Genomic DNA, 72,089 nt, shown 5'->3' on the forward strand with positions numbered 1-72,089 from the left:
CAGTTCATGCCCGAACGGTGTGACGTAGTAGGAAAATATAAAGGCAACAACTTCAAAGATTTTACTGAGTTACAGTTCATATAAGGAAATCAGTCAATTCTATGGATTTCACAACTGGGAATCCAGATATGCATCTGTTGGTCACAGATACTTAAAAAAAAAGTTAAGGACGTGAATCAGAAAACCAGCCAATATCTGGTGTGACCACCATTTGCCTCATGCAGCGAGACACATCTCCTTCGCATAGAGTTGATCAGGCTGTTGATTGTGGCCTGTGGAATGTTGTCCCACTCCTCTTCAATGGCTGTGCAAAGTTGCTGGATATTGGCGGGAACTGGAACACGCTGTCGCACACGTCGATTCAGAGCATCCCAAACATGCTCAGTGGGTGACATGTATGGTGAGTATGCAGACCATGGTTGAACTGGGTAATCTTCAACTTCCAGGAATTGTGTACAGATCCTTGTGACATGGGGCCATGCATTATCATGCTGAAACACGAGGCGATGACAGCAAATTAATGGCATGACAATGCGCCTCAGGACCTCTTCACTGTATCTCTGCACTCAAATTGCCATCGATAAAATGCAATTGTGTTTTTTGTCCGTAGCTTATGCCTGCCCATACCATAACCGCACTGCCACCATGGGGCACTCTGTTCACAACTTTGACATCGGCAAACCGCTCGCCCACACGACACCATAGGTGGTCTGCGGTTGTGAGGTCGGTTGGAAGTAATGCCAAATTCTGTAAAACAACGTTTTTGGCTTATGGTAGAGAAATTAACATTCAATTCTCTGGCAACAGCTCTGGTGGACATTCCTGCAGTCAGCATGCCAATTGAACGCTCCCTCAAAACTTGAGACATCTGTAGCATTGTGTTGTGACAAAACTGTACATTTTAGTGGCCTTTTATTGTTCCTAGCACAAGGTGGACCTGTGTAATGATCATGCTGTTTAATCAGCTTCTTGATATGTCACACCTGTCAGGTAGATGGACAATCTTGGCAAAGGAGAAATGCTCACTAACAGAGATGTAAACAAATTTATGCGCATGGACCATTTCTGTAATCTTTTGTTTCAGCTCATGAAACATGGGACCAACACTTTACATGTTGCATTTATATTTTTGTTCAGTGTAGTTTCCAACAGGCCAATGTTCTACATAGGTCAGTGCAGAAAACATGATAATTAACTACAATGACCATAATCCATTGTGCAGCTACTTCGGTCTGTTTCTTTCACACCTGCTTTTTGTGTGTTCAAGAGGGGATACATAGAGCAGTTGCTTTGCGAGGTATTGGTATTCAGTCAAAGTATGCCTTACTTAGAACTACAAAAGGTGATTTCATCAGACAGCAGCTCTAGAGATCAGATGATGACTTGGAATGAAAGTCATAAAATAAAACAAATGTAATATACACAACTGAAATATTTTATTAAAACAGGCCTAAAGAAATGTGAATAACCGATGGTTAATAAGTGATAAGCAGTCACTACCATCATGGGACATGTATTAACACTTACTCTGCCTTGTAGAATCACAATTTTTCATAATCGAAACCCATCTCAAAAAGCACTAATCGCTCAGCACTAGTTTTTATCAAAAGCAATCATTTTTGCATGTGAAAACACAAAATCCTAGTCATCACTCCACGTGCTTTTCACTTTTGTTTTTAGCAGACTTTGCCATTGACCAGAGCTGGGCACCTGGCTCACCCGATCCAAACTCCTCCGGATAAACCAGCCAGACAAACAACCTCATTGTTAGAATGGAGACATGAGCATCTGGTCATTATATACAGATCTCTGATTCTAGTTTTTGACCAAGCTATGATTTAACATCCCACTTTGAACAGGCCCATTGAGTGCATCACACAATATTTTCCAGTTTCCTAATATTTCCTGAACTGGTACATCATTTATTATATCTTTCAATCACACTATTTAATAAAACAGGGAGGACAAGATCAATATTAAAGTATTCAATACATTTGATTTTAATAAAGCACCACTGAGACAAATTTCAATTGAGCATTTAATCAGTTCCCCCACTTCAGTGTACACTGTAGAAGAAACTCGCATTTAGTGAGAGGACTTAACTGTTACGGTGCATGCAGCTTCATGTTATTTATGTTTCTAGCAACACCAAAGAAATACACTTTGTATTAAATTCCAGGAGTTACGGCAAGTCGTTCCAATGAAAGTTTACAATTCAAGTACACTTTACTTGAATGCTATTTGAGCTTTTCGTATAACAATTGGTAGCCACAGCGATTGGAAGCTATGACTATGGTTGTTCACGTAAGTGACAAGTTGAACTACCACTCAAATCCACCAACATCTCATTGCTTGCTGATACCTTGTGTCAGATTTGAAGTTTGTGCTCCACTGCACAGCTGCAGCTTTTCAAAACCAGGAATGACACGTCCGTGTCACTCAATACCTCAATATAGTGAATGATAATAAATGTTTGCCATTTCCTGAATTATGTTCAGTTTTACTCCAGAGGAAAAGGTATACAATTGAGACAGAAGCTGGACTAGACTCGGAAAAAAGAAAACCGTATCGATCAATGCCTTTATCTGTGATCGTTGGTTCCGGACTTCCTCTTGCCAGAGAAAAGATGTTTTGGCTTGAGGTCAAATACATGTCTGTCTGCCTCTCCCTTCTTCCCCTGGCGGTTCATGTCCTTCTGTTGGCTCTTCATCAACTTCTTGGCCTTCTTCGCCATCTATACAGGAAAACATACTTTCAGTAAATCCTCAGCAAAACACAAGTTGCCTCCCAACTTATCTTATCCATATATAGAGCACTACTTTGACCAGGGCCAATAATAGGGTTCCACTTGAGACAAACTCAATCTTCACAACATCTCCAAAGCTTATGTTTCTTTAAGCCAAGGGACTAACACTTCCCCCAATATGCATATTTTTAACACAAACCATTTCACCTGATGACAGGAAAATCTAGCGTAGCCTACATCACATACCTTAGGATCACGAACACCAGATTGGTCGCGTGGAGGACGAGAGTTACTCTGGCTGCGGGTTCGAGAGGTGGGAACTACAGACTCCTCACGCTTACGCTTCTTGGCAACGCCAACGCTCCGGGATCTACGGGCATTAACCGCATAGTGGCTCTGAAAGGACATGAACAGCAATGTGTGAATATAGTATCCAGTCTGTAGCTTGTATTAAGACATTGTACTTGACATACACAGAACTAAATGAAAAGCAACTTACGTCATCTTTGCCAGTCATGTCCAGACCAAGGTCTCCCATTTCCTTCTCCAGGGTTTTTCTTTCAACCTGTAAATGTTTAACATTTTGGCCCAGTGATTAGTAAGACCGATAATAAAACAAGATTAACTTTAAAAGTTCTATGCATATAAACAAGATGTCCATGTCACCTTCTTGACAGTTCTGGGTAGTCTGGGGCCATGCACATCCTTTTCCTTGGAGCAAACGATCTTCAGCTTCCTCTTCTCTCTGATCTGTTTGGCCAGCTGACGGATCTCCTGCATCTCCTCGTCCTCGCTCTCCTCATCAGTCTCGTACTCCCCTGCCTTCACCTTCAGCTCCTCCTCCTTCTCCAGATCCTCCAGGTTCTGTATGGGCATGAGAGAGATGTTAGGAGAGGTGGCGGCCATAGAATTAGAATGAATAGAAAAGGCATCCCCATTTTAGTCTATGATTCCATGAAATCACTAGAAAGGCATTCTCATTCTCGTCAATTATCCCTTTTCAGTCCATGTTGGCGGCAGAACTGTACATCCTATCCATACTGATCAACGATAACTATGGTCACCAAGATCAGTGGTTTCACCCCCCTACTCACCTTCATGATTTCAGGGTCGATATAATCTGCAATGTTGTGACCCTCCCATATTTCAGGAATCACATCATATTTCTCATCTTGATTCATCAGATCCCAATATTCTGAAAAGAGGAAATATCAAGTATTAGAAAAAAATGGACCAAATAAGTTTGCTGATAACCATGTACACAATATCCTTTCAGACAAGCTTTTTATAAAGTTGATGACAACGTCAATATACATACTCTGTAGGTCCAGGATATAATCATCTCCCATCTCCACCTCCAGATCTCTCTCCTGTAAATCAATGATGGAAATTGGTAATTCATTAAATAATACTTAGTAAGACAGCTAGATCTTAACAATGTATGTTTACCACAACATCACCCACGCGGATTACATCCAAGGCTCTTCCAAGATAATCCTTCCACAACTGTTACTATTATTAGTATGGCTCTACCGTTTTGCGTTTGGGTGCATCCACCTCCATTGTTTTCCTGCCAATCCTCGCTCCCTCCGGAATGAACGGTGGTCTCGCCTAGTGTTGAGAAAACAGGACAAGTCAATTTCACCTGTTCACATTCAAAATGAATATAAACCATTAAATTTTTGTTTTAACATGACCAAAATCATGCTTATGACTTCAAACATGTTTAACTTGGGCAAACAACTAAGTGTAGATAGACGTACACCTCCACAGAGAGCACAGTATTCAGCCTACCTTCTCGTCCCTCTTAGCAGGCACTGCTAAATGCAATCTGTTGAGCACATCATGCACCTTCTTGCCCTTCATTTTGCCGTCGACACGATGGGCCAGAAGTTTGTCACAGGCCTGAAATTTAAGAAAATATTAGTTATTTATAGAATTCTTTTTAAATGTGCTACTAGCAAATTGTTAGTAATCAGAAGAGTGGACTAGACTGCTCACTTCTGTTTTCACAGTCATCACTCCCTCCTCAGTCAAAGTGCTGGTTTCAATGACAGAGATGCCCTCTGCAGTAAGGTCAGCAAAGATTTTCTGAGGAAACAAAGTAGGAAACCCTGATAAGCAAGTCCCATCTTGGAAGAGGATGACAACGTAAACTGGGGCGAAAAATACAGCCAAAGTAAAGATAGAGAATATATTAACGAACATGAATAAAACTACGAACCTGGTCTTCTTCAGTGAGTTCACTGATCTTCTTGACATCACACTTGTTTGCCACAATGAGCAAAGGCTAGAGGGGAAAAAAATACAATAACATTATCATATTTGCGTGAAACCAGAAACAGGGTATGCCGTCATTTGACCTTTCAAAGTTTTTTTTAAAACTCCACTACTCAAAATGACAGCACAGAAGTGGACACGTCTTTTCACTGCGAAAGAGGCGGTATATATGTTGGTTGGTGATACGGATTCGGACCAGTCCTTGCACTTTGAAAAGCGATGATGTCGAGGTGAGTGAAATAAGTAAACAGCAGATGTATGTTTGGTGTTGTCGATGTTTGATGCTGTGAAACTTGGGGAATAGCTCTCAGATTAGCAAGTCCTGTCATGATAACTTGGTTGGTACAGGCGGACACATCAGCGGTGGTGCTCAAATGATTGCTCTCGGTCTCAAGTTGCAGGGTTTAGCTGTATATAATCAGCTAACTAGTTGTCTTGGTTCTACCGATGTAATTCATATGGAAACGGCCCAAGATGCTTGCTAACTATACTGAACAAAATTATAAACGCAACATGCAGTGTTGGTCCCATGTTTCATGCGCTGAAATAAAAGATCCCAGAAATATCCATATGCACAAAAAGCTTATTTATCTCAAATGATGTTCACATCCCTGTTAGTGAAAATGTCTCCTTTGCCAAGATAATCCATCGACATGACAGGTGTGACATATCAAGAAGCTAATTAAACAGCATGATCATTACACAAGTGCACCTTGTGCTGCAGATAATAAAAGGCCACTTAAATGTGCAGTTGAGGGAGCGTGCAATTGGCATGCTGACGGCAGGAATGTCCACCAGAGCTGTTGCCAGAGAACTGTTGCCCTTTCCCGGTCATGTGAAATCCATTATCCACTAGATTAGGGCAATTTCAATTGACAGATTTTCTTTTGTGAACTGTAACTCAGTAAAATTGTTAATTGTTGCATTTTGTGTTTATATTTTTGTTCAGTAGTTAGTCTGTCAGACAAGAAAAGTTGTGAGTAGCAGTAAATGTGGGCTGCGCTCACGAAGTATCAACCTCAGCTGTCACTTTCCCTAGCTAGCAGTACAGACAACCAGCTAATTAGCCACCGAAATGAAGGCTAGATTAATGTGTTTATCTGTTGGGATTAGTTTATGGTTTGTCATGTTTGCGAGGAGGATATATTCATAGACTGCATGAATCAGGCCTTCATGGTCGAATTGCTACAAAGAAACTACTACTAAAGGACATCAATAAGAAGAAAGTTGCATGGGCCAAGAAACACGAGCAATGGACTTTAGACCGGTGGGCAATTGACCACAATTATCTTATTTGTTACTCCTCTCCGTCCGTTACTCTGTTCCTCTAGGGGTTGACCATCTTGACCAACTGAGGAGCTATTACAGTGTTGGACGCACAGGCAGAAAATGGTGGAAGTAAGCGTTTGGGGGATGCTCAACATTGCCATCATAAATGCGTACATTGTGTGGAGGACCCTGCAAAGGCCCTTCCCAGAAACCGCAGGTGCTGGTCCCTGAAGGCATTCAAAATGCAGCTTGTGCATTCCCTTTGTGATATTGCAGGAAGTGGGGAGCCAAGAGTGTGGAACCAGGGACTTGTGGATCGAGTTGTAACTCATTTGAAAGCAGGTTAACTTTGAAGGGCGCAAGAGGGTGTGTGGTGTGCATCCACAGTGGATGCAGGGTAAAAGGTGGGAGATGTGTAGAAACCTCCTTTGGGTGCACTATGGGGCCGTGCTTCCAGAAGTTCCATGACGTCGTAGGCTAAATGAAAACACTAAGGTGACCATGTGAAATATGAATGTCCTACAAATATTTTATTGTCTATGAACAGTTTCTTGTGTATCTTCTCTATCTGTCTCCATCTGGCGGCTCCCAAGTGGCGCAGCGGTCTAAGGCACTGCATCTCAGTCCCTGGTTCAAATCCAGGCCATGATTGGGAGTCCCATATGGCGGCGCACAACTGGCCAAGCGTTGTCCGGGTTTGGCCGTCAACTTAAATAAGAATTTGTTCTTAACTGACTTGCCTAGTTAAATAAAAGGTTAAAAAATTATTATAATATTGAATAATACTTGTTGCATTCACTGACTTGTTGTCAAAGTAGGCTACTATTGGTCTGTACTAAATCTTATTGAGAGAGGTCACCTACATTGTGTGTCAGGCCTGGTCTGTACTAAATCTTATTGAGAGGTTACCTTCATTTTTAAATAGTATGAATCGTTGTCTGCATTTTTACAATGTTACAGAGGTAAGAAAAGTTGTCAATCAAATAGCCTACTCTGTGTCGGTTTTGAAATACTTTCTGAATTGTCCTCTGGCCACATTTTAGATCATATTTTTATTTACATGAAAATAATATTTATAAGCATAATATTATACTTGGTACATTTTGAGTGAGTAATTTAGTCAGATTTACTACAATTGAAATACTCTAATGTTTTTTGTTGTGTTGAGTGTTAATGGTTTTCTGATAGTGTCTTTACACAATGGAAGACAAAATGAGTGTTATTCCTATTGACATGAATTTGGTGTCATTAAATAAGAGGCTGTGCTCTTTAAAACTAAGTTAACTTGTAATTGTCATTTGTTACTTGTTTTTGAGCTGTCTGAAATGTGAGAATGTGTTTTATCTTAAATTACTAATCAGTAATCTAAAGCAGCATTCCAGAATTCTATTGGGGTCTAAAGGTTTTGTTTTTTTGTTACGTGCCTTGCCTTCAGATAAATAATGTAGCACAGAGCCTTGAGACAAAGGACACTGAACATTAAGAAAGAGGTCCGTCCTAGCCTCACTTGCGACCCTGGGCCTTTTCTATCCTTCCTTGGTGTACCCATGCTTACATGGCTGCAAGAGCCAAGCCCGGAGGCTTCACCCCCGCAATTTTAGCAGGGTGCTTTAAAAGAAGGGAAAGGTTTTGACCAAGCTGTTGACTAACTCACAAGCATACAACTATCGACAATGCTGCTTCCATAAAACATGGTCTGAATAGGCACCCTATTCCTTATACAATCCACTACTTTTAACCAGAGTCCTATAGACCCTTGTCAAAAGTAAAGCACTATAAAGGGAGTAGTGTGTCATTTGTGATGCAGTCTTAAAAAGTAATCAGTGGTGCCTCTATAACACATGACCTCTGACCTTGTTGGCAAAGAGGGGCCGGATGTTGTTGAAGAGCTCGAGCTGCTGTTCCAGGGTTTGGCCACACTGCTCGGAGACGTCCATCACGTAGAGCACGGCAGATCGCAGATGGGCCAGGGCTGTGATGGCCTGCATCTCAATGGTGTTCCTCTCCTCCAAAGGGTGGTCCAAGATCCCTGGGGTGTCAACCACCTACGGCCACATACGGAGTTAGCAATACACATGAAATGGTCCAGGTGTTAATCGTATTCGACAACTCATGATTGAGAGAGAAACTAACACGACCTAGAGTACTTTATTGAAGGCCTCAGATATTGTGGTAAGGGTTATCCATCACATGTTCAGCGTGGTGCATGATTTCTCATCACAGACCTACAACGGGTACTTGATGTATCTGTGTTGTGATCTAGTTTGCTAACAAGTACAAATCTGGTGGAAAAGTGTATGAAAATCAAATAGATAAGTGTTCCAATCTATTCCAGCTAGAGATAGCTGGCGTGTAAGTGCATAAAGGCCCTCTTACCTGCCAGCGAAGGTATTTGTAATCCATGTGGCCGACGAACAAGGACTTGGTGGTGAAGGCGTAGGGCTGGACCTCAACATCAGCTCTGGTGACCTGGGGAAGACAGTACAGCTTTGTCAACATCTTTTCCCGCACTACTAAAATGTTTTGTATGTCACATTTTATCCACGTTCTGCATATGTATCAACATGTTCAAATGAACCTTAACCCATTTATTTCTAGTTGCCTTTATTTTACCAGGGAAGTCATTGACAACATTATTTACAACAACAACCCGACTACGATTAATACATCGTGCAGAAATGCAGACAAGAAACATAGTGCAATGTCTCTAACAATGGGTGCTTAACCTTTATTTAACTAGGCAAGTTAAGAACAAATTCTTATTTACAATGACGGCCTACCAAATGGCAAAAGGGCTCCTGCGGGGATGGAGGCTGGGATATAGGACAAATATAGGCCTCTATACCAAGCGATGTCAGAAGAAGGCCCTAAAAATAGTCAAAGACTCCAGCCCCCAAGTCAAAGACTGTTATCTCTGCTACTGCAAGGAAAGTGGTACCGGAGCGCCAAGTCTGGGACCAAAAAGCTCCTGCCATCAGACTGCCGAACAGTTAATCGATTGGCTACCCGGATTATTTATTTATCTTAATTGTTTTGAACAGACTCTCTTGCACTGGCTCTATACACACACAATAGACTCTACACACACATATTACACTAAAACTACAACACAAACATGCTGCTGCTACTCTATTATATATCCTGATTGCCTAGTCACTTTTACCCCTACCCACATGTACATACAGTATTACCTCAATGACCTTGTACCCCTGCACATTGACTCGGTACTGGTACTCTTTGAATATAGCCTTGTTATTGTGTTACTATCGACTTTTTTTATTTTGCAAATAATTGTCTGAATTAAATCTGCATTGTTGGTAATGGACTCGTAAGTATGCATTTCACTGTAAAGCCTACACCTGTTGTATTCCGCGCATGTGAGCAATACAATTTTATTTGAACACTAAAGGTGCTACCAACCATTGAACTGACAACAGGAATGCATACCTTGTTGATGAAACTAGACTTGCCCACATTAGGATATCCACAAAGCAGTAGAGTCCGAGTGTTGGGATCAATCGTTGGTAAACGGGAAAGATGCTGGCGCACTGTAAAAACAAACAATCAAATGTAAACAACATAATGACAGCTGGAGACAAATGTCTTTAGCATCTTCTAGTATATGTACACCGGAGCCATTCACAGGCATGCATACTTTGCCTTTCATCAAAATGATGTAAATATCTAAAAGATTACCTTGCTCCAGGTATTCCAAGCTTTGCTTCTGTCTCTTCATGATGGTGCACATTCGACCCAGAGCAGCGCGCTTCAATTGTTTACAGCGGTACAGGGAATCACCGTACTTCATCAGTCGAACATAGTCTTTGGAAACACTGCAACAAGAACACATTTGAGTGGGACCACTCCAAATTGACCAACATATATGATCACTGTAAGTAACAACAACAAAAAAGTGGGAAAAGTAAGCTTCATACTTGTCAATCAAATTCTTTGCGATGTTGATCTGTCCCAAAGCCAACTTGTAATGGTCTTTGTCATACAAGACATTCATCAAATCAGCATAGAAAGGATGGATATCCTGTGGAAGACCATATTATTCATTAGCACAAAGTGGAACTTGGTAGTGTGTGAATATTACAAGACTTTCAAAGCAATAACATTACTTACGTCCAATTTGGGAAAGTCTGTCAAAATCTGGGAGAGCCGGTCATGATAGTTCTGTTGGGTGAATTTCACCTTGCGCATGTAGAAATGCCTGATGCGGTGAATTTGATAATGCTTGTGTACTACTGTCGGAGTCTTCCTTTGGGTTTTCGATAAAGTGATGTCAATGAATTCCTGTGAAAAAAAATTGGGAACGGCAATCAGCACATTGAACGAGGACAATGTAAACAAAAACGTATTTGTCAATACTATGTGTTTTACAGTAACAAACAATTCACATCGCTAGACACGCATTTGTATGTATACTGTTGCCCCCAAAAACTAAGAAATGTCATGCGTGGCTTTTCTCTCCCTTCCCAAGCACAACACGTGGCTCTCTCCAGAAGTAGACATTTAATTCCAACCAGATAAACAGCATGTTTTCAGTTTTTGGAGTTGGTATTTTCCGGAGAGACACATCAACAACTTGTAAAACGTGTAAAAACATACCTTTGAGGTGGGAACCACCATAATCTTCTTAAAATTATAAAGTGCCATTTTTTCGGAGCACGTTCGGCCACTGACTGCAACCGGAAAGGACCAAACCGGATCTAAACAACAACGATGAGGAAGTGAAGCTGTTTCATCAAGAGGACCTCCTTGTGAGAAAAAAATCTGCGCGCTTTTCTTTACACTACCCTCTAGTGCTCATATGAAGTCAGGGTCAGGGATGTAAAAATTACATACAGTTGAAGTCGAAAGTTTACATACACTTTGGTTGGAGTCATTAAAACTTGTTTTTCAACCACTCCACAAATTTCTTGTTAACAAACTATAGCTTTGGCAAGTCGGTTAGAACATATACTTTGTGCATGACACAAGTAATTTTTACAACAATTGTTTACAGACAGATTATTTCACTTAAAATTCACTGTATTACAATTCCAGTGGGTCAGAAATGCACATACACTAAGTTGACTGTGCCTTTAAACAGCTTGGAAAATTCCAGAAAATGATGCCATGGCATTAGAAGCTTCTGAAATGGCTAATTGACATCATTTGAGCCAATTGGAGGTGTACCTGTGGATGTATTTCAAGGCCTACCTTCAAACTCAGTGCCTCTTTGCTTGACAGCATGGGAAAATCAAAAGAAATCAGTCAAGACCTCAGAAAAAGAATTGTAGACCCCCACAAGTCTGGTTCATCCTTGGGAGCAATTTCCAAACGCCTGAAGGTACCACGTTCATCTGTACAAACAATAGTACGCATGTATAAACACCATGGGACCACGCAGCCTTCATACCGCTCAGGAAGGAGACGCGTTCTGTCTCCTAGAGATGAACGTACTTTGGTGCGAAAAGTGCAAATCCCAGAACAGCAAAGGACCTTGTGAAGATTCTGGAGGAAACAGGTACAAAAGTATCTATATCCACAGTAAAACGAGTCCTATATCAACATAACCCGAAAGGCCGCTCAGCAAGGAAGAAGCCACTGCTCCAAAACTGCCATAAAAAAAGCCAGACTACGGTTTGCAATTGCACATGGGGACAAAGATCGTATTTTTTGGAGAAATGTCCTCTGGTCTGATGAAACAAAAATAGAACGGTTTGGCCATAATGACCATCGTTATGTTTGGAGGAAAAAGGGGGAGGCCTGCAAGCCAAAGAACAACATCCCAACCGTGAAGAACGGGGGTGGCAGCATCATGTTGTGGGGGTGCTTTGCTGCAGGAGGGACTGGTGCACTTCACAAAATAGATGGCATTATGAGGGAGGGAAATTATGTGGATATATTGAAGCAGCATCGTCAGACAGGAAGATCAGTCAGGAAGTTAAAGCTTGGTCGCAAATGGGTCTTCCAAATGGACAATGACCCCAAGCATACTTCCAAAGTTGTTGCAAAATGGCTTAAGGACAACAAAGTCAAGGTATTGGAGTGGCCATCACAAAGCCCTGACCTCAATCCCATTTAAAATTTGTGGGCAGAACTGAAAAAGCGTGTGCGAGCAAGGAGACCTACAAACCTGACTCAGTTACACCAGCTCTGTCAGGAGGAATGGGCCAAAATTTACCCAACTTGTTGTGGGAAGCTTGTGGAAGGCTACCCGAAACGTTTGACCCAAGTTAAACAATTTAAAGGCAATGCTACCAAATACTAATTTAGTGTATGTAAACTTCTGACCCACTGGGAATGTTATGAAAGAAATAAAAGCTGAAATAAATCATTCTCTCTACTATTATTCTGACATTTCACATTCTTAAAATAAAGTGGTGATCCTATCTGACCTAAGACAGGGATTAATACTAGAATTAAATGTCAGGAATTGTGAAAAACTGACTTTAAATGTATTTGGCTAAGGTGTATGTAAACTTCTGACTTCAACTGTATGTCCATTGCTTGTGTTTCTTGGCCAAAGCAAGTATCTTCTTATTATTGGTGTCCTTTAGTAGTGGTTTCTTTGTAGGAATTCGACCATGAAGGCCTGATTCACGCAGTCTCCTCTGAACAGTTGATGTTGAGATGTGTCTGTTACTTGAAATCTGTGAAACATTTATTTGGGCTGCAATCTGAGGCTGGTAACTCTAATGAACTTATCCTCTGCAGCAGAGGTAACTCTGGGTCTTCCTTTCCTGTAGCGGTCCTCATGAGAGTCAGTTTCATCATAGCGCTATTCACTGTAGACCTTACAGTGACATGCTTACTTACAGGCTCTAACTAATAGTGCAAAAAAGGTATTAGGTGAACAATAGGTAAATAAAGAAATAAAAACAACAGTAAAAAGACAGGCTATATACAGTAGCGAGGCTATAAAAGTAGCGAGGCTACATACAGACACCGATTAGTCAGGCTGATTGAGGTAGTATGTACATGAATGTATAGTTAAAGTGACTATGCATATATGATAAACAGAGAGTAGCAGCAGTGTAAAAAGAGGGGTTGGGGGGCACACAATGCAAATAGTCCGGGTAGCCATTTGATTACCTGTTCAGGAGTCTTATGGCTTGGGGGTAAAAACTGTTGAGAAGCCTTTTTGTCCTAGACTGGGCACTCTGGTACCGCTTGCCATGCGGTAGTAGAGAGAACAGCCTATGACCGGGGTGGCTGGGGTCTTTGACAATTTTTAGGGCCTTCCTCTGACACCGCCTGGTGTAGAGGTCCAGGATGGCATCATAGCCCCAGTGATGTACTGGGCCGTACGCACTACCCTCTGTAGTGCCTTGCGGTCAGAGGCCGAGCAATTGCCGTACCTGGCAGTGATGCAACCAGTCAGGATGCTCTCGATGGTGCAGCTGTAGAACCTTTTGAGGATCTCAGGACCCATGCCAAATCTTTTTAGTTTCCTGAGGGGGAATAGGCTTTGTAGTGCCCTCTTCACGACTGTCTTGGTGTGTTTGGACCATTCTAGTTTGTTGTTGATGTGGACACCAAGGAACTTGAAGCTCTCAACCTGCTCCACTACAGCCCCGTCGATGACAATGGGGGCATGCTCGGTCCTCCTTTTCCTGGAGTCCACAATGTTCTCCTTAGTCTTGATTACGTTGAGGGATAGGTTGTTATTCTGGCACCACCCAGCCAGGTCTCTGACCTTCTCCCTATAGGCTGTCTCGTCGGTGTCGGTGATCAGGCCTACCACTGTTGTGTCGTCGGCAAACTTTAATGATGTTGTTGGCGTCGTGCCTGGCCATGCAGTCGAGGGTGAACAGGGAGTACAGGAGGGGACTGAGCACGCACCCCTGGGGAGCTCCAGTGTTGAGGATCAGCGTGGCAGATGTGTTGCTACCTACCCTCACCACTTGGGGGCGGCCCGTCAGGAAGTCCAGGATCCAGTTGCAGAGGGAGGTGTTTAGTCCCAGGATCCTTAGCAGTGATGAGCTTTCAGGGTACTATGGTGTTGAACGCTGAGCTGTAGTCGATGAATAGCATTCTCACATAAGTGTTCCTTTTGTCCAGGTGGGAAAGGGCAGTGTGGAGTACAATAGAGATTGCGGCTACGGAGAGCGTGATCACACAGTCGTCCGGAACGGCTGATGCTCTCATGCATGCCTCAGTGTTGCTTGCCTCGAAGCGAGCATAGAAGTGATTTAGCTCGTCTGGTAGGCTCGTGTCACTGGGCAACTCGCGGCTGTGCTTACCTTTGTAGTCTGTAATAGTTTGCAAGCCCTGCCACATAAGACGAGCGTCGGAGCCGGTGTAGTATGATTCAATCTTAGCCCTGTATTGACGCTTTGTCTGTTTGATGGTTCGTCACAGGGCATAGCAGGATTTCTTGTAAGCTTCTGGGTTAGAGTCCCGCACCTTGAAAGCAGCAGCTCTACCCTTTAGCTCAGTGCAAATGTTGCCTGTAATCCATGGCTTCTGGTTGGGGTATGTACGTACAGTCACTGTGGGGACGACGTCCTCGATGCACTTATTGATAAAGCCAGTGACAGATGTGGTGTACTCCTCAATGCCATCGGAAGAATCCCGGAACATGTTCCAGTCTGTGATAGCAAAACATTCCTGTAGTTTAGCATCTGCTTCATCTGACCACTTTTTTATAGACCGATGAAAGAAATAAAAGCTGAAATAAATCATTCTCTCTACTATTATTCTGACATTTCACATTCTTAAAATAAAGTGGTGATCCTAACTGACCTAAGACAGGGAATTTTTACTAGGATTAAATGTCAGGAATTGTGAAGAACTGAGTTTACAGTAGGCCTACAGTACTTTAGAGTCCCATAGAAAAGTATTGAAGAAAGCACTGGCAGTTTGCATCTACACAATATATTAAACCTGAATAATTCAAGCAGACAAGGTATTATTACTGCATATACTAGGTATTATTACTGCACTGTTGGAGCTAGAAACACAAGCATTTCGCAGCACCTGCCATAACATCTGCAAATATGTGTAAGTGACCAATTCACTTTTATTTGATTTGAGATAACAAAGACTGCCATTCCCTCTGGGTCCCCATGTTAGAATACTGGAGTGTATTGGCTTTATCTCATCCTCCCACAACTTCAGGGGGCTGATGGAACCACTGATGTTTATGTGTGCTATAGAAATGCATATGTATTTATTTTTATTTAACCTTTTTTTTATCAGTGAGTCATACTGAGACCAAGATCTCTTTTACAGATGAGCCCTGAATTACAGAAATTATAGAAATACACACATCAAAATATAAATACAAAATGCAAACAGAAAGAAAACACGGTCATAAAAAACAAACACATTCATCACTAATAAGGTACTGAATTGTCTAAAGTCACCAAAACATCAAATTTAAGAACATTTTGAAGCGTGTTCTACAAATATGGTCCAAAAAAAATGAGAAGGAGATTTACCTAACTAAGTAGAGACCAAAGGAATTTCCAGAGTTAATCATCTCTTAGACCGGCTGTGGTAACTCATATGTCTAAAGGTTAGTAATGATGTTAGGTACAGTGGGAGTTTTTGTAAAAGGGCTTTATAAATGAAATCATAGCAATGTATCAACCTATGTGACATCAGAGGGCCAACCAACTTTCTGATAGATGAGTACTAAACCTGTCACCTGTAATATAGCGCAATATCTAATGGCTTTAATTAAGTGGTAGCTGCGTTCACATAGATGATATCGACAGTCTAGGATCGGTAGGAACATCGACTGAATAATCTGCTTTCTACTATAAAATAAGCCAATTTTTAACTGCAGTAACTCATCAATATACGTTTTTAAAAGACAGATTTCCGTCTATCCAGTCAATATTTAAATCAGCAAGAAAAAAATGCTTCTCTGTTGATATCACATACATTATCAAGCATTTCACACACATTATCCAGATACTGTTAGCACTTGGTGGTCTATAGCAGCTTCCCACAACAATGGGCATGTGGGGTGCAATGAAATTATATTTTACATAATATGGCCACGCTCCCCCCTTTTCTGCAATCTGTCACATCTAAATACATTATAATAATTTACTTCAATGTCTTTATCAGAGACAGAACCATTTAACCATGTTTCTGAGAGAGCCTGTACTCAAATGTCAATTGTGTCTGTTTGTGAAATCATACTTCGCACATACTGCTTATATTGACTTTTTGGTCATTATCTAATTCCTAATCAGATCATTTCATAATAGCCAGCAGCATACCACCCTGCATCCAGCAGCACACCACTCTGCATCCAGCAGCATACCACCCTGTAGCCAGCAGCATACCACCCTGCATCCCACTGCTGGCTGGCTTCTGAAGCTAAGCAAGGTTGACCCTGGTCAGTCCATGGATGGGAGACTAGATGCTGCTGGAAGTGGTGTTGGAGGGCCAGTTGGAAGCACACTTTTCTCTGGTCTAAAAATAATAATAAAAAATATCCCAATACCCCAGGGCAGTGATTGGGGACATTGCCCTGTGTAGGGTGCTGTCTTTTGGATAGGACGTTTAACTGGTGTCCTGACTCTGTGGTTACTAAAGATCCTATGGCACTAAAAGTAAGAGTAGGGGTGTCCTGGCTAAATTCCCAATCTGGCCCTCATACCATCATGGTCACCTAATCATCCCCAGCTTATAATTGGCTCATTCATCCCCTGTAACTACTCCCCAGGTTGTTGCTGTAAATGAGAATGTGTTCTCAGTCAATTTACCTGGTAAATGTAGGGATAAATAAAAAGTCTAAGCATCAACTTACATTCATTGTGTATATGTAAGGTTGGGAATGTGTAACAACATGTCACATAAAACATAGACATGTCCGGTATAATAATTGTTATTGAAACCATACTGACAGTTGTTGAAGACACTTCACAACCACCCAAACCTACACAACAACAATAACCTCATTTATCCAGGCCGTATCACAACCGGTCGTGATTTGGAGTCCCATAGGGCGGCTCACAATTGGTCCAGCATCGATGTAGGCGGTCATCGTAAATAAGAATTTGTTCATAACTGACTTTCCTAGTTGACAAAAAGAATATATATAATCATTTATAGGGTCCTGTTATTAATTATTATATTCCTTTATTACCAATACATTAGACTATATATTTTTTAACAAGATTGTGTACATCTTTCTTAATACCCAAAAACCTTATTGTGAGGTACAAATCCTAAAATCAAGCAATTCACACGTGGCCTGTGATACACACCCACAATGTTGATCACGAGTGGATCCGTGAGCCCACTGTGAATTTCGACCAACTGAGGAGCCTGTTTATTGTGGTAGGAGGCGGGAGTTCCTTTCTTGTGTGACAGCTTTGAGTTCAATGGTCACTGTACTCCGAAAAGGAAAGTGCCCCTGTGTGAAGCTAGCCACAATAAGGATTAGCCACAATAGTGGAATTTGCAGTTTGCCTTCAAAATAAAAGTTCCTCAATGCTACTGATCCAAAAGGATACAAATGGTGGAATAAAATAAAATAAAAAAACTTCACATACACATGGTTAGCAAATGTTAATGCGAGTGTAGCAAAATGCTTGTGCTTCTAGTTCCGACAGTGGAGTAATATCTAGCAAGTAATCTAACAATTCCCCAACAACTACCTAATACACACAAATCTAAAGGGGTGAATGAGAATACAGTTGGAAGTTTACATATACATTTAAACTCAGTTTTTCACAATTCCTGACATTTAATCCCTGTCTTAGGTCAGTTAGGATCAGCACTTTATTTTAAGAATGTGAAATGTCAGAATAATAGTAGAGAGAATGATTTATTTCAGCTTTTATTTCTTTCATCACATTCCCAGTGGTCAGAAGTTTACATACACTCAATGAGTATTTGGTAGCATTGCCTTTAAATTGTTTAATTTGGGTCAAACATTTCAGGTAGCCTTCCACAAGCTTCCCACAAAAAGTTGGGTGAATTGAAGGTGCCATCTATTTTGTGAAGTGCACCAGTCCCTCCTGCAGCAAAGCACCCCCACAACATGATGCTGCCACCCTCGTGCCTCACGGTTGGGATGGTGTTCTTCAGCTTGCAGGCCTCCCCCTTTTCCTCCAAACATAACGATGGTCATTATGGCCAAACAGTTCTATTTTTGTTTCATCAGACCAGAGGACAGTTCTCCAAAAATAATAATCATTGGAAAAATGACTTGTGTCATGCACAAAGTAGATGTCCTAACCGACTTGCCAAAACTATAGTTTGTTAACAAGAAATTTGTGGAGTGGTTGAAAAACGAGTTTTAATGACTCCAACCAAAGTGTATGTAAACTTCCAACTTCAACTGTATGTATATATTGTATTCTAGTCATGGCTCATCCTATTTAACTTATTTTTTTTAATGTTTATGAATTACATTTGTATAGTTTTTTTTATTGCTAAGTTTTACTGTACTATTGGAGCTAGAAACACAAGCATTCCACTTCACCTACAACAATATCTGCAAATCTGTGTATACGCGACCAATAAAGTTGATTTAATTTTATTTAGCAGAGTGGTTAAGGTTAGGTTTAAAATCAGATTTTAAGAAAATAAATTGTAGAAATAGGCAGGGTTTAGCCATAATTATGACTTTGTGGCTTTGGTAACTAGTGACGACAACTCAACAGGGACATTTCTAACCCTGTTACACACACTCCATAGCCAAGGCTGTATAATCCAATATGAATGTCCAATACACACAATAGACTGACAATGGAGGTGATTTTCCACAGACAAAGTCTTGCAATAAGAGCTATGATGCTAATATTTGTAAAAACTCTACAGAAATGTAATCTGTGGATGTCACTGAGTTGGCTGATACACCATTTCATGGGTGCCCACTCCATACAACAGATAAGACTGTACAGTGCATACCGGTATGTACTGTATGCCCCCCAATGAAATAATGCAGTCTAATCAAATCAAATGTTACTTGTCACATGCGCCGAATACAACAGGTGTAGACTAATGTGTACATGTACAGTAGGTAGGGGAAAAGTGACAAGGCAATCAGGATAGATAAACAGAGTAGCAGCAACGTTTGTGAAGAGTACGAAAGAGTGTCTATGTGAGAGTGTGTATGTGGCGTCAATATGCATGTGTGTGTGTCAATGAAAATAGTCCGGGTAGCTATTTGATTAAATGTTCAGCAGTCTTATGGCTTGGGGGTAGAAGCTGTTCCTTTTGGTCCCAGACTTGGCACTCCGGTACCGCTTGCTGTGCGGTAGCAGAAAGAACAGTGTATAACTTTGGTGGCTAGAGTCTGTGACAATTTTTATACATCCATTTCAACTGTTTTGTTTTACTGTTTATTGTCAAATGAATGTATTATTGTATTCATTCATTTTTAAGTTATGTAACAACATTCCAAACTTTTTCCAAATATGGCATTATTTCCACTATTTGTATCAGTTTCAATGGCGGACTGTTATTTTGAAGGCAAACCGATGATCCCACTATTGTGGCTAATCCTTCTTGTGGCTATCTTCACACAACTGGAACAGCAATTTCTCCATTCCCAACTGGTAGCTACCTCGAGTGATCCAGCTAGCTAACGAACGCTTCACATTGAAAAAACTGTATTTTGAGACTTCTGGGTTGATGGTTCTTATCTACTTTCCTACTAGTATAACCTCCGTTTGGTAAAATTCGAAGAATAATATAGATTATTTTAATTCTACTGCACAAAACAAGTGCAAAGTTAATAGCTACATTTAAGCTAATTTGCTAGCATTGCTAGTTAGGAAAGCTAACGTTACGGTATTTTGTTTTTTGAGATTTGGCTAAAAGGGCGGGTATTCTTTTTTTTGCCATCCCTCCATCGCAGCCACCAACAGCTTGTTATTGCTCATTAGAAGACTGTAGTAAATCGTAGCTAGCGTGCTCGTTAGCTTGATAATATCGTGCGTATTCAGCCAGGAAGCCAATTCAAGGCCTTGCTTACCACAAGTCTTTGCATCGTCGTGCAGTGAGAGCTGACAGGTGAGTAGCGCCCATTGCTTAGTAACGTGCTAGCCAGCTCGCTCGTTTACTCGATGTTGTTGCTAGCTAACTGTCGTTCGGTACCTTCCTAGAACTATAACAATATCGTATAGCTAGCTATACGATAGCAAGGTATAAATTCAAGTTTACTGAAGCGGCTGTCAAACTAATTTAGCAAGTTAGCCAACTAACGCGGTTTGCTTGGTGTGCGTTGTTTTTAGCAAATACATAGCTAACAAACGTTAGCTAGTAAGCTCCCCACGTTATAATCTTGCTAATGTTAGCTACGTAACGTTAACTACACAATATGGAAGTGGCTGAGTTTGCTAACGTTAGCTAACTAGCTCAGTATTTACTATTCGACAGGTAAAGTTGGCCTAGATAGCTAGTTGCTAAATGTTTCGTGGTTTTGACTTTGTTAGTCAGCAAATCAATGTGCCATTGCAGTGACGTCCGAGTTTGGTAGCTACAGACGTTGCTATCTAACTACCAGCTCGGTTACTTGCTAAATTGGCGAGCTATGAATGGCCTTGTCTGGAGCGTCAGGTGCACATAATTGGTGTCTAGCCTTTGGAATAGCCAGCAGGTCCGACCTGTTTGCTTACAGCAGCACTAGGGTCAGACAACATTCCTGTGTATTTTAAGACTCTGCAGAACTAGATATGGCTCGAAAAACGTACCTCAATCCAGGGATGGGAAATACGTTATACTCCGAATTACCCCATTATCCCAACTGTTACACCAAGAAGATTGAACGACTGCTAGTTGTTTAGCAATCTTCTCGATGTAATAGTTGGGATACTAGGGCACTTCAGGGTACAATGCATTTCTCATCCTTGGATTGAGGTATGTTTTCAGAGCCGTTTCTCGCGGCGGCTCCAGTGTCTTATACAAAGGATTGCTGTCTGACCCTAGTGCAACTGTAAGCTGGATAGGATCTGCTGGCTGGCCTTTGGAATAGTCTCCATCAACAACTGCTGTTGTAAAAAGGGGTCTATAAATACATTTGATTGATTGATGGCGGTGAATCATGCTGGAGGTCACCATCTTTCACTGAATGTTGATGATGCTCTGCTTTTTCCAGCAGTTTGGGTTAACTTTGTAGTTGAACAGGCTTTACACAGCATTACTTTATAGTATTTTACTAGCCAGAATCACTGTAAATTGCATTCCACCATGATTCTAGCCTTCCCTCAGATCTGTTTGGGCTCTTGCCACAATTCCATAGTTAGAAAAAGAGCAGAAACAGACTGCCATCCAGGCTACCACTATCTACTGTTTAGTTGGCAAGTTTTGACTAGCTAGCTTAAGCTAGTAGCTAGGTTAACCATCGTCCTGTCCTCACAAATAAAAACACAATGGAAATCCTCCTTGCTGGCTTTACCTCATCGCATGGTCCCTGCCGAACTTGTCAGCTGGAGACTGAAGTTACAGGCCTGCTCTGTGTCTTGCTATAGTATCCACAATAATTTTATTGAAATGTGCCGAGAATATCTAAACTAAAAGTGATAATGCATAGTGCCAACAAGTTGGGTAGTACCAATGATGGAAATAGTCAAATTGTCTGTTTGTCAAGTTGTCTGAGGTAGGGACTATTCAATAGGAACTTGTCAACTGTTGACAACCAATGGTGGGCTATATCAACCCTATCATGTAATTTATCACTGATGGCATGTATTGCAGTCACCACCTGTAGTGAACAGTTGTTGGAACTCCCTTAAATTGCCATTTTTGTGGAGACCAGAACTATGCTTGCATACTGTACAACAGCACAGTCCTCAAGTGACAATGCAAATCAGTCAGCAAAGTTGCAACAGGTTTATGTCAATACAAACTGTTCGTTTGTCCAATCTGCAGTGTATTTGAATGTTTGCAAAATTTAGAAAAATACTTTTCAATATTTAGCGTAGTCCTGGGGTGTCCAACCCTGTTCCTGGAGAGCTACCTTCCTGTATGTTTTTTCTCCAACCCCAGTTGTAACTAACCTGGTTCAGTTTATCAACCAGCTAATTATTACAATCAGGTGTGCTAGATTAGGGTTGGAGTGAACCTACAGGATGGGAACTCTCCAGGAACAGGGTTGGAGAGCCCTGGCGTAATCTCTCTTCCGTTTCTCACAGAATAAGCAGAAATGCACTAATAGACAATTACATACAGGGTTAACACTTAAATGATGTGTTATGCCCATATGTCAAATAGGTCCATGACACAACCTTGTAACTGTTGACCATGATCTCTGAATTAGTTGTGCAAAAAATGAGCACAATTGTTGACTTGTTGAAACAACTGCTTTGATAACTGTATTTAATTGTGCCTTGCTTGATGGAAAAGCATCTGTTTAGTTCTTTACAATGGTCTGTTTAGCCCAGCTCACACTGTCTGTGGTAATGAGTATGTCGGTCAAAGGTCGTAAGCTTTACAGCCATGCCATTATTTTTCTGCTTTGTATGCGAACACAACGAGAGCTCATGTTAGACAGGCATTCGATTGTTGGGGGATTATCACTTCTTTACAAATTGGACCTACTGGATAGAAAAGGGACATTTCCAATGGTGTTCATACTTATAGATTGCATGTATGTTTTGTTGACACGTATTACTAATGAAATATTTCTTTGGACTTCCATGTTGAGCTACAGCATTGGTTGCTGCAGTGTTTTCTCTGTGCATACTCACAAGGGATCAAATGTGACGAAATGGAGGCACCTACCTGAATTTGTCCAATATGAAACACTTGGTTTTGTTTTGCTATGGGGTGCACTAATGAATACAACCCTGGTAAACTTCTTTGTTTCTCTATCCATAGCTTACTTGGTGACAAAGAGACTTCTCCCTGAGGAGCCAAGAAGTAGACGGCTCATGACTTCTGACCAGGATACAAAAGTTGTAGCTGAACCACAGGTGCAGCAAGTACAAGAAGCAAAAGAGAGCTCTCATCTGGTAGGTACCAAATACTAGGCTCCTAGAAATTCGGCCAATGCGGCGAACACGGACGGAATCCATACATTTAAAATGGATTTCAACAATATTCAAAATGTAGGGAATCAACTAAATGTAACAAATGTATTAATTTGCACATGTTTATCGTGGCATTAACAGAAGGCATCAGTGATTTGTATTGGTTTGGCTAACTTTACCATCACATTGCGCTGCAAAAACACTGCTTCACAACAGCCTCTTGCTAGGTGTACAGTTCAATTAAAGGACAACTGCACTCAAATCAACATTTCTCAATTTTTGCCGAACTCAAAAGTGGTTTAAGAATGGTTGAGGACTTAGAACATTCAATGTTGTTGTTTTTCTATTAAAGTGTGATTTTTGAGAGGGAACCTGAAAAAACCAAGCGGACATACTGAATTTCGGGGGGAAACTAAACGGAACCAGGCAAAAAACCAATGCCTTTTTAACTAAAACTGTACTTCTCGATCATCTGAACCAGTGTTTTCCTCATCGTTTGCTTTACAAAAGTAGGGGAAACCTCTCTGAACTGGATTGGTAAACATAGCTTACCTCCCCACTGATGTAGCCTAATTCTATTTTAAAAAGATGTTGGTTGCTCTCCTGTGTAATTAGTTATATCTTCCCACTTAATGCATGTTTTATCACCGCAAGAGTTGATTTCATGTTTTCTGACACTTAGTGAGTTCCTTAGGCCAATTTGTATTTCTAATTGTGTTTGTAACCCAATTTTTTTGGACTCATTGTAGCTCCATGGACTCTTAACTTTTCCTCAATGCAAACTGCTGTTGCCGTTTGGCGCTGAGGTCATTTATATAATACTTTGGTGGATGCTTACATTTGTCCTAGTTCAGACATGTACAAGTGTGTATTAATACACATGTGAATTGGAAATGTTTTATTTTTTGCATATCCCAACTCCCCCTCAGATGCCCTCGGAGAATGGGGTCACAGCCAGGGTCTGTCATTGTCAACGTCGGCCCTCAAGCAATTATGGTTAAGTGCCTTGTTCAAGGGCACATCGGACGTTTTTTTCTCTCAACTTGTCGGCTCCGGGATTTGAGCTAGCAGCTTTTCAGTTACTGGCCCAACACTCTAACCGCAAGGCTACCTGCTGCTGCTTTCATCACTAAGTGTATTTTTATTAAGTATACAGTATTTATAAGGACAGGCATTCTTTAGTTGGCATTTTAACACCTCTCAGTCATAGTTCTGCTGGAAGCATTCATGTCGTTTCTGTTTCCAAGATACTCCTGTACTGGTATCCCTACAGACTCCTCACTTCTTTCACACAATGGAGATGTGTGTGTCTCTGGGGTCACATCCCAAATGGCAAACTATTTCCTACATAGTGCACTACTTTTCACCAGAACCCTATGGACCTTGGTCAAAAGAAGTGCACTATATAGGGAATTCTGTGCCCTGGGACACCGGGTGCTGCTTAATGCATTTGGTTGACAGCAACATATGAGTTGCTATAGAGGTCCCAAACTGAAACTGTCTCCTGAGGGATATATGGGATTGTCTAAATAGCCTAAATGAGGGCCAAAAGGAAAGCTTATTCTCCCAAATTAGGAAATGGAAAGACACTGCTGTCTTTTTCCAGTTTCATTTAGGCTAAACACATGGTGTACAATTGGAAACAAGATTGTTTTCGGGAAAAAGTCCCCAATGGATTCTTGAGGTATGCTGTATTCACGTCTCAATCCAGGGACTTTTGTTGTTACGGTAATTATTTATGCCTCCCGCCACTCACCTTATTAAAGAATGACCTTTACTTCCATATGTTCCTTGTTAACATGGAGTGTGTGATGTTAAGCATCTTATTCTATGCTGCTCTGCTCAGCGCTACTGTGCCATATGCTGTGTGCATACGAACATTCATGAATAGCACATATGACCTATTTAAAGCCATGTGTTGGCCATATCTTATCCAAACATGAAAGCTGTTACATTAATGAATCCAATGCTGCTGCCATTCATGATTCTCTGCTGTGGGAAATTCAAGAGGCTGTTGGTTCTAGTATAGTACTAGTTAATACTCTGTGTCAGGTTGGAGATAATTGTTTTCAGGATCTGGCTGTCTAAGAGACATCCATTTAGTTGTAGCCTAGGCTATATGCCAGAACCTGTAGGCTTGTGAGGAGGCACAAGTATAACATTTCCTGTGGACACAGCATCCCCCCCCCCCCCCCCCAGGTCGTTTGAATCCTGGGTGCTCAGCACATTATCAGTCCACTCTCTGTCTGCCCTGGGTCTCGAGCTCAACGTGTCATAAGCCTCCCAGACGGACCAGTCCAAATTGTGTGTTTTGTTTAGTAACTTTTTCAGGGACTTTAACCTATCCCTGTGTACAAACAAACACTACCCTGGTTGTCTGACTGACTAAAGGAGCAATACAAACATGCTGTACACTCGATGACAATGTCCCCCGACCCCGCTGTCTATAGTTTATCATGAATAACAGCTTCCCAAAAATAACATTTCCAATCAGGCTACTGGGGAAAGGTGAATCACTCCCCTCAGTGAGGGATGGAGGCACCGAGGCTTTTTATTGGGAAAGGTCAAGCGGACCTGAAATGCTCTGAAGCATTGGACATGGTAGTCAGTTGTCAGGCCAGTTTCTATAGCAGCCAGGTCAGATGTGAGTGCAGGAGTGGGAGGGTATTACATTATTGCATGACTGGATTATAGGTTCTTTGTTTCTCCTGCCTTGGTCTCAGTGTGGCTCTCTGGTTTTGATGTAGCGTTTTGTCTCGGTGTGTGTTGTACGCTTGACCAGACAGCCCATTGAGTTTATAGCCTAATGCAGCGTTTTTTAAAATTTAAATAGACCCGTGCAAATAGCTTTTCACTGGGAGCTTCTGTCTATTGGCCTTGTTGCTGTTACATGAATGTATTGTATCACGCTGAAGAAAGCTGGATTTACTTTGTCTCCCCTTTGGATACTCAGCCTCTTGAATTTCCCACAGCAGAGAATCATGACTATCCAAGTTTTACATTAAGGCGTTTTGTACCAACCATGTCATGTTAATGCAGAATTCTGCATTTTTCACGCAGAAAAAAAATCGAATTGTAATTTCTGCTCTGCTTCAGTCACAGTTAGTTACAAATCATGAATGTAAAAGCACTAATGTTGTGTTTCAGTTGCACTTCTCTACTCAGATGACAAATATTTGCTATCATCTGAAATCAGATTCCTTCATACACGAACGGCATTGGATTGGCAGACAGTGCTCTGACTGATCTCTGTTAGCAAGTTAGAATGCAAGATGAACTTGAAGCAAAACATTAGGAAATGTAGTTAACTTTGTTCTTTCTATGATACAAAACATTAGGAAATGTAGCTAGCTTCGTTCTTTCTATGATAAACATGCAAACCCAATGGCCATGCTTTTTAATTGTAAGCTAATTGTGTGGCTGCTAGCCAAATAGTGTTGCACTTTTGTCATCTGATTAAAAACAAACCAATTTTTTAAATTTTATTTGCATTCATTTATTTTGTGTGACGAGAAACTATAGTTTCACGACCCTGACCACTCTATTGACCGCAAATCACCACTTGACTTTCAATATACAACTCGGGTGAAATGGGTTAAAATGCACATTTTGAGATGGTCTGCATTTTGAAAATGCTGATTTCTAAAAGCTAATGTGACCCCTGACACTTGTATGTAGGTTATGGATATTGGTGTGTTACTTAAACACAGGTTCACATTAAAGGCCTATTGGGTATGGAATCCAGAAGGAGAAGCCTAGTGTACACACTGTGGATTATCCATTTCTCAGGCAGCTTCCGTCTTTGGCTCAGGTGGATTTAACAATAACACACCTTAGCCATCAGTATGTCTGTTCGTTGGTGACGTGGGTTTTATGTTCTGATGGAGAGAGAATGACTCAGGGTAGCCGCAGCAGTGATGAAACCAAAGCGCCATTAAATGGGAATGAGTGACGGCGACGAATCAGCGGCTGCCACGTCGGACGCCTCGGCAGCAGTGTCTCTTTTTTTATTTATTTATTTTTTTTCTTCCCCGACAACCTGTCGCTCCTCGTGACCCAGAGGCAGTTTGACAGCACAGATGGACCACAGAAGCAGCCACAGCCTTAGAAGCATCAAAGAGCAGTGAAGACTATGGGAGGCAGAAGACCGAGGAGGGCATGCTGAATGCGCTGTGCGATGCCTGGGAATCGGAAACCTCTGGGAATAACCAGGGGATAGTAGACTCTTGGTTGGTGTGCTCGGAAAGCTCTGGGAATATCCAGGAGGTGATACAAGTAGTCTGTGTTGTGCTTGGCTCTGCCTGTGGTTGAGGAGGGGCCATATTAGCCCTCACTGTGTGCAGCAGGTGTGATGACTGTGAGCCCGGAGTGTGCAGGGCAGGATTGGATGCGCTCCTGGACTCTTTTCTTACTGTAGGCAGCGGAGAATAACTGTTACAGACATGCTGCTTTGCCTCAGGACTCTAGTATGGCTTTTACCAAAGCCCCCCGCTACAACCGTATAGCTTGTGAGTCTTGTGTATGGAATTGGCAGAACAATTACTTATCTCTTGTGAGTATGTCCAGACTTCTCTTTGCCCAAAGCAGTGGTGCTCAATCTGTCATTTTTGCAATCTTAAGTATGTTGTCTTGATGTCTCTTATGCCAGATATCTATCATTGTTGATTTTTACTTAATGCATTTATTATAAACTCCTGTTTCTCAATGATGTAGCTATGGCTATATAAAAGTTTGTTCTTTGTCAACCTTTTTCTGCCAACATTTTGTGTTTATTTTCCATGATTTCTTCTGTGGAACTGACAAGGAAACATTTAGGTTACACTAGCATTTTCTCACCGAGTCTGTTGCCTCAACTCAAAGACTAGGCTACTTGATAACTAGTAATCCCAGAAGGGATGTTCTGCTTGCTGTGTGACAAGATGAAGTAACCTATATCACCAATCATTGTCTGCATGCATAGTAGTTTCTTCATACTGGCTATCAGCTTTGCTGTACTTAGATGAACACACATTTGTGGCCACTGGCCATTGCTAATTGCACATTGGTATGTGTATGATCACACCACAAATCAAACCCAGCTTTATTTATACTGCTCACTTCAGAAATGGTATGCAACGCAATGTGCTTTAGAGGACAAAACAAATAAACAATGAAAATAAAGCTGAAATATTTACTACACACAAACATAAAATGAAAAACAAAAGAGTGACAAACTGAACGACTAAAAAGCACCCTAAGGAAAATCAAGTCTAAAAGATGTTTTAAGATCTCTTTTAAATATGTCCTCAGTTTCAGCCCCCCTCGGGTTCTCTGGCAGGCTATTCCAGAGGCTGGGGGCATAATAACTAAAGAATGCCTCTTGGTCCTAGGCTTTGGAATAGTTAAAAGGCCAGTGCCAGAGGACCTGAGGGACCTACTGGTTACATAACTTAAAAGCATGTCTGACATGTATTGAGGTGCACAATCGTGGATTGATTTTAAAAACCAATAGAAGAATCTTAATATATTCTGAAACTCACAGGCAGCCAGTGCAGAGACCTTTAAACCGGTGTAATGTGTGCTCTGCGTCTGGTCTTGGCCAGTATCCGTGCTGCAGCATTCTGGATGTTTTGCAGTTGACCAATGGCTTTCTTAGGTAGACCAGACAGGAGAGCATTATAGTAGTCAAGCCTGCTTGTAATAAAAGCGTGGATGAGTCTCTCTGTGTCAGCCTGAGGGTTAAACGGCCGCACCTTGGCAATGTTCCTCAGGTGGTTAAAAAGCTATTTTGGTCACGTTCCTAATGTGTGATTCGAAATTGAGTTCCGAATCTAAAATAACACCTAGATTTTTTTACCTGGTGTTGTCTTTATTGCCCATGATTTAAAGTGGGCGACTATATTCGCTCTGTGCTTTGGCTCCAACAATAAGTACCTCGGTCTTGTCTTGATTTAGCTGGAGGAAGTTGTGAGCCATTCAAGTATTTAAATCACTAATACAGCTAAAATCCTCTGACATGTTAAGTTGTGTATCGTCTGCGTAGCAGTGAAAATCAATGCCATGCTTTCTGATAACACCGCCAAGGGGTAACATTATAGATAGATGGATGGATATATGAACAGTACGCAAGGTTGAATGGCAGAGCCTTAAAAATAATGACTATTGTCAAATTCCTGGAGAGTACCTTCTCATTATTCCTTGATCTAGCCTATATTCTGCTATACTGATAGTATTCTTATACGTCTGTACTCCTGTTATTGTTGTTGAGCACCCCTCCTTTCTTTGTCTGCTGAAGCGTGGAGGCCTACCTGAACTCATGTATATAATACTCTCCTATCTTGTCTCCTGCCACAGGAATCTGCCAAGTTTTCTGACCTGAACCCCAATGCGAAAGCATGGGCCAATCACATGCTTAACCTGGACACCGCCACTGCGACTGGGACTGCGAACACACCTGCTCTCCAGCCATGGAAGGATGGCTGCGATAGCAGCTCGGCTGACCCTGGGCCAGAAGGTCAGCCATTTTAAGTACCGGATGGAGATAGTCCCTCCGTTACCGTGGCTGTGTCCCAAATGGCACCCTATTCCCTACATAGTGCCCTACTATTGACCGGAGTGCTGGTCAAAAGTAGTGCACTATGTAGGGATTGGAGTGCCATTTGGTGCGCAACCCCTGTCGTCACAGCGCAGCCATGGGTTGAATCATTTATACTCAATTTAGTCAGAGGGAGAGCTATAAATATTACCAACCCATCCTTCCTTCTAACACATAATAAGCAGAGTAATTTTATGTGCGGGCGTTAAGATTAGCCAAGTTTAGCCGCCGTGGCAGTTAACAAGGAACTGGTGGGGACATGAAGGTGATCAATTAGGACCAGATTGACACATCTACATTTTACTCCTAGCTCATTATGTGAAGTTATTTGTGGGGATTACAGTAGTCACATGTTCATGGTATCCATTTTAACATCTAGATACTTACCTCACTTTCCCCTTGTATAGATACATGTATTACTAGTACTACATAACATGTAGGCCTATTGTTTCTTCAACTTAAGCCATCGCGGTATTACTAGCTAGTGTTAACGGCTTTGCTTGGTTGTCCCTTTGTTAGTCTGTCCAGGCTATGAAGCCAGTGAAGACTGTAGCTTGTGTTAACTGCTTGGATGGTTGTTTCCTGTTTTACTCTGTCCAGGCTATGAAGCCAGCAAAGACAAAGTGTTTGAGGAGCCCCTGTTGGCCGACCCAGATGAGCCTCCGCCGGTGATGGCAGAGCCAGCCCCCATGGCCGCCATCATCACCCTGGAGGGCTCTGACCCTGCTGCATACCCAGAGTCTGGCCAGGAGGCAACTCACACAGGTGGGATCCTCATCCACTGGAGTGGAGACCATTCACTTGAGTTGAGCAAAGCGTCTATGAAAGTGATATGCAATTATATAAATGGTATTCCGATTTCACTGCAACAGTGTGTTTAGAATATTAGAAATGTATGCATCAATGAGTTTGTTTTAACTTAAACAACCTGTACCTAAAGGGTACTGCGTGTAATATAATGAATGGGCTAATGTCACTAGAGTGCACTATATAGGGAATAGGGTGCCATTTGGGACTAGGCCTGTGAGTTGAATGAAATGAAGGGTCTCGTCATGAAAGTGAATGTTGTTGTCTGTTCCCCCGATGAGCAGGCAGTGAGCTCCAGCAGGAGAGCCGTCAGGAGGACCTCCGGGAACACCTGAAGAAGACCCTGGAGTTCTGTCTGTCCCGGTGAGTAACAGTCATACTACACACTGGTTGTGTCACAAATTATACCCTATTCCCTATATAATGCACAACTTTCGACATTTTGACCAGTACCAATAGTACTCTGGTCAATTGGCCCTGGGAAAAAGTAGTGCACTATATAGGGAAAAGGGTGCCATTTGGGACATAGACATTGCCTACTACAATACAGCCAATAATGCACTAGGCACACTTTGTGCTACAGAAACCATATAATCTACAGTCGTGCAGCACAGAGGCACAGCTCTGCCTTTACAGGATACAGAACCCGCCTGACCAAACTTTAATTGGCTCTTAGGGGAGGTAGCTAGGGGAGTAATGTACACCCCCACTGTTCCATTTATTATGCTGTTCACCATACAGTATGTGTCGATGCCGGGCCATAGTTTTTGTTGATAGTAATCAAGTGCCGCCCATGCTAGAATACAGCCAGTGAAATATGTCACTGTGATGATGCACAATGGCCGCATACGCATTAGTTCACTTTGGCCCTTTGTGGGAGGCGTGTTCTAAATGAAAGCTTTATTTCATGCTGTCAAGAATTCACTGGTGGGTGCTGTGGGGAGGGAGGAGTGACTTAGACTACAGGGAGTGACTTACCGTCTTGTCTCTCTTCGCTTACAGGGAGAACCTGGCCAGCGACATGTATCTTATCTCTCAGATGGATAGTGACCAGTATGTGCCAATCGTGACGGTAGCTAACCTGGACCACGTCAAGAAACTCAGCACGGACGTGGAGTTAATCGTTGATATCCTACGATGTAAGTGAAACTAGTGTTCACTGAACTTTTTCTGATAAACTTGATACTAACAGCAATTTTTGTTATTGAGACTAAAGAGACATTGCTGGGAATGGATGTTTCATTTGGATTGGTTTCATATGGATTTCAGTTGTATTAGTTAACCTTTGTACAACACCAATTACAAGCAATATTTGTTACATTGCAATAAAGTTTTCAGATTTTGATTATAAATTCACTGGACTTGTATATTGCCCTGCCTCTGTAGCTCTGCCGTTGGTCCAGGTAGATGAGAAGGGGGAGAAGGTGAGACCCAACCAGAACCGCTGCATCGTCATCCTCCGAGAGGTCCCTGAGAGCACTCCTATAGAGGTATGTTCCCTCGCTAGCCTCCGTCTGAGTCCCAAATGGCACCTTATTTCCTATGTAGTGCACTACTTTAGACCAGAACACTAAGGGTTGTGCACCACATAGGAAACAGGGTGTCATTTGGGACATTCTGTCTGGACCATTTTAAAAGAAAACAATGACTTCAACTGATTGTATCCAGTATGGCAGACAGTGGAAAGAAATCAGTCAAGTTTCAGCAAGACTAGGTCATTTTTGTACAAGCTCTTATGTGACTAGGCTATATGTGTGTTTTAACCAGGGTATTGTAGGTCATTTCCTGTTGTGTTTTCTTTGTAGGTAATTTCCTGTTGTAATTTCCTGTTACCTGAGGTGTAATCATTACTCCAAACAGTTGCAAAACTTTATTTTGCAACAAAAGCTTTCTATTGGGCAGATTCAGGTAGGTCCCTCCGTTGGCTGAACCTGTCCAGTCGAAACAGTAGTTTTCGTTTTGCAGCTGTTTGGAATAATGATTACAACCCTGAGTCGTTTTCCTGGAATCGTAAGTCATACTGGTGTACATGTCTTTGTCAATTTATTTCTTTACTCATCTTCCATGTTGACACCCTGTTAAAAATGTAATGAGCTGTGTTGGAGTACCCATACTAACATACTACATACTTAATGAGTATATACTACATACTATTATTTCATTTTAGTATAGTGAAAACGAACAGTATCCGTTCAGTTGAGCATACTAACTCTTTGCTTGTCTACCGGTAGTTTATGCTGTTGTAATGCAATTTCTCGCTAGCTAGTTAGCATAACAAATTACTAGTAAGACATTTTACGATTTCGGGTGTGTTTTTAAATTCAATCTGGAGTGCCAAAGTGCGCTCGTAAATTCAGAGCGTTGTCAGTTTGTAATTCAGAGCGTTTCGCTCTCTGGGGGCACACTGGACGTTCGGGCCGAGGAGTAGGGTTGATTTGAGCGTGCTGACCTTAAAACATGAGGTCGACCAATTATGATTTTAACGTCTTTACCGATATCGACTATTGGAGGACCAAAAAAAGCCGATAACGATAAATAGGCCGATATAAAAATATAGATATTTTTATTTGTAATAATGACAATTACAACAATACTGAATCAACAATTAACTCTTTTATTTTAACTTAATATAATACATCAATAAAATCTATTTAGTCTCAAATAAATAATGAAACATCTTCAATTTGCTTTAAATAATGCAAAAACACAGTGTTGGAGAAGAAAGTAAAAGTGCAATATGTGCCATGTAAAAAAGCTAACGTTTAAGGTCCTTGCTCAGAAGATGAGAACATATGAAAGCTGGTGGTTCAATATTCCCAGTTAAGAAGTTTTAGGTTGTAGTTACAGGAATTATGACGCGTCGACTATTTCTCTCACTACCATTTGTATTTCATATACCTTTGATAATTGGATGTTCTTATAGGCACTTTAGTATTGCCAGCCAAATCTCGGGAGTTGATAGGCTTGAAGTCATCAAGCATTGCTAAGAGCTGCTCGCAAATGCAGTGAAGAGCTGTTTGAATGAATGCTTACGAGCATGCTGCTGCCTACCACCGCTCAGTCAGACTGCTCTATCAAATCATAGATTTAATTATGATATAATAAACACATAAATATGAGCCTTAGGTCATTAATGTGGTAAAATCCGGAAACTATCATTTCTAAAACAAAACATTTATTCTTTCAGGGAAATACGAAACCATTCTGTATTTTGTCGAACGGGTGGCAACCCTAAGTCTAAATATTGCTGTTACATTGCACAACCTTTAATGTTATGTCATAATTATGTAAAATTCCGGTCTTTGTTAGGAAGAAACATAGCTCGCAACAAGCCAGGCTGCCCAAACTGTTGCATATACCCTGACTCTGCTTGCACTGAACGCAAGAGAAGTGACACAATTTCCCTAGTTAATATTGCCTGCTAACATGCATTTCTTTTAACTAAATATACAGGTTAAAAAAATGTATACAGTGAGGGGGAAAAAGTATTTGATCCCCTGTTGATTTTGTACGTTTGCCCACTGACAAAGAAATGATCAGTCTATAATTTTAATGGTAGGTTTATTTGAACAGTGAGACAGAATAACAACAAAAAAATCCAGAAAAATGCATGTCAAAAATGTTATAAAATGATTTGCATTTTAATGAGGGAAATAAGTATTTGACCCCTCTGCAAAACATGACTTAGTTCTTGGTGGCAAAGCCCTTGTTGGCAATCACAGAGGTCAGACGTTTCTTGTAGTTGGCCACCAGGTTTGCACACAACTCAGGAGGGATTTTGTCCCACTCTTTGCAGATCTTCTCCAAGTCATTAAGGTTTCGAGGCTGACGTTTGGCAACTCGAACCTTCAGCTCCCTCCACAGATTTTCTATGGGATTAAGGTCTGGAGACTGGCTAGGCCACTCCAGGGCCTTAATGTGCTTCTTCTTGAGCCACTCCTTTGTTGCCTTGGCTGTGTGTTTTGGGTCATTGTCATGCTGGAATACCCATCCACGACCCATTTTCAATGCCCTGGCTGAGGGAAGGAGGTTCTTACCCAAGATTTGACGGTACATGGCCCTGTCCATCGTCCCTTTGATGCGGTGAAGTTGTCCTGTCCCCTTAGCAAAAAAACACCCCCAAAGCATAATGTTTCCACCTCCATGTTTGACGGTGGGGATGGTGTTCTTGGGGTCATAGGCAGCATTCCTCCTCCAAACACGGCGAGTTGAGTTGATGCCGAAGAGCTTCATTTTGGTCTCATCTGACCACAACACTTTCACCCAGTTGTCCTCTGAGTCATTCAGCTGTTCATTGGCAAACTTCAGACAGGCATGTATATGTGCTTTCTTGAGCAGGGGGACCTTGCGGGCGCTGCAGGATTTCAGTCCTTCACGGCGTAGTGTGTTACCAATTGTTTTCTTGGTGACTATGGTCCCAGCTGCCTTGAGATCATTGACAAGATCCTCCCGTGTAGTTCTGGGCTGATTCCTCACCGTTCTCATGATCATTGCAACTCCACGAGGTGATCTTGCATGGCGCCCCAGGCCGAGGGAGATTGACAGTTCTTTTGTGTTTCTTCCATTTGCGAATAATTGCACCAAATGTTGTCACCTTCTCACCAAGCTGCTTGGCGATGGTCTTGTAGCCCATTCCAGCCTTGTGTAGGTCTATAATCTTGTCCCTGACATCCTTGGAGAGCTTTGGTCTTGGCCATGGTGGAGAGTTTGGAATCTGAGGACAGGTGTTTTTTATACAGGTAACAAACTGAGATTAGGAGCTCTCCCTTTAAGAGTGTGCTCCTAATCTCAGCTCGTTACCTGTATAAAAGACACCTGGGAGCCAGAAATCTTTCTGATTGAGAGGGGGTCAAATACTTATTTCCCTCATTAAAATGTAAATCAATTTATAACATTTTTGGAATGCGTTTTTCTGGATTTTTTTGTTATTCTGTCTCTCACTGTTCAAATAAACCTAACATTAAAATTATAGACTGATCATTTCTTTGTCAGTGGGCAAACGTACAGAATCAGCAGGGGATCAAATACTTTTTTTTCCCCTCACTGTACTTCTGTGTATTAATTTTAAGAAAGACATTGATGTTTATGGTTATGTACATTTGTGCAACGAATGTGCTTTTCACGAATGCGCTTTTGTTAAATCACCACCCGTTTGGCGAAGTTGAAGTAGGCTGTGATTCGATGATAAATTAACAGGCACCGCATTGATTATATGCAACGCAGGACACGTTAGTTAACCGAGTAATATCATCAACCATGTGTAGTTAACTAGTGATAATGTGAAGATTGTTTTTTCTAAGATAAGTTTAATGCTAGCTAGCAACTTACCTTGGCTCCTTTTGACGCTGCGCTCGTGTAACAGGTGGTCAGCCTGCCACGCAGTTTCCTCGTGGATTGCAATGTAATCGGTGTCCAAAAATGCCGATTACCGATTATGAAAACTTGAAATCGGCCCTCATTAATTGGTCGACCTCTACTTACAACGGCAGTCAAGCACACAAGCTAATGTTGGCTTGCTTGCTAGTCACTTCCAGACACAAATGAGACCACTCTGACCATTTTACTCGCCCTAGCAGAGCTGGTTAACCAGTGCGTTGGTGACTAACTGTGCTCCTGGCAACAATTTAATGATGCTTTTTTGCCGATGTTTACTGACACTGGCCATATTCAACGGGTGTTGAGCGCTCAAATTCATTATTCTGCTGTCTGGTACACTCGGACGAGAGTGCTCTGATATCGGAGTAGATAGCCAGAGTGGATTTACGAATGCACCCGAATGTCCATTGAGAATGACTATACAATTTAGCTAAGTTTAGAATGATGGGAATAATCAAGTCAATAAACGTTGGGTAGTTAGTTAGCCTATAGTTAATATACTTGCTAGTTTGATGTATAAGTAGCCGACTAACGTTAGGTAACTAGCTAACAACATACCGGTACATACTGCTGTAATGATATGTTATGTGGTTCGTAAGGACCGTGTAACTAACAAATTGCCAGCCAACATAACGTGCAAGGTAACTTATTTGAAAAGTCATTACTTTATTACATTGCTCAACATTTTCTTAACATTTGTCATAATTAGTTAAAGCAATGAATTTGTATCTGCTCTCGTTGTACTCGGCTGTATATTTTCCGCCAATTTCTTCAAATCTGAAAATGAGCCACTCCAATTTCCTGAATTGCATTATGGGCCCTAAAGTACGTAAATAGTGTCCTGCGTGTGTACGTCATATTTTGGCGAATTTAGTACGACATCCGGGAACTTTTGGCATACTAACTATATCCATACTATGACAAATAAGCATACTATATACTCAATTCATGTCACAAATAGTACAGTTAGTATGAGTATTCGAACACAATGACTAATTTGCTTAAACAGTGTTTGGAGGTTTCAGCTATTGTGCAAGTGGGTGGTTATCAAATTTAATGCAGTGTGACAAATTAAAGGGTGATGTTTTTAGCAGTTTAGAATTCCAAACATTTTAATGGTGTTATTTCAGTCTGAACTGTACTCCCATCGGGGAATATTGACAATATTTGACATTGATAGGGCCAATTTATTTTTGTTTGTTTGTTGGATACAGATAGATACAAGAGTGAGTGTGTTGAAAAAGCAGTGTGCCAGATTCTAACCAATGATCGAGCAATGTGCTCCAGAGGCAGTGGCTTAGACCGCCCTAAGCTTTTCAATTGAAACCAGGAACTTGCTCACATTTCCTGTGGAGTTTTGGCATTACTAAAGGGATAGATCAGGATTTTGGCAATGAAGTCCTTTATCTACTTCTCCAGAGGCAGATTAACTCATGGATTACATTTTTGTATGTCTCTGTGTCCAGTATGAAGGAAGTTAGAGGTAGATTTGCCAGCCAATGCTAACTAGCTTAGCATATGCTAGCTGTACCCGAAGACTTAAATCCTGAACTATCCCCTTTAAGCTTGACATTTGCTCTTGTTTTGCAGGAGGTCGAGGCTCTTTTTAAAGGAAAGAACTTACCTAAATTCATAAATTCTGAGTTTGCCTACAATGACAACTGGTTCATCACCTTTGAATCAGAAGCAGATGCACAACAGGTAAGGAACATTCTGGAATGTCACACCATTGCATGATCATAGCTGTTGATTTTGTACTTTTCCCCTGCACGTCATAGCATGTTTTAGGATTGTAGGGCTGGTCTGTGTTTGGTTTACAATCGCTAGTTGTGGCCATACAGGGTTTTATACTGGCCTTGAGTTTACGTCCTTCTCAGAGGGTATACAAACTGAAGATATATTTTGTGCTGTTTCTGAAGTGTTCATGAACCTTTTTTTTCTAGGCATATCAGTATCTTCGTGAAGAAGTGAAAACCTTCCAAGGGAAACCTATTAAGGTAAGCTAATTCATGTTTTTTGTGTTAATTAAGGTGAACTTCACCCATTTACTGTACTTTATGGAGTATGGGGGTTCAGAACCTTTTTCTGTCTACATAACAGCAACAAATGCTTTCCCCCAAAAGACTTCCAGTGGATAACACAACCATTCAATCTACAGTGTTTGTATGGGTTCATTTAGAGTTGACGTGAAATAATACCCTGGAGAAATGTGGCTAATTTATTCAAATCTCTGTGCACCGCTTTGAAATGCCTGCTTTGAATATTTGTTTTTGAGGAAAAATCAATTTTCTAAGGAACTCTAAATTCTAAACCCCAATCAGGCACGGATAAAGGCGAAGGCAATTGCTATCAACACTTTTATGCCAAAGAATGGCTACCGCCCGGTGGAGGTTCACCCTTACGCTCAACAGCAGCAGCAGCAGCAGCAACAACAACAACAGCGTTACACCTCCTACTACATTCCTCCAGTGTACAGCCCTCAGCAGCAGTTCCCCCTCTACAGCCTCATCACTCCACAGGCCTGGTCAGCCACCCACAGCTTCATAGACCCTTCACTGGTGAGGATAACAGTCATGCACACACCTACAAACCTACAATACAGACTAGGGTTGCAGAATCCCCAAAATTCTGATTGGGAAATTCATGGATTTTATGCTTTTTCTCTCCTGATTCTGGGAATCTTCTAACCGGTGTTTCTGGAAAACCTGGGAATTTCAGATACAAATAAAAAAATATATACAAATGTTTGGGAAATTACCAGGATTTTTCAAACCTACCACCCACGAACCTACAAACCTACAAGACTTCAATAGAGATATTTCATAACTTCACTGTATGATATGCTACTAGAACTCCTATAAAAGTAATTGATTTTGTGTTTGTCTATTTTCAACAGGTTACATCATTTCACAACACCCAATTCATCAATGGATTTACAACATCCCATAGTTTTAAACCAGCGACATCACCTCTTGCTGGTGTTAGGCACTACTCTCCCAGGAATAGGTGGGTCCACTGACACTCCATCTAATGTATACGATACTACCAAGAATGTCCACATAACTGTGCTTGTATTATAGAAGGAGTAGAACAGGTATCCCCATTCAAGTCAATAATGCCATAATGTGTGCTCATTCCCATTCTATGGAATGATGTAGGATCTTTAAACATTATTGATCGGAGTTTCTTGTGGAATTTTTCAGGAATCACACTCACAGTAAACCTCACCTGAGGCCCACAATACCCAACGCAGATCAGCGTGGCACAGGGCTCCTGGACAGCCCCACCATCTTCAACTTCCCCACAGAGCGCATCCTGAACGGGGTGCCCCGGGGTTCCCCCCAGACAACGCGGCTCCCGAGCCAGAACAGAACCAGGTTACCCCCCTCCACCATGACCTACCCCAGGAGGGACATCGGTACGGGTCGGGTGGAGCCCGTCAGCACCGACTACTCACTGGGCATGGGCCGGGGAAGGTAAGTGATTATCCACAATCTGCATGAGCTTCACCACCATAGACATCCATAGTGTGTATCCCAAATGGTACTATATTCATTATTTAGTGCACTACTTTTGACCAGGGCCCATGGGATCTGATAAAAAGTAGTGCGCTGAATATGGTGCTATTTGGGACGCATTATAATTTTACGAGAGAGAGCATGGCGCTCAAGTTTTGGAATTGTTGAAATCTAAGGCTAAATTGTGCTTCAAATAGATAAAAAATATGTCAGTGAATCTTTCAAATGTTCTCTCTCTTAAAGGACAAATATTTATGGTTCTAGGAAAAAGAGGGATGACAACAAGTTTACAGTAAGTACATATTTTTTGAATATCTCTCCTCTTAAACTCTAGTCTTTGACTTTGAGAAAGATCCATCAGTACTGATGCTGCAGGCTGTGACATCTCCTGACTGAATGTTTGTATTGCAGGGATTTTGTAGGTACGGTTGTCAGGCTGGCGTTAGCACCCAGGCCTACATACTGCGCTCCTTTTGACTAGCCCGATAGGCTCTAGTCAAAAATAGTGCTCTATGAAGGGAGTAGGGCGCAGAGGTTGTTTTCTCTGACTCACTGCATTGTGCCGACTGGTGTTGTTTAGCGAGTGGCCACCCAGTCTGACGGTGTGTGATGCTGTTTTGTTGTATAGAGAGTGGCCACCCAGTCACCCCCTCCTCAGAAGCCCCCGTCCCCCAGCTTTGAGCTGGGGCTCTCCAGCTTCCCCCCCCTGCCTGGGGCCGCAGGCCACCTCAAGACCCCTGACAACATGTTTGAGAACAGACTGGCCAGCATGGTAATAGGAGCCACAAAGGTCAGGGTCAGTATTTACTACCACAAGCTGTCATCTCCAGGCCACTGTCCTCTGTGCGTCCCAAATGGCACCTTATTCCCTATATAGTGCTCTACTTTTGACCAGGGCCCATAGACTTCTGGCCAGGGAATATGGTGCCATCTGGGACGCAGCCAAGCTCTCATCTCCAAGCCAACATAGTGAATCACTTAGCTCAACATTTCAGGTTTGCTGTCAGTAGGAACTTGATGTTGTTTTTCTCATCCCGTTCCAGAATGTAAGCGTTGATGCCAGCGCTGCAGGCGCCCTCCTCCCCTCAGGAGGACCCAAGGAGCCACTGAGGACTTTCACGTCTCCACAGCCCCCGAGCCTCCTGCCCGCTGCTCCCCCAGCCCTGACCCTAGCACCAGCCTCTGGCCCTGCCCCTGTCACCACTCCCTCCCAACCCACAGAGTGAGTATATGACACGTGTTTCAACCCCCCCACACTATTTCCGTCATAATGTGCAAACATTCCCCCATTAACACCATGCGATTTGTATACAAAAAACATAACTTATTTTGTTTTTCATATCATACAGTATATTTTCTCTCACACTTGTCTCTATTTCCTCATCAAACATGCCAAACACCATAGACACAGTAGTTGTTGATGTCAAAATAGCTTGGTGTAGAAAAAATGAGCAGAACTGACTTAGCAGCATTTCATGTCCTACACGTCTTTGTGAATTAATTGTGAGATCCTGTGTGTGTTTCAGGGAAGTGAAAGTTCCGGAGGCAAAGCAGAAAGAGACCCGGGTCTCTGCGGAGCTGGTCACTGACACCCTGTACACCGCTAGCAAATCTGTTCAAGTCAATGGGGCTGCTACAGTAAGTACTGGTTCACCAAAGCATTTAAACAACCAGGTGCAATTATTGATATTAGCTGATCTAGATCTTTTGATAGGTATAGATGCTGACTTGTGGTTGGTAAGGACCGTGTTTCTTACTTTAATGCATGTCAAACCAGGGTGCATAGTCAATGCCCTATGAAATGAATCGGCTACAAGCTAGCTTTTTTCTTTTGTGTGTTCAGGAACTGCGAAAGCCCTCTTACGCTGAGATCTGCCAGAGGATTAAAGACCACGCGCCGACACTACAGGCCCCTAAAGAGGCCAAGCCAGCCAGCAGCGCTGCCTCCGCAGGAGAGGAGAGGAAGTGCCCTGATGCAGCTCCAGGGGACAGGGGCGAGCCCAAGGCCCCCCGAGAGACATACCCAGGCTTCTCCAAGCCTGCTAACCCAGGCAGACCCCGAGAGGTCCGGAGACCAACCGGCCGGTGGCCCTCACCACCTCCCCACCACCCAGGGAAGGGTCCCTTCAGCAAAGATCTCAACACCCCCCCAAAGTACCTGCAGTAACCCCCAACTGCCATAAAGTCAATATCAAAACAAACGTGTGAGAGGAAAAAAATCTGGAAAAAGTCAGGGCTATTGAAATGCAACCTATCCCAAAATGATCAGTCAGTCACAGCATAGAGAGGACGTGTTTCTGGATCAGGGCTTACTGACAATAGCACCTCAGTGTGCATGTAGAGAACCGTTCATCTTTACTTATTTATTTTTTGGGAGGTTTATTTCATTTGGATTTGTTTTGCATTATTTTGTGTCAATCTGTCAAATGTACTCTTGTTCAGATTAGTGGGATAAATTCATATGTCCAAACTGCCTTCCAAGATGGTATTGTGAGAGTAGGTAGACTCGAAGCCACCCAGTGAGTGAATGAAAGGAAGTGGATGAGTAAAGGAATAGAGGTTTAGATCTTGTTAGTTGTGGGGGGTGTCTATGTATGTTGTATGCCGTCTTAAGATGTGATTTCATTGCAGGATGAGATGATCAGTCAGTCATGAGATTGGCGTCCCAAATGACACCCTATTCCCTGAGTAGCGTACTACTCTCGGTCAAAAGTAGTGCACGACATACGGAATAAGGCGCCGTGTGGGACGCAACCATAATTGTTTTTACATATTTACGTTCATATGCAAGGTCAACTAGTCTAGTGTCAATTTAGACTTCACTGAAATCCACAGAAGACCTACTTTCTGAGGGATTTCTGAGGTTCTTTTTGCCAACACGGAACTCTTTGTCATTGTAACACCAGCATATGAGGAGAATACATTTATTTGCATACTGGTTTTGATTGTTGGTACAAGTACTACTAGTTGTTGCGTGCTGGTGGTTTTAAGAGCGCCTAAGTCTTTATCTGGTATTTCTTGTGGTAAACAATAAAATGTAGTTTTCTGCTATCCCATTCACAGGAGTCTGTTTCCTAGCCGTATAAAGCACATTGCTAGTTAGGCCTCTTAGAGAGAGGTACTATCAGTGTCAGTAGAAATCGACATGTATTTTCATCTCAGAAAAAAAACGGATAAATTCATCACGTGGTGTCTATTGGTGACTCTTCTCGTTCTAAATTTTGCTGTGAAACGAGCATGTCAAAGACTAGTTCAGCGGGCACATGTTGGCAGTGGAAGTGGCTAGGCTACTATAAGGAGTAGGCAGTAGGGTTTTGGCAGGGTGCAGTGACTTCATTATTTTAGATAGCTATGGTGCTAGAGGATGAACCTGGAACGTGTTACTTCAATTAATCTGGTACTGTACTTAGATAATAATACTTGATACATGTCGTCAACTAAACTTTGCACTATTTGTTTTGTTTCTGGACATACAGAAGCAAAAAGGGAACATGTGAAGCTAGTTTCATATTCTCTGAAATGTAAAGAGGAATATTGAAAATTCTGAGTCACATTATAAGCCCTTTAAAATTTCAGTTATACAACAAATTGAGTTTTTTCCCTCTTGGATTTCAACTTTTCTTTCCGTTTGACTTGCACATTATTATTACATTTTGTGACAGGGTAATCAGTTTCAGAATATCTAAAACGTTGACTAATTCGATTAACCTCTACATGGAGAAATTCACACGAGTTAAAATGTTTGTTTACTGCCATGTAAATGCCTACTAGACATACTTCCGTGCAGGATAAAAATAACTTTAGTCGTAGTGCTCACTTTCATTGATTTAAACCTGTGGAGTTCCACTAACAATGGCTTAGTTTTGCAGTGGTGTTTTATTTGTTTTTGTTTACCTTTTTAGGTAGTGAATTATGAAACCACTGATATGTGGTATTTTTTTTTGTTTGTTTTTAAACCTGTTTCAGTTTATTCAGTATTACAGTAGCAAAGTGTAATGTGGGTTTACTCCTGCCCCCCCCCCCCCCCCCCCCCCGGATGCACATTTTGTTTTTTGCACTAGGACTACACAGCTACTAATCCAAATAACCAACTCATCAAGCTTTGATTATTTAAATCAGATGTGTAGTGCTAGGGCAAAAAAAACTAAATGTGCACCCAGGAGGGGACCCAGGACTGAGTTTAGGAAATCCTGGTGGCTCCAAAACATTTACAATTAAGTAGAATTGGTTGAAAGGAAGAAGTGGGGTTTTTCCTTCACTACAAATGTTAGATATGAAGGTAAAAGATGAGGCAGCCCTTTTAGAATGAAGGTATAGCTTTAGTCATTGGGTGAGTAGTAGACTGCACCCTGTGAGCAGGCAGAGTATGACCTTTGACCTGTTTTGGATGCTACAAACCCGAGCAGCCACTGAGTCCTTTCAGTTTGGACAAATGTTAGGCAGAGCAGGCAGCACTGTTGGGTTGTTCCAACTCCTTCCACTCCATACAGTAGAAATGGCGGTTTATTTTTAGCATGGTTTTCTTCTGGAGATTTCACCTGGCTCTCCATACAACAACCATATAGCTTCCAAATTCCCCTCTGTGCTTTGTATAAATCTCTAAGTAGAAAAAAAGAAAGTGAAACCTGTGCGCTTCTTTAGTGTCTCATTGACGTCTTCCTGCAACAAGGAGCTACCCTGGAGTACTCTGCTTAGAAAAGAGGACTTATTTCAGAGAGGAGACATTGCCTGTATTGATAGTCATTGCTGCTTTTGATTTGCATGCTGTTTGGTTTGCAAACACATTATTTGGGTAGTTTGATTCTGAAGGACTGAGATGCACTTATATGGGCGGTCTTAAATGGCAGATGTATAATTTTTAGTCATTTTTTCCTGAGATGGTATAAAAGACATGTTGTACCGTATCTGCTTATTTAGAAACCAGTGCTGTTTATTCCATGAGATATCATTAAAGTTTCTTTTCAAGAAAAAAATATATACAATTTTATATATTTTCAAATGTATAATTTCCATCCTGTGTTTTAAAAACTTGAATTTTATTTAAACTTGAAAATGACTTTGCCTTAACTTTTATACAAGACAACGTAGAGTTAGTTTATTATTATTTTTCAAACCCCAACATTTTACTAAGGGAGACGCATGGAAATATTTAGTCATACCTAACGTCAGAAGTCTTACTTGGTCTTAAAGTACAAATCAAGCAGCATTTTGGTTTTGTAAAATTTATCTCAAATCTCTTTTGATTAACCTTGTTCCTTGTTTCTGTTTGTTTTGGGGGGGAAATATAAATCCTGTAAATGCAAAATAGTCAATACTGTATCAAATATGTGCACTTTGAACTGTGTGCTTTGCTTGTACAGTTGTAAATAATCAGAAAATATAAAGAGGTACCTTAAAATGATTTAAAAAAACATATATTGATCTTGTTGAACTATTAATGTCGCTTTTGAGCTGGATGTAGGGTAACTAAATGTTTGAATTTCTTTTTAAAAATTTTGTTCTGATGTGAAGAATTGCGTCTGCCTCACTTTGCAATGTGGGCAGGCTGTCTGATTGTAACTTTTTAAATGTCCTTCTCATTCCATTTCCATGTGTTTTCTCAACAAACAGGTGTTTGTTTCTGTTGTTTAGCCCCTTCACTGTGCACAATGAGAAAAGGGGAGAAACTACCTGTTGTACAAACACACATCTTCAAATGATAGTACAAAGTCCGTACTCTGTCCTGTGACAGACAGCTTATATCAATCTGATGTGTGATTTGGCCCATAAAACAGTTCTTTATGAATCACAGTAAAGCACATTTTAAGCACAGGAACATCAAATCTTCCACACACAACCAATGTCAATTCCGCAGCAGCATATGGTATAATTTGTACCAGACAACCGTTCATCATTTGGAGCAAATTGATTAAGCATTGTTGGTATTTTGTTGATATTCTGTCATTTGTTTTTATTTGAAGTTTTGTTTTTCATGAAAATGTATTTCAACTGAACTTTTGTAGCCCCCAGAAGTAATAACTGTACTTTATTTTTTTTGGTAGGCTTTACCTGTGTTTAGACTCAATCATAATAGTGTAGATATTTTTTACACTTATCATTTCTGCAAGAAAATTTGTTCTGGCACACTATAACATACTGTGCATTGTCTTTTTGTATAATTTGATCACACACGTGGACTGCATTTAATGTGGCAAAAAAAAACAACTGTGCCATTTCATTTGTTTCAGCCTGGCAGTTTGTTTGACTTGTACATAATATTTAAGCGCCTGCCATTATATTTTGATATTTGTTGTTACTCATGGGAAGTGTAGCTGGTCCAGAATTATAAAACTGGGAATTAAAATCTGATACCACTGACATTAGACAAAGTACTCATAGCAACCTGCATCTGACCGGGTATCTGATCTGGCTTATGAAGTCGAGGCATGTTTGTCTGTAAATTTAAGCTGGTCTATGCTAGTAGGCATATCTAATGCAAAATGCTAATGCTGTTGTCTTTGCAGATTGGATATGTTATCAAGCTGGGCACTGTGGGTGAGCGTGAAGTGTACCACCTGGGGTCAGCAGAAGTATAAAACACAAATGCAAAGTTGACTGACGGTTGAAGTCAAGTTAACCCAAGGTTCATTCGCCAGCTAGGTGTGTGCAGCATGATAAGGATTTTTCATTAAATGTTATTGGTTCATCTCTCCAGAAGATGATGGCACTGCTTACAGTACGAAAGACTGACTGAACTTGTGTTGAACCTTTTCTTGTTTCTTTTGCTCGCACTACTAAAGCCCTGTTGTAATGTTCGGGCTGTTCTCCTTGTGTTACTGTACACAGACAATGTCTCTCATATCAGGCCGTCTCGTTCTCCTTGCCCAGTTCGCTTCGATCTGCTTCGTCTCACCAGTTTGACAGTGCCATGTATTTTTTTTGCAACGGCTATAGCTTGTTGTAAGTTGACCTTGCTTCTAAAGTGATGTGACAATGCACCAACTGACTGGAATGAGACACAGCCATTGTCTCACTATCAACTCACTGTGGTCAATTAACTCATTTTTACCCATACCATGTTACGCTAACAGCAGTGGACAATCGCTGACTTTATGGGAGAGAAGAACCTATGAACATAACAGCAGTTCATGGAGGTATCTTTGAGTGCTTTTGATTTGTCTTACCTATTCTTCCATTAAGACTGGAATCAAGCGTACATGTCAACTATTGATAATTTAAGTTACTCTTGTGTCATGTTAAGCTGTCTAATTTGGAGGAAAAAAATGTAGCTTACTGAAAAATAAAGATTTAGGCACTGTTATTGAGTTCTGTCTCGTATGTGTGTGTGTCCCATAATCTGGGTTGTCTGGGGGGCTGATCCAGAAAAAATATGAAATTGTATTTGTCACATGCGCCGAATACAACGGCTGTAGACCTTACAGTGAAATGCTTACTTACAAGCCCTTAACCATGAATGCAGTTTTAAGAAAAATAAGTGTTTTTAAAGTATTTACTCAAACTGAAGTAAAAAAAAAAATAGAAAAGTAATTAAAGAGCAACAAAATAACAGTAGCGAAGCTATATACGGGGTACAAGTACAGAGTCAATGTGTGGGGGCAAAGGTTAGTCGAGGTAATATGTAGGTAGAGGTAAAGTGACTATGCATAGTTAATAACCAGTAGCAGCAGTGTAAAAATGGGGGTGGGAGAGGGTCAATGCAAATAGTCTGGGTATCCATTTGATTAGCTGTTCAGGAGTCTTATGGCTAGGGGGTAAGCTGTTAAGAAGCCTTTTGGACCTTAACTTGTTGCTCCTGTACCGCTTGCCGTGCGGTAGCAGAAGGACAGTCTATGATTTAGGGCCTTCCTCTGACAACGCCTGGTATAGAGGTCCTGGATGGCAGGAAGCTTTGCCGCAGTGATGTACTGGGGCATACACACTGCACTGTAGTGCCTTGCGTTCAGAGGCTGAGCAGTTGCTATACCAGGAGCTGATGCAACCAGTCAGGATGCTCTCGTTGGTGCAGCTGTATAACTTTTTGAGGATCTGAGGACCCATGCCAAATCTTTTCAGTCTCCTGAGGTGGAATAGGCATGACCGTGCCCTCTTCACGACTGTTTGTGTGTTTTGGACCATGATAGTTCGTTGGTGATGTGGACACCAAGGAACTTGAAGTTCTCAACCTGCTCCACTGCAGCCCCGTTGATGAGAATGGGGGTGTGCTCGGCCCTCCTTTTCCTCTCTAGTCCACAATCATCTCCTTTGTCTTGATCACGTTGAGGGGGAGGTTGTTATCCTGGCACCACACTGCCAGGTCTCTGACCTCCTTATAGGCTGTCTCATCGTTGTCGGTGATCAGGCCTACCACTGTTGTGTCGTCGGCAAACTTTAATGATGTTGTTGGCGTCGTGCCTGGCCATGCAGTCCTGGGTGAAAGGGAGTACAGATGGGGACTGAGCATGCACCCCTGAGGGGCCCACATGTTGAGGATCAGCGTGGCAGATGTGTTGTTACATCCCCTTACCTCCTGGGGGTGGCCTGTCAGGAAGTCCAGGATCCAGTTGCAGAGGGAGGTGGTTAGTCCCAGGGTCCTTAGCTTAGTGATGAGCTTTGAGGGCACTATGGTGTTGAACGCTCAGTTGCAGTCAATGAATAGCGTTCTCACGTAGGTGTTCCTTTTGTCCAGGTGGGAAAGGGCAGTGTGGAGTGCAATAGAGATTGCATCATCTGTGGATCTGTTTGGGCGGTATTCAAATTGGAGTGGGTCTAGGGTTTCTGGGATAATGGTGTTGTGAGCCATGACCAGCCTTTCAAAGCACTTAATGGCTACAGAGTGCTACAGGTCAGTAGTCATTTAGGCAGGTTCCCTTGGTGTTCTTGGGCACAGGGACTATGATGGTCTGCTTCAAACATGTTGGTTTTACAAACGCGGTCAGGGACAGGAAGAAAATGTCAGTGAAGACACTTGCCAGTTGGTCAGCGCATACTCTTGAGTATACGTCCTGGTAATCCATCTGGCCCTGATGCCTTGTGAATGTTGACCTGTTTAAAGGTCTTACTCACATCGGCTATGGAGAGCGTGGTCACACAGTCGTCCAGAACAGCTGGTGCTCTCATGCATGCTTCAGTGTTGCTTACCTCGAAGCGAGCGTAGAAGTAATTTAGCTCGTCTGGTAGGCTCATGTCAATGGGCAGCTCGCGGCTGTGCTTCCCTTTGTCATCCGTAATAGTTTGCAAGCCCTGCCACATCCGACGAGCGTCGAAGCCGGTGTAGTATGATCAGGATGAATTCTCAAATATTCTGAGAAATGGAGGCATGAAAATGTGAAATTGACACAACCAATGACCAATATTCAAGCTTAGCTTTCTAAAAGAGGCAAAAAACATTATCAAAATTATCTGCCCAATGTAACGATCCTGCTTTCAGAGGGGTATACTACAAAGCAGGACCAATTAGTTAGCCAGATTACATGCCTAAATACTTTTTTTTTTTAAATTGTACAGTACCAGTCAAAAGTTTGGACACCTACTCATTCGAGGGTTTTTCTTTATTTTACTATTTTCTACATTGTAGAATAATAGTGAAGACATCAAAACTATGAAATAACACATACAAAATCATGTAGTAACCAAAAAAGTGTTAAACAAATCAAAATATATTTTAGATTCTTCAAAGTAGCCACCCTTTACCTTGACATCTTTGCACACTCTTGGCATTCTCTCAACCAGTTTCATGAGGTAGTCACCTGGAATGCATTTCAATTAACAGGTGGGCCTTGTTAAATGTTAATTTGTGGGATTTCTTTCCTTAATGCATTTGAGCCAATCAGTTGTTGTGACAAGGTAGGGGTGGTATACAGAAGATAGCCCTATTTGGTAAAAGACCAAGTCCGTCAAAGAACAGCTCAAATCAGCAAAGTCCGTCATTACTTTAAGACATGAAGGTCAGTCAATGCGGAAATGTCAAGAACTTTGAAAGTTTCTTCAAGTGCAGTCACAAAAACCATCAAGCGCTATGATGAAACTGGCTCTCATGTGGACCACCTCAAGAAAGGAAGACCCAGAGTTACCTCTGCTGCAGAGGTTAAGTTCATTTGAGTTACCAGCATCAGAAATTGCAGTCCAAATAAATGCTTCACAGAGTTCAAGTAACAGACATATCTCAACATCAACTGTTCAGAGACTGTGTGAATCAGGCTTTCATGGGTGAATTTCTGGACAGAAACCACTACTAAAGGTCACCAATAAGAAGAGACTTGCTTGGGCCAATAAACAGTAGCAATGGACATTACACTGGTGGAAATCTGTCCTTATGGTCTGATGAGTCCAAATTTGAGATTTTTGGTTCCAACTGCTGTGTCGTTGTGAGACGCAGAGTAAGTGAACGGATGATCTTCGCATGTGTGATTCCCACCGCGATTCCCACCACGGAGGAGGTGTGATGGTGTGGGGGTCCTTTGCTGGTAACACTGTGATTTATTTAGAATTCAAGGCACACTTAACCAGCATGGCTACCACAGCATTCTGCAGCGATACACCATCCCATCTGGTTTGCGCTTAGTGGGGCTATCATTTGTTTTTCAACAGGACAATGACCCAACACACCTCCAGGCTGTGTAAGGGCTATTTGACCAAGAAGGAGATTGATGGAGTGCTGCATCAGTTGACCTGACCTCACAATCTCCCGACCTCAACAAAACTCCTTCAAGACTGTTGGAAAAGCATTCCAGGTGAAGCTGGTTGAGAGAATGCCAAGAGTGTGCAAAGCTGTCATCAAGGCAAAGGGTGGCTACTTTGAAGAATATTAAATATCAAATATATTTTGATGTAACACTTTTTTGGTTACTGAATGATTCCATATGTGTCATTTCATAGTGTTGATGACTTCACTATTATTCTACAATGTAGAAAATAGTAAAAATAAAGAAGAACCCTTGAATGAGTAGGTGGTCCAAACTTTTGACTGGTACTGTATTTCAACTTGAAATACAGTATCGAAGTTAAGCTCTCTTAATGAATGGTCGTTCATTAATGTTGGCTGGCTAACTCATTGACCCTTATTTGTAGTATACCTTTGTGGTACACCCATCTGGAACACCCCACCACAGCTAGTAATAGTTGACAATCTATAACAATTGAAATTGCCAACCCATTCAATCTGCACATTTTATGCCATGCCCATGAGCCATTGTCCAAAAACTGAAGGGTGGTTTGCACACACAGAAATAGAAGTTCCAAAAAGCATTTTTTTAAATGTTTTTTTGCAGCAAGGGAAAAGTTAACAGGCATCAAGACATGAGCCATTGTTCATCTGCCACATCATATACAAGCCTATGGGAGTACTTTTCTCTATTCCATTTGAAAAACTAGCCACAAGGTGGCAACATATTCCCACAAGAACATCTTGGAGGATTTCTTCCACAGCACACCACAATCCTATTAGGGTAAGGCAGTGTATCACGCCCCACACAAAACAACAGGCTTCTTCATCTACCCCTGATGGGTCCACAGTTTGATTTGATCCAACAAATGGCGATTGTCTTGCAGCTGCATACATTTGGTGAATAAGTAGACCTGGGCATCAGCAATTCCTAACCCCTTTATATAAAGACTTATCCAATGGTGGGCCTACTCTGCAAGCACGTTCTTCCCACTCCTTTTCCCATGTCATGGCTGTTTTGCATTTTGGGTGTCCCCCCCAAATGGCACCCTATTGTCTATATAGTTCACTACTTTTAACCAGAGTCCAATGGGCCCTGGTCAAAAGTACTGCACTTTATAGGCAATAGGGTACCACTTGATATGGGTCTTGGTCTGTTTCCTATTAGTGTACAGCTGTTGAGAGATCAGCATAAAGGAGTGGGCTTACAGTTTTCTTTACATAATCTTTACATTTGTTTTTTTTACATAAAATGTATATGGAACATTGACAACCAAATCAGATGTAGGAATGCCCTCCGGCCTGCCCCATACATGCACCGACCCACCTACTCAAAAACAATCCACTGGCCTTTCCATTCCTTCTTTCCCCTGATATGCAAGTGCATGAATCAAACGCTGAGAGTTTGTGTATGCACTACTCAGCCTTCTTGGTTTGTATGCTCTCCTCTGGCCATCTTGGTTTGTATGCTCTCCTCTGGCCATCTTGCTTTGTATGCTCTCCTCTGGCCATCTTGGTTTGTATGCTCTCCTATGGCCATCTTGCTTTGTATGCTCTCCTCTGGCCATCTTGCTTTGTATGCTCTCCTATGGCCATCTTGCTTTGTATGCTCTCCTCTGGCCATCTTGGTTTGTATGCTCTCCTATGGCCATCTTGCTTTGTATGCTCTCCTATGGCCATCTTGCTTTGTATGCTCTCCTCTGGCCATCTTGGTTTGTATGCTCTCCTATGGCCATCTTGCTTTGTATGCTCTCCTCTGGCCATCTTGGTTTGTATGCTCTCCTATGGCCATCTTAGCACTATCATCATTGGTCAGATGGCTCAGACAGGCCGGATTCAGACCATCTGTCTTAATGTGTACAGGCATCCTGGGACGTTATACAACCCCAGCTTCCTCCAAGAGAAGCCTGAGAGACTGGGACTGGGCAGCCTATTCATCAGAAGAAGCTTGTGTGACGGCCGGTGGCAAAGAAACTGGATCGGCCATTAGTTGGGGGGGGGGGGGGGGGGGGCGGGTAGGATGTTAGGCTTTACAAGAGCCAGTGTGGTAATGTAGGCCTAATGTAACCTGGTCCATTCTCTACAAGTACTGGGTCATTATGTGCGTTCAGCCACAGGACAAAAATACGTCTGGATTTTGAAATGCATTGAAAGGTCCAGAGGCTTAGTGTTATTGAGGGACACTGCCAGAAACCTTCAGCAGCTCTAATGTGTCTGAGGGTTGATAGTACACCTGTGGAGAATATTTCTCAGGTTACACCACACCACAATGGGCTTGGGGTAAAATACTGATATAACGCCGAAATATAGGGGAGGGACAGTGTTGTGTAGATTCCTTTCTAAATGTAACCCGTTACTAGTTACCACTCCAAAATTGTAATCACTAACCAAACTCGGTAACATTATTTGATTAATTTCCCCTTAAAAAGCATTAGAAGAAGACCAAAAAGTCCATCAAATGAATTTGTTTAATCATCATAGTGGACTCAGGTGGAACAAACTTAAACTTGTGCTTTTTTTTCAATGCTGAATTCAGTGTCATTGAGAAAACAGGAAGGTGTCATAATGTATTTTTTTTCCGCAAACATCCTTTCTAAATGTAAAAGTAATCCAATCATCTTGATTTCAAAAGTATCTGTAATCTGATTACAATATTTTTTTGCTGGTAACGTAACTGACTACAGTTAGTTTTAATCAGATTACATGTAATTAGTTACTCCCCAATCCTGGGGAAGGAATGTGTGTTGGCTTCATCTGAAAAGCAGAGACAGTGCAAGAGGGTCAGTGAGACAAGGACAGTCATCCTTTCCTCACCCCGTTGCCAGCAACATTGTTCGGCATTATTGCCTCAAACAATTACCAGTGTATAATGGGCTTTACATGTAGGCCTAACCAGCCAGTCTAGCTACAATGTCATCTTGTGATGTGACTATTCATAAATCCATGATGTTATGGAATGTGATGACTCAGAGTGAGTGAGTCCCACTCTCTTTCTTAAAGGGTCCAGCCTTATCTCCAACCCCTCTCCAAACCAACCCATATTTTATATTTTATATATTATCTTTTTTCTAATGACGGTCTACACCGGCCAAACCCAGACAACGCTGGGCCAATTGTGCACCGCCCTATGGGACTCCCAATCATGGACGGTTGTGATACAGCCTGGATTCGAACCAGGGTGTCTGTAGTGACACCTCTAGCACTGAGATGCAGTGTCTTAGACCGCTGTGCCACTCAGGAGCCCTACAACCCCTATATAGGCTTCAACCCCTCACTTCAAACCCTGATTTTGCACCCTAAAGCCTGTGAAATATATACCAGACAAGACCATTCTCATACAGTAATGATCAGCAGAAAACCGCTTCGTCAGGCCAAATATATATATAGTACCTGTCAAAAGTTTGGACACACCTACTCATTCAAGGGTTTTTCATTATGATGGGAGTGCTGCATCAGATGACCTGGCCTCCACAATCACCCGACCTCAACCCAATTGAGAAGGTTTGGGATGAGTTGGACCGCAGAGTGAAGGAAAAGCAGCCAACAAGTGCTCAACATATGTGGGAACTCCTTCAAGACTGTTGGAAAAGCATTCCAGGTGAAGCTGGTTGAGAGAATGCCAAGAGTGTGCAAATCTGTCATCAAGGCAAAAGGGGGCTACTTTGAAGAATCTCAAATATAAAACATATTTCGATTTCTTTAACACTTTTTTTGGTTAGTATATTATTCCATGTGTTATTTCATAGTTTTGATGTCTTTACTATTACTATACAATGTGGAAAATAGTAAAAATAAATAAAAATCCTGGAATGAGTAGGTGTCTCCAAACTTTTGACTGGTACTGTATACTTTTTGGGGAGGCTGGTCAAAATGTTTAATATTTGAATGCTCTTTGGAACAGTCAGTGATGTTCAACCGGGCCAGTGATGTTCAACCGTCATTGTTCTGCATGGAGGGGGTATTCTTCGACCAGTTCTTAAAGTGGACATTTGGCGCCCTCCACAGGGTTCGAATGTGGGCTCTTGTGTCTCAAGAATCACGTGAATGTGTGACAGCACAGAGTAGTGAGAGCACGCAGTACTAGAAACTGGAGGCAACGTTGGTTGAGTATTCCTCAGTTGCACTTTCAGACATTGGAATTACAGCAGCAGTACCTTTTCTTAATAGAGGGACAACCAACCATGGCGGGACTTGAATAAAGACACGAGCCGAGCGATATTCGCCAACACTTTCCGCATTTCTATTTCATACTCAAGTCGCTCCTCTTTTGCCCAATGCATCCGTGCTCTGTGGAGAAAGGACAGTGTTGAAACACTTTACTGGACTCAGTGAGAAGAAGAGAGGAGAAAGCCAAGTAATTTTAAAGCAGAATGGCGGACCGTGATACGTTACCCCTTCCTTTGGAGGTGCGAACCAGACTTGCAGAGCTGGAACTGGAGTTATCAGAGGGTAATAAATATTTAATATCACCATGTTATAGTTGTGTTTAGCAGAATTTGCCGAGAAACTGACATTCATTCCTTCTGATAAAAGGGAAAGTGGTGTGGGAATTAATGGAAGGAAATAGAGCAGTCAATGAGCAGAGTGCTGGCAAAAATTCATGCGGAGCAATATCACGGTTATTTGCTGGCTACATAATATCAGATTCATTGTACTTTTGTATCACACCACAGAGTGCACTGTGTTCTAATCAGATGTCGCCTATTAGAAATATAAACATTGTGACAAATCAAGAAGCCAATACAAAATTGATATCAGTGTCAAATGTATCAACTGATGGAATTTTTAGATTGATTCAAGGAATTGTCGCGAACTAAATGATGAGGAATAGGCCTACATATTTTTCGGCGCTACAAAGTAGCCCACTCTTTTCTAATTCTATGAGTGTTGTCTAAACGTCACGTTTATCATGACATTTTAGAATTTTCAAAGTGGCTTTTGAAGACAGAAAAACACATTTATTCTCATTATTTTGCTTTTCAAGTTGACCATGGACTCAACTATCCTACAGTCTATGGTCTTGCAATTTGACATGTTCTTTCAAAATTGTTAGAGGCCTAAATTGTAACGGTCACTGAGTGTCGTTTCGGGTGCCGGAGCCGTTAGCAATGTTTTTCTAATTTCTCATGGGGAGGCGTGAGCATTTAAGCAAGTATCCTGTTTATTTGGAGAGCTCACCCAGCTAGCACATTTGGTTCCTTGAATGTTGTGGGAACGTATGTTTTTGGTTTCACATTGGTTGTGAGAGCGAAGCTATACGTTTCCTGATTGGTAAAACGGAACGGTTTTTAAACGATTCAGAGAACAGAAGTGAACATTTCGCATGTTTTGTGAACATACATTTTTAGGTTGCAGGGAGGTTCTGAGAACGTTTTACTTTGGTTTCCTGAACGTTTTGCTGGGAGGTTTTATTAACTCTGAGAACTGAAATTATAGGTTATTTGAAGGTAATTTTGAATAACATTCTGAGAACCTTCTCCAAATTTTGTGAAAGTGTTATGAAAACTTTAAATAAACATCTAAGAATGAAATGTAAAGGTTATTTGGAGGTTTTTGAATAACTTCCTAAAACTTTCACAGAATATTTGAATAAGACTTAATAACACTTCTATCTTATTTTGGGTTAAAACATTTTTACTCCAACCACAGATACAGAAGGACACATGGAAAGGAATTTGCTTAGGCATTATTTATTGTGACACTGCATCAGTGAGAATCGAACCCATGATCTTCTGTTCTCTATAGATGGGTTAGCTGACAACTTCACAAAAAAACCATGCTCGTGATTCAATGGGGCAGAAGTCTGTTGTGATTCTGTGTGGCCAGATAGCTAGCAACAATGACAAGAAGCTGCCACGTGGGAAATCATAGGTGGCTTGTTTCAGCTAGTTTTATCTTTTTCTTGATACCATGTCTTGTATTGAGTTGTTTTGATTGATGTCACATCTATGTTAATATAACGACAATTCGCTAGCTAGCTAACCAACAACAGTAACAATGTATTTGAGACAAGTGCTCATTGGGAAAATGAATTTGTTTTTTAATAAACATTGGAGATTAAATATAGTTTCTATATGTTGTCAAGAATCTAAGCCAACCCCATCTGTTTTTCCCCATAGTTGTGCATGCGTCGGTTTTGTTGCTAAACAACCAACCTGTCTATCCCTGGAATTGGTCCACTGCTCCACCAGGATGGAGCTAGCGTACCATGTTTTTTTTACGCATAGAAAGCTGTTCATTTTTTGTCTATTCAAACAGACCCCATTTCAAAGAAACAAACGCTCATTAAGATCAGGTGTGGCCAACACACCTGAACACAAGATAAGATTGTTTTGTTGATGCTGAGAACAGAATGTATGTTTAAAAAATATATTCTTAGAACGTTACTTAAAACCTGTTGAGGATCTTATCCCGATCTTATCCCGGTATTGGGATTCATTGTCATGTGACCATGGCGGGGAATTCAAAACTGCAAGAGTAATCATTTCAAAAAATCAAATAATCAACTATTTTCCTCCATTTGAAAGATATATCTCCTAAATCTAACCACGCTGTCCGATTTTCAGAGGCATTACGGAGAATGCATAAAGTTAGGTTATGTGAGGAGAGTACATTGACAATAGCTGCGTGTAATGTTTAGCCAATTCAAAGAAGGGCATCAACAGACAGAAAACTAGCTAGAATTATGCACTTACCTTTGACAATCTGCATCAGATGACACTCATTGGACATTATGTTATACAATACATGCATTTTTAGTTCCATCAAGTTCATATTTATATCCAAAAACAGCATTTACAGTCGCGGTGAAATTCAGAATTTTTTTCGGCTCGAATGCACCCAGTGAATCCAGCATTACAAATCACGGAATTACTATTCGAAAACATTGGTAAATTATAATATTGTCATTCAAAGAATAATATATTATCATCTCGTAATTGCTACCGAAGGGCCAGATCTCAAAATAACTTTACTGGGAAATCACATTTTGTATAAACTGGGTACTATGCTAACAACAATAAGCTATATGCTAAGCTAAGCTAAGCTATACCGTTAGCATTAGCATCATCTAATATCGATAATAACATTCTAAATATCCCCTTACCTTTGATTATCTCCATCAGAAGGCGCTGCCAGAGATCCCAGGTCCAGAACAAATGTGGTTTCTTTTGACAAAGTTCATAATTTATGTCCAAATAGTTAGCGTTCAGTAGGCTCCCACAAAATGAGGTGGGCAGTGTAAAGTCACGTCGAAAAACTAAAGAAAACCTAGTAAATAATCTATTTACGTTTGTTTAAACATGTCAAACGTTGTTTAGCACTAATCTTTTGTTCCATTTTTAACGTGAAACATCAGTAAACATCAGTAATATTTTCACACAACCTATCAAGTGTCTAGAATAAACGATAATGACAAAGGCACTCTTCTCAGATTCATGCGCAGGCGCAAAAAATGAAGTGATGACGTGTCAACTTGTAAGCTTTCTAATTCGGTGTGTATTTATCACAGATGCTTCAAACAACTTTCTAAAGATCGTTGACATCTAGTGGAAGCAGTAGGAGTTGCGAACTGAATTCTTTCTCACTGTGGTATCTTTAAAACAATGACACTAAATAGTACAGTCACAAAATTCTCTTTTTTTTTATCTATTTTTCACAGGTTTTTGCCTGCAATATGAGTTTTGTTATACTTACAGACACCATTCAAACTGTTTTAGAAAATTCAGAGTGTTTTCTATCCGAATGTGTTAATAATATGCATATCCTAGCTTCTGAGTTGGTGTAGGAGGCAGTTAAAAATGGGCACATATTTCTTTCAAAATTCTCAATACTGCCCCCGTGGCCCGTAGAGGTTAAGTTTTCTTGATTTTTATTGAATGTTTTCTTAATGTTCTGAGAATGGAATTTAAAGCTAACTGATGCCAATGTGTAGAATTAAATGTTTCTGAACATTACCAATAATATTGGCAAGAACTAACATAAGAGAACCATAAATTCTCTGAACGTTCTGAGAACATCGCTTGAGTCACACAATTCTTTAGAACATTCCCAGAATTTACAAAAAATATGAAATGAAATATACACAATCGGAACTTGTGTGGAAGTACTGAAATTCACACAGAAGAACGTTGTTTCTTAATGTTCTTGGAAGTATACGGAACAAAAATATAAACGCAACATGTAAAGTGTTGGTCCCGTGTTTCATGAGCTGAAATAAAAGATCCCATAAATGTTCCATATGCACAAAAAAGCTTATTTCTCTCACATTCTGTGCACTAATTAGTTTACATCCCAATTGGTGAGCATCTCTCCTTTGCCAAGATAATCCCTCCACTTGATAGATGTGGCATATCAAGAAGATGATTAAACAGCATGATCATTACACATGTGCACCTTATGCTGGGGACAATAAAAGCCCACTCTAAAATGTGCAGTTTTGTCACATAACAGAATGCCTCTGAAGTTTTGAGGGAGCATGCAATTGGGAAAGGGGGATACCTAGTCAGTTGTACAACTTAATGCATTCAACTGAAATGTGTCTTCTCATTTAACCCAACCCCTCTGAATCAGAGAGGTGCAGGGGTGCAAACTTAAATCAACATTCATGTCTTCGGTGGCCAGGGAACAGTGGGTTAACTGCCTTGCTCAGAGCAACAGATTTTTACCTTGTCAGCTCGGGGAGTCGATCCAGCAGCCTGGCCCAACGCTCTAACCACTAGGCTACCTGCCGCCGGCTTTTTCACCTACGGGATTGTCTGAGACCAATCAACTGATGAGTATTTCTGTCTAATAATAAAGCCTTTTTGTTGGGAAAAACTAATTCGGATTGGCTGGGTCTGGCTCCCCAGTGGATGGGCCTGGCTCCCAAGTGGTTGGGCCTATGCCCACCCATGGCTATGCCCCTACCAAGTGAAATGAAATCCATAGATTAAGGCATAATACATTTATTTCAATTGACTGATTTACTTATATGAACTGTAACTCAGTAAAATAGTTGAAATTGTTGCGGTTGTTTTTGTTCAGTATATTTGAGGACATTCCCAATGTGACAATGTCAAACCGGTTGGAGAACTTTCCTAGAACATTAACACAATTTAAATTAAATATAACTTTTGGAAAACATTCTGTTTTTAAGTAATGAAATATCAAGAATATAAAGCTTTTTTTTTAAGTTCTGAAATGTGCTCAGAATGTTCAAAAGCCAAGCAACTATCCTGCACCATTCCCAGAAAGTTGTGGGAAGGTTGTATGCAAAATAACCATAGGTCAACCACACTCTCACCAAGATATCAGAAACATATGGTTCGCAGAACATTATGTGATAGCTGGGCAGCAAAAGATTTGAACACTGAAACTGAACAGTCTTTTCTGTTCTCTGTTGCAGTTGGCGGGTGTAGACAGTATCAGCATCTTACCAATGCAAGCATTCAAAAATAAATATATAGAAAAATGGTCCATAACAATAGCAAAGAAATGCAAAGGCTATATGCAGTTATTTGAGTTTGAATAAGGGAATGTTGATAATGCTCTCTTTTTTTGAAATCTCCATTGCTCAGTCTATTCAAATATTATCTTGTTTAACTAGGCCTAATTGAGTCTATAGCTGTGAGGACAAACTTGGGGGAAGAGAAGGGAATCTAACAGACAACCAGTAACGTTGGATAGGTAGTCTATGTTACCAATATAAGTTGAAGTTCATTTTATCATGCTGTAATTAGTGGAATAATTCTAACGATTGCAGGGTAAACTCACTCCCTCCCTATTCATGTGTTTTAGAAACCAGGAATCTAGTTGGTTATGAGTTATTCAGCATGAAATGTAAACATCTTCTACTGAAATAAGTTGGGTGCTCTACATTTATTTATTTGCTTTATTTGACAGATGCATAGTTATTCACCTCCTCTCACATTGTGAGCTATATTTACAGATCAGCCTCTTTTGACTGGGATTCCTGAGAGCAAATGCCTTGTTCTTGGTAGCTAGTGATAGTGCAGCTCATAACTCACATTTCAGCGTGTATTCATCTTGGGCTTTATGGATCAAGCATCTCCAAGTAAGACTGCTGATTTTTGGATCAGTTTTACCTTTTAGATTACAATGAATGAAAAGCCTACATGGACAGAGGGGTGGACTGATCCTACATCCGCACTCCTACTCTGAGATGCTTGATACGGCCCATGGTTGGGGTTCTAGGTGGTCTGCAAAACATGGTTACTGTGTCATTGACTCATTGCAGAAGTGCTATGTGAGCTGATGGTATTCACACAGCTCTCCTGATGCTGGCACACATGGCATTGAATGTGGATGTAGCGTTCGTCTGCCGATCGTTCAGCGCGCTGTTTTAGGAACCACCCGCTATAGACGTCGGACTGCTGACATTTTTAATGCGATTCTACATGTAAAATCGGTGCGGACTCGGTTTGCAGGTGTCTCCGGAAGGTGGTGATTGACTCCGACGACGCCAGGACAGCGGAGTCAATCACCACCTTCCGGAGACACCTGAAACCCCACCTCTTTAAGGAATACCTAGGATAGGATAAAGTAATCCTTCTACCCCCCCCCCCAAAAAAAGATATAGATGTACTATTGTAAAGATGTTGTTCCACTGAATATCATAAGGTGAATGCACCAATTTGTAAGTCGCTCTGGATAAGAGCGTCTGCTAAATGACGTAAATGTAAATGTAATGTAAATGATGTTCAGTGGTGCTAAGTACTCTCGGCAAGCAAAAGCTATCGGTGTGTCTGAGCCCTTAGTGTATGCTCAGCTGAAAGACAGCGACACCACAGAGTGTTGAAGAAGCTGCTTTGGGTTTCATTATTCCTAAATGAGCCATTCCACACATGGAGCAGCTTCCCAAATGGCACCCTATTCCCTATTGGTCAGAATTAGTGCTCTAAATGGGGGAATAGGGTGGCATTAAGGACGCTGCCATGGAGTCGTATGGGAAATCTGATCCTGGTCAAAACAGGTACATACACGTATACCTGCCATGCTGTGAGTCGTCCTGCTGTGAGCCAGGGAGATGTGTGATGTTTTTATGTGGATAGAGTATTAACTGAGGTCAGTCAGCATGACATGGGCCCAACATGTCAGCAGGTGTCCGGACTGACGTAATCTGATTGTCAGGTGAACGTTAACGTCAAACCAGTCCACCAGCTGTCCACTTATTGCACCTTGGCTTATTTTAGCCAGGGGTTTAATTCTCTGGATGCATTCCCAATATAGTGCACCACCTTTGACCAGGGTGCTGTTCAAAAAAGTAGTGCGCTATGAAGGGAATAGGGTGCTATTTGGGAAGTAGGTTCTGACTGTCAGACCACTGATTTACAAGCTAAGGGCTTATACTGTTTTATAGTTTTACTGAGGCTGTAGTCTGTAGGGATGTAGTAGGTCTTAATACTGTATACATATGAATCACTAGTCAAATTTGCCATAACTAAAGCAATCAGATCGGCAAAGAAATCATGGTCATGTAATATCTTCTCCTGATATGTATTTTTACAGAGGCTGTAGGGATGTTGGACTATAAATATACACTGAGTATAACCCCTTTTGCCCTCAGAACAGCCTCAATTCTTTAGGACATGGACTCTACAAGGTGTCAAGTGTTCCACAGGGATGCTGGCCCATGTTGACTCCAATGCTTCCCATAGTTGTGTCAAGTTGGCTGGATGTCCTTTGGGTGGTGGACCATTCTTGATACACACGGGACTGTTTAGCGTGAGAAACCCAGCACCTACTACCATACCCCGTTCAAAATGCACTCAATCATTTTTTATAAATGTATTTTTTGTTTTACTTTTTACCCCTTTTTCTCCCCCATTTGGTAGTTAGTCTTGTCCCATAGCTGCAACTCCCCTACGGACTCAGGAGAGGCGACGGTCGAGAGCTATGCGTTCTCCGAAACACAACCCTGCCAAGCCTCACTGCTTCTTCACACACTGCTCGCTTAACCCGGAAGCCAGCCGCACCAATGTGTCGGAGGAAACGCCGTACAACTGGCGACACGTGTTGGCTTATGCATGCGCCCTGCCCGCCACAAGGAGTCGTTAGAGCGCGATGGGACAAGGACTTCCCGGCTGGCCAAACCCTCCCCTAACCCAGATGACGCTGGGCCAATTGTGTGCCGGACGGCTGCGACACAGCCTGGGATCAAACCCGGATCAATAGTGACACCCTTTTAACACTGCAATACATTGCCTTAGACCGCTGCGCCACTCAGGAGGCCTAAATCTTTTGTCTTGCCCCCATTCACCCTTTAAATGGCACACATACGCAATCTTTGTCTCAAGGCTTTAAAATCCTTCTTTAACCGGACTCCTCCACTTAATCTATACTGATTTTTTTTAAACAAGGGACATCAATAAGGGATCATCGCTTTCACCTGGATTCACCTGGTCAGTCTGTCATGGAAAGAGCAGGTGTTAATAGTTTGTATACTCCGTGTATGGTTGGTTAATTACTTGTCCAATGTCTGAAGGAATCTGATATATTTGGTCAGCACTTGACACATGCACTCGTTTTATTTAATAAATCACTGAACTCTTATCACTATTACCCAATAGTGTCATGTCCTCAGATGGACCATTCAGTATTGTTATGCGGTGTCCACTCCTTCACACTTTCTATTTTGTTTATTAATTCCTGTTCTCACACCAGTACTGTATTGACAAAGCTATGGCATAAAAGTTGAACTGTCAATAGACTCAATTGCTTTTATCCACTTGGTTAACCTAACTCGATGGTTCCACCAAATGGAAGTTGTTCAACTCCCGAGCCTAACACATACAGAAATATGATACGTCATAGTGCAGACAGTGCTGTTAAATTTCCCTGAGTAGCCAGTTCTTCATAAGGGATGAGATGTAGAGATAATTTCGCCTCAAGGATAAGGCACTCTTGTTGATCACTTGCCTTTCGAGTTTCATACACCAACCTCTCCTTGGTCACATCTGGGTCTGATATGTTGCCCGTTTCTGTGAGACCTCAGACGTTTGTTGTTTTAAAGCCGTACAGCTCAAGGAATTCTCTCCCTAAATAAAGTATTTTCCTTACTGTGCTAGCTAGCTACTGTTCATTACAGCTCGGTCTGCTCTGTTTTGAAGCTATAGACCTACAGTTGAAATAAAGTGCCTTCAGAAAGTATTCACATCCCTTGACTTTTTCAGTGTTTGTTGTTACAGCCTGAATTGAGAAATGTGTTAAATGTAGATTTTGTCGCTGATCTACACACAATACCCCATAATGTCAAAGTGGAATGATTATATATATATATATATATAATACAAAATGAAAAGCTGACATTTGAGTGAAGTATTCAACCCCTTTAAGGCAAGCTTAACAAACTTCAAGAGTAAAAATGTGCTTAACAAGTCAGTTGAGTTGCATGGACAACACTCTGTGCATTAATGGTGTTTAACATGATTTCTTTAATGACTCCCATCTCTGTACTCACACAATTACAGTGCATTCGGAAAGTATTCAGACCCCTTGACGTTTTTTTGTTACTTAACAGCCTTATTCTAAAATTGATACAATTATTCCCCCCCCCCCCTCAATCTACATACACACACACACACACACACACACACACAACACCCCATAATGACAAAGAAGCACCTTTGGCAGCGATTACAGCCTTCTTGGGTATGACGCTACAAGCTCAGCACACCTGTATTTGGGGAGTTTCTCCCATTCTTCTTTACAGATCCTCTCAAGCTCAGGTTGGATGGGGAGCGTCGCTGCACAGCTATTTTCAGGTCTCACAAGAGATGTTTGATCGGGTTCAAGTCCGGGCTCTGGCTGGACCACTCAAAGACATTCAGACTTGTCCTGAAGCCACTCCTGTGTTGTCCTGGCTGTGTGCTTAGGGTCGTTGTCCTGTTGGAAGGTGAACATTCACCCAAGTCTGAGGTCCTGAGCACTCTGGAGCAGATTTTCATCAAAGATCTCTCTGTACTTTGCTCCGTTCATCTTTCCTTTGATCGTGACTAGTCTCCCAGTGCCTGCCTCTGAAAAATCCCCACAGCATGATGCTGCCACCACCATGCTTCCCCATAGAGATGGTGCCAAGTTTCCTCCAAACGTGATGCTTGGCATTCTGGCAAAGAGTTCAATCTTGGTTTCATCAGACCAGAGAATCTTGTTTCTCATGACCTGAGAGTCCTTTAGGTGCCTTTTGGCAAACTCCAAGCGGGGCTGTCATGTGCCTTTTACTGAGGAGTGGTTTCTGTCTATCTACCATAAAGGCCTGATTGGTGGAGTGCTGTAGAGATGGTTGTCCTTCTGGAAGAGTCACCCATCTCTACAGAGGAACTCTGGAGCTCTGTGGAAGTAGGGTTTGACAGAACCATTGGGTTCTTGGTCACTTCTCTGACCAATGCCCTTCTCCCCTGATTGTTCAGTTTGGCTGGGCGGCCAGCTCTAGGAAGAGCCTTGGTAGTTCCAAACTTCTTCCATTGAAGAATGATTGAGGCCACTGTGTTCTTGGGGCCCTTCAATCCTGCAGACATTTTTTGGTACCCTTCCCCAGATCTGTTCCTCGACACAATCCTGTCTCGGAGCTCTACGGACAATTCCTTCGACCTCATGGCTTGGTTATTGCTCTGACATGATCTTATATAGACAGATGTAGGCCTTTCCAAATCATTTCCAATCAATCGAATTTACCACAGGTGGACTCCAAGTTGTAGAAACACCTCAAGGATGATAAATTGAAACAGGATGCACCTGAGCTCAATTTTGAGTGTCATAGCAAAGTGTCTGAATACTTATGTAATTAAGGTATTTCTGTTTTTTATTTGTGCAAACATTTCTAAACCTGCTTTTGCATGGTACTTTTGATATATTGTGTGTAGATGAGGGGGGAAAAATTATTTCATTTTAGAATAAGGCTGGAAGAAGGGAAGGGGTCTGGATACTTTTAGGGCTCCCGAGTGGCGCAGCGGTCTAAGGCACTGGATCGCAGTGCAAGAGGCATCACTACAGTCCCTGGTTTGAATCCAGGCTGTATCACATCCAGCCGTAATTGGGAGTCCCATAGGGCAGCGCACAATTAGCCCACTGTCATCCGGGTTTGGCCGGGGTATGCCGTCATTGTAAATAAGGATTTGTTCTTAACTGACTTGCCTACTTAAATAAAATAAATAAAATAATTCACTGTATATGTAAGGTCCCTCAGTCGAGCAGTGAATTTCAAACACAGATTCAACGACCAGGGAGGTTTTCCAATGCCTCGCAACGGGCACCAATTGGTAGATGGGTAAAAATTCAAAAAGCAGACATTGAATATCCCTTTGAGCATAGTGAAGTTATTAATTACTCTTTGGATGGTATATCAATACACCCATTATTGACTCAGATGACAGGGATGACGGGGAGGAAGGAAACTGTTCAAGGATTTCACCATGAGGCCAATGGTGACTTTAAAACAGTTACACAGTTAAATGGCTGTGATAGGAGAACTGAGGATGGATACATTGTAGTTACTCCACAATACTAACCTAATTGACAGAGTGAAAAGTAGGAAGCCTGTACAGAATTAAACTATTCCATGCATCCTGTTTGCAAAAAGGCACTAAAGTAAAACGGCAAAACAAATGTCAAATTTTATCGTTGGGGCAAATCTTGTCATCGGCAAGGACTATGGAGTTTTTTAAGATCCAAAGAAAGGAATAGAGCTAAGCACAGACAAAGTCCTAGAGGAAAAACTGGTTGTCTGCTTTTCAATAGACACTGGGAGACGTCCACCTTTTCAGCAGGACAATAACCTCAAACGCAGACCAAATATACACTGCAGTTGCTTACCAAGACGACGTTGACTGTTCCTGAGTGGACTAATTACAGTTTTGACTTAAATTGGCTTAAATCTATGGCGAGACTTAAATGCTATCTAGCAATGATCAACAACCAACTTGACAGAGCTTGAATAATATTTTATAACAATAATGGGCAGATATTGTACAATCCCAGGGTTACCTAGAAAGACTCACAGCTGTAATTGCTGCCAAAAGTGATTCTAACATGTATTGACTCGGGCTTGAATACTTATCTAATCAGAAAATATAAATGTTTGATTTTCCATTTTAATAAAAAATACATCTTCCACTTTGACATTACAGAGTATTTTGTGTCGATTGTTGACATCCATTTTAATCCCACTTTGTAACACAAGAAAATGTGGAAAAAGTCAAGGGGTGTGAATACTTTCTGAAGGCACTGTAGGCCTATTGTTTTCCTTCCAAATGGCACCCTATTCCCTGTATAGTGCACTACTTTTGACCGGGGCCCATAGGGTGCCATTTGGGACACACAATTGTCTTGGTCTGCACAGAGTAGGCACATATCATCCTATGTTTTATTCCTGGAATTGTTGGAATGAATACACATCAGCATTCTGTATGAAAGTCAGCCTGCCCTTGACTGACTGTGTTTGTATGGAAGACATCACGACATGCAGCAGGCTACAATACTTTAGATGTGTCTAATGCACTTTATTTGGAATGCATCAATTCAGAGAAAATTACCCGGCAGATCAATTTATACAGTAGCCAAGGAAAATAGAGAATATCTCATAGTCGTGGTTCTAAAGAACAGTGCTTTATTTTGTTCTGGATAAAATCTGACATTTCTTCTCTTTGTCTAAGTGAAGTGCATTTCTACTTTTCATTTTAAAAAGCAGGCAACTCAAACTTGTATTTCATGAAAACAGAATAATATTGTGGAGGGAGAGGTGGATAAAATGACCTTGGTTTATTTTGTCAGCCTCCCTAGTGTGTCGTACAGCCTTGCTCACACTCTGTTTGAATGTTTCATTCTATCCGTGGCATGTCACAGTTGCGAGTCAAAGTGCCATAATGTGTGGGCCTGGTGCTGAGTTATGATGACGCTCTGCCTTCTCTCTGCCAGTTTTCAGTTGGGATCAAAATCAGGTGCAGCCAAGACCTGGATTGAGATTATGGTTTAGCTGCCCCTCCTTTAGAGACGTAATGATTTTGAAACGTGCCAATAATGGCGTAAGTGCTCACTTCTCTATCGCGTTGCCCTAATGATAAGGACACACACCAGCATACCTGTGACGGTCACGGTGAATGCTGCTAGGCATGTCACGGATAGTCACTCAGAGATACAAAGAGAGGGCATGTCAGTGTTCACTGTTTATCATAGAGAATGAGTTATGACAGGCTAGGATCAAGGTCCACAGAAAAGGTCAATAGAAACCTTATGACATCATCACTCCCTTTCTAGTAGCCAACCTGTAGATGCCTGGCTATATTTGTTTGCATCGTCCCGATCCCTCAGTCTTGGCTTTCACTGGCGGTGTCCCAAATGGCAACCTATTTCCTTTTGTATTGCACTACTTTTGACCAGGGATCATAGGGCTCTGGTCAAAAGTAGTGCACAATATAAGGAATAGGGTGCCATTTGCAACTGTCTCTGATTCAGCCAGACCCCCCATGTCCCTCCTGCTCTTGCTTTTGGAGTGGCAGTTGCCATAGCGATGGCTTTTTCCTCCTCCCTCCTTGGCTGTGGGTGACTCGTGGGGAAATTTGAGAGTGATGATGGCACTACCCCCTCTAGCTGGCACAGAGGTTGTGTCACGTTGAGGACACTCAGGTGTCTTGTTGAGTTGATGCGTGCTTGTGAAAATGACATGCAATACCAGGGTCTCGAGACTGTGTTGGCTGAAAGTATTCTCTGGTCTTCTAGAGGCTTTAGTTATACATTTTTGAGGTTTTGAGTTTGACTGTCCATGCCTCATCATTGAATGAACAGGATTTTCAGCAGCTAGGTTCAGGACAACCATAAACCATCAGAAGTGACATTCCCATTTGATTCTGAATTGTACCGTTTATTGATTCACAGTCATGGTTACATAATACATTCATTGTAAGTCAGATCATATGGGGTAAGGACTTTCTCTCATAGTCCCCTTTTTAGAGATGTTTCATAGCCAGTATTTAAGTCACAATTGATTCTGAAGACTTGTTCGTCATTTAACTTCAGACATGGTACTGTTGGTAGGGCTGGGCGCTATACTGTATTTTACTATACTGAGTACTTTGGAAAGTACTCAGACCCCAACCACTATCACCACCACCACCACCACCTCCTGTATTAGAGCATGTCAACCCCTCTATGTCCAGAATGCTGTCAAAGCCAAACAAATGACTGTTGTTCACCATTTGACATTTCAGTGAGCACTCAGATTTGTTGATCTCTCCCCTGGCAGAAAGAGGGGAAATGAATGAATATTTACACCATTGCCTCCAAAGGCTGCCTTCAAGCATGTGAAGTATGACAGCTGATGACAAACATGTAGACTAGCTGGAATGTCTTTGTGTGGTGAAAATTCCTAAAAGGTCTATTACTGGTCTTCCATACCTAGGAATTTGCATCGCTCCTTTCATGATACATGGGCTCCGATACGATGCAGGAAGGGTACATTTTAGTTTGAAACGCTTCGATGTGATTCGGTTTGATTAGGGAAACTAATTGATATGATTCGATGTACTTTTTTTGCATGAACACATCTATTTTCCATTTAAAATAAATTAATATCTGCTTCTCTTGTGAGTTTAGGACCTGGGCCTCTGAGCTGGGCCTCTGAGCTGGGCCTCTCTGAGCTGGGCCTCTCTGAGCTGGGCCTCTCTGAGCTGGGCCTCTCTGAGCTGGGCCTCTCTGAGCTGGATCTGTCTTAGATTACTTCCCTAAACTGAGTGGCCCTTTGTTAGGTGTGTGTAGTGTACCTGAGCTGAGCCATAGGACAGGCTGAGCCACTACCACCCTACTATCAGATTAAGGGTGGGGGCAATTTATGTTTTTTGTCCCCCCACTTTTTATGTGAAATCACCCCCTGATTAACCTGTCTGGGGTATGTGGGACGATTTCGTCCCACCTACGTAACAGCTACTGAAATTCCAGTGGCGCGATTTTTGAATCGTTAGAAATACTATTACTTCAATTTCTCAAACATATGACTATTTTACAGCTATTTAAAGACAAGAATCTCGTTAATCTAACCCCACTGTCCGATTTCAAAAAGGCTTTACAACGAAAGCAAAACATTAGATTATGTCAGCAGAGTGCCCAGCCAGAAAAAAATCAGACAGCCATTTTTCAAGCTAGCATATCATGTCACATAAACCCAAACCACAGCTAAATGCAGCACTAACCTTTGATGATCTTCATCAGATGACACACCTAGGACATTGTGTTATACAATACATGCATGTCTGTTCAATCAAGTTCATATTTATATCAAAAAACAGCTTTTTGCATTAGCATGTGACGTTCAGAAAACGCATAACCCCCGGCAAACTTCCGTTGAATTTACTAACAGTTTGCTAAATTACTCACGATAAACGTTCACAAAAAGCATAACAATTATTTTAAGAATTATAGATACATTACTCCTCTATGCACTCGATATGTCCGATTTTAAAATAGCTTTTCGGATGAAGCACATTTTGCAATAATCTAAGTACATAGCCCGGCATTACAGGGCTAGCTATTTAGATACCCACCCAGGTCAGCATCCACCAAAATCACATTTCCTATAAGAAAAATGTTCTTACCTTGCTTGTTCTTCATCAGAATACACTGCCAGGACTTCTACTTCAATAACAAATGTTGGTTTGGTCCCAAATAATCCATCGTTATATCCAAACAGCGACGTTTTGTTCGTGAGTTCTAGAATGCTTCTTCCCGGTTTCGCGCATGGCGCATTGGCGTGTCAAAAATGTCTAAATATTCCATTACCGTACTTCGAAGCATGTCAACCGCTGTTTAAAACCAATTTTTATGCCATTTATGTCGTAGAGAAGTGATAATATTCCGACCGGGAGTATGCATTGAGCCTAAACAGCCGAATAAAATTTCTCCTCAGAAGCGACTCATGCACGCGCATCATTCAAAGATCCTCGGAGCAGCCACTTACAAAAGGCGATAATCTGTTTCAACCTGAGGCTCCCTCGTAAACCTTCAGTTATTTCGCGGGCTCTGAGAGCCTATTGGAGCCCTGGGAATTGTCACGTTACAGCTAAGATCCTTACTTTTCAATAAAAAGATGCAAGACGCACGACTCCTTGTCAGACAGGGTACTTCCTGCTTGAAACCTTGTCAGGTTTTTGCCTGCCATAGGAGTTCTGTTATACTCACAGACACCATTCAAACAGTTTTAGAAAATTCAGAGTGTTTTCTATCCAAACCTGAACAATAATATGCATATTCTAGCTTCTGAGTTGGTGTAGGAGGCAGTTAAAAATGGGAACATATTTTTCCAAAATTCTCAATACTGCCCCCTAGCCCAGACAGGTTAACCTGTTAGGGCTAGGGGGCAGTATTTACACGGCCGGATAAAAAACGTACCCGATTTAATCTGGTTACTACTCCTGCCCAGTAACTAGAATATGCATATAATTATTGGCTTTGCATAGAAAACACCCTAAAGTTTCTAAAACTGTTTGAATGGTGTCTGTGAGTATAACAGAACTCATATGGCAGGCAAAAACCTGAGAAGATTCCTTACAGGAAGTGCCCTCTCTGACAAGATCTTGTTCTTCTTGTCTCTGTTTATTGAAGACTGAGGATCTTTGCTGTAACGTGACACTTCCTACGGCTCCCATAGGCTCTCAGAGCCCGGGAAAAAGCTGAATGAAATCGAGGCAGCCCCAGACTGAAACACATTTGTGCTTTTGGCAAGTGGCCGATAAGAGGATAATGGGCTTAGGCGCGTGCACGAGTCGAGCCTGTGCTTTATTTTCTTTCGTCTATTTACCTAAACGCAGATTCCCGGTCGGAATATTATCGCTTTTTTACGAGAAAAATGGCATAAAAATTGATTTTAAACAGCGGTTGACATGCTTCGAAGTACGGTAATGGAATATTTAGAATTTTTTTGTCACGAAATGCGTCATGCTCGTAACCCTTATTTACCCTTTCGGATAGTGTCTTGAACGCACGAACAAAACGCCGCTGTTTGGATATAACAATGGATTATTTGGGACCAAACCAACATTTGCTTTGAAGTAGAAGTCCTGGGAGTGCATTCTGACGAAGAACACCAAAGGTAATCAAACTTTTCTAATAGTAAATCGGAGTTTGGTGAAGGCTAAACTTGCTGGGTGTCTAAATAGCTAGCCCTGTGATGCCGGGCTATCTACTTAGAATATTGCAAAATGTGCTTTCACCAAAAAGCTATTTTAAAATCGGACATATCGAGTGCATAGAGGAGTTCTGTATCTATAATTCTTAAAATAATTGTTATGCTTTTTGTGAACGTTTATCGTGAGTAATTTAGTAAATTGTTAGTAAATTCGCCGGAAGTTTGCGGGGGGTATGCTAGTTCTGAACGTCACATGCTAATGTAAAAATACTACTCATGAGAGCCAGTTTCATCATAGCGCTTGATGGGTTTTGCAACTGCATTTGAAGAAACTTTCAAAGTTCTTGAAATGTTCCATATTGGCTGACCTTCCTGTCTTGGTGATGATGGACTGTCTTTTCTCTTTGATTATTTGAGCTGTTCTTGCCATAATATGTTCTTGGTCTTTTACCAAATAGGGCTATCTTCTGTATACCACCCCCTACCTTGTCACAACACAACTGATTGGCTCAAATGCATTTAAGAAGGAAAGAAATTCCACAAATTAACTTCTAACAAGACACACCTGTTAATTGAAATGCATTCCAGGTGAGTACCCATGAAGCTGGTTGAGAGAATGCCAAGAGTGGGCAAAGCTGTCATCAAGGCAAAGGGTGGCTACTTTGAAGAGTATAAAATATATTTAGTTTTGTTTAACACTTTTTTTGGTTACTGCATGATTCCATATGTGTTATTTCATAGTTTTGATGTATTCACTATTATTCTACAATGTAGAAAATAGTAAAAATAAAGAGAAACCCTTGAATGAGTAGGTATGTCAACTTTTGACTGGTA

General features: G+C 41.5%; 3 protein-coding genes and 1 non-coding gene across 17 annotated transcripts in view; 2 read left to right on the forward strand and 2 right to left on the reverse strand.

Moving 5' to 3' along the window:
- Positions 1-1,976: 1,976 nt before the first annotated feature.
- gtpbp4 (GTP binding protein 4) lies at positions 1,977-11,039 on the reverse strand. Its single transcript, XM_029704706.1, has 17 exons — positions 10,910-11,039; positions 10,424-10,594; positions 10,231-10,334; positions 9,992-10,128; positions 9,743-9,843; positions 8,672-8,764; positions 8,149-8,340; positions 4,971-5,036; positions 4,748-4,837; positions 4,541-4,651; positions 4,280-4,357; positions 4,065-4,116; positions 3,841-3,941; positions 3,413-3,610; positions 3,246-3,311; positions 2,993-3,142; positions 1,977-2,734 (listed from the first exon to the last, which is right to left on the reverse strand). The coding sequence occupies exons 1-17, from the start codon at positions 10,955-10,957 to the stop codon at positions 2,582-2,584; spliced, it is 1,911 nt and encodes a 636-aa protein (XP_029560566.1). The 5' UTR covers positions 10,958-11,039; the 3' UTR covers positions 1,977-2,581.
- Positions 7,736-7,917, reverse strand: LOC115157817 (small nucleolar RNA SNORA81). The gene has a single exon (XR_003868570.1). It is a non-coding gene; the product is annotated as a small nucleolar RNA SNORA81 (small nucleolar RNA).
- Positions 11,040-19,779: 8,740 nt separating the features above from the next.
- On the forward strand, positions 19,780-42,563 carry LOC115156907 (la-related protein 4B). Of its 3 annotated transcripts, none has more exons than XM_029704707.1 (17): positions 19,780-20,275; positions 23,081-23,214; positions 29,566-29,725; positions 30,407-30,571; positions 30,898-30,976; positions 31,616-31,752; positions 32,000-32,103; positions 37,580-37,690; positions 37,933-37,986; positions 38,311-38,547; positions 38,886-38,995; positions 39,193-39,465; positions 39,751-39,799; positions 40,136-40,303; positions 40,551-40,729; positions 41,034-41,145; positions 41,351-42,563. In XM_029704707.1, exons 2-17 carry the CDS (start codon positions 23,134-23,136, stop codon positions 41,672-41,674), a joined length of 2,343 nt encoding a protein of 780 aa, XP_029560567.1. In that variant the 5' UTR covers positions 19,780-20,275; positions 23,081-23,133; the 3' UTR covers positions 41,675-42,563. The 3 variants fall into 3 exon arrangements, with proteins under 3 accessions (XP_029560567.1, XP_029560568.1, XP_029560569.1); XM_029704708.1 differs by having other exon boundaries at positions 40,136-40,297; XM_029704709.1 differs by having other exon boundaries at positions 39,772-39,799.
- An 11,620-nt stretch (positions 42,564-54,183) lies between these two features.
- LOC115156908 (disco-interacting protein 2 homolog C) overlaps positions 54,184-72,089 on the forward strand; it is a 245,037-nt gene continuing 227,131 nt past the window's right edge. For 7 of the 12 annotated variants that reach the window (XM_029704718.1, XM_029704720.1, XM_029704719.1 and 4 more), the window contains exon 1: positions 54,190-54,595. In XM_029704718.1, coding sequence (XP_029560578.1) covers positions 54,517-54,595 — 79 coding nt within the window. In that variant the 5' untranslated portion in view covers positions 54,190-54,516. Of the gene's footprint in view, positions 54,596-72,089 lie in introns of all 12 variants that reach the window. The other 5 variants (XM_029704710.1, XM_029704712.1, XM_029704713.1 and 2 more) reach the window with 2 other exon arrangements.

This window comes from Salmo trutta, chromosome 21, assembly GCF_901001165.1.
Source record: "Salmo trutta chromosome 21, fSalTru1.1, whole genome shotgun sequence".
NCBI lineage: Eukaryota > Metazoa > Chordata > Actinopteri > Salmoniformes > Salmonidae > Salmo > Salmo trutta.

Coding starts and splice junctions, on each gene's coding strand:
- gtpbp4 (XM_029704706.1), bottom strand. CDS start 10,957: ATGGCACTTTATAATTTTAAGAAGATTATGGTGGTTCCCACCTCAAAG. Junction 9,844..9,991: donor CTTGGAATACCTGGAGCAAG/GTAATCTTTTAG, acceptor TTGTTTTTACAG/TGCGCCAGCATCTTTCCCGT. Junction 8,341..8,671: donor ACAAATACCTTCGCTGGCAG/GTAAGAGGGCCT, acceptor ATGTGGCCGTAG/GTGGTTGACACCCCAGGGAT.
- LOC115156907 (XM_029704707.1), top strand. CDS start 23,134: ATGACTTCTGACCAGGATACAAAAGTTGTAGCTGAACCACAGGTGCAG. Junction 37,987..38,310: donor TCCAAGGGAAACCTATTAAG/GTAAGCTAATTC, acceptor AACCCCAATCAG/GCACGGATAAAGGCGAAGGC. Junction 41,146..41,350: donor AAGTCAATGGGGCTGCTACA/GTAAGTACTGGT, acceptor TTGTGTGTTCAG/GAACTGCGAAAGCCCTCTTA.